The sequence below is a fragment of the Schistocerca serialis genome, chromosome 2, assembly GCF_023864345.2.
Source record: "Schistocerca serialis cubense isolate TAMUIC-IGC-003099 chromosome 2, iqSchSeri2.2, whole genome shotgun sequence".
Taxonomy (NCBI): Eukaryota; Metazoa; Arthropoda; class Insecta; order Orthoptera; family Acrididae; genus Schistocerca; species Schistocerca serialis.
Window position 1 is genome coordinate 475,066,485 of NC_064639.1, and position 72,089 is coordinate 475,138,573.

The following is a 72,089-nucleotide window of genomic DNA, read 5'->3' on the forward strand; positions in this document are numbered from 1 at the left end:
GCCTTCGACTACGAAAGCCCATATCGATGATGTTTCGTTGTACGGTTCGCACAGTGGGTCACTTTGATGGCACAGCACTGAAATCTGCAGCAATTTGCGGAAGGGTTGCACTTCCGTCACGTCGAACAATTCTCTTCAGTCATCGTTGGTCCCGTTGTTGGAGATCTTTTTCCGGCTGCAGCGATGTCGGATATTTGATGTTTTACCTGATATTCACGGTACACTCGTGAAATGGTCATACGAGAAAATCCCCACTTCATCGCTACCTCGGAGATGGTGTATCCCATCGCTCGGTCGCCGACTGTAACACCACATTCAAACTGACTTATATCTTGATAAACCGACAGTGTAGCAGCAGTAACCGATCTAACAACTGCGCCAGACACTTGTTATCTTATATAGGCGTTGCCAGCCTCAGAACCGTATTCTGCCTGTTAATACACACATCAAAAAACGTTCTGCATGATCCCGGTTCCCAGAACTCCTGAAGATAGACGTTGACTGTGGATATTGTATCACAGACACAGTCCGTTTGACTGTTCAGAGATGTCACTAAACGCGCCCAAAGATGTAAACGACCATTCTTGAGCAGCGCGTATTAGACGGAGGGGGTCTGACAGCCGATCAGTTCCAGTCGTTCCACCAGGAAGGAGGTACATGGCTCGTGTTGTCTGTAGTTCAACCATACCTAGACGGTCAATACCGCAGTTCATCTCATCCGCATTGTTACTTTGTGCCAGGAAGGGCTCTCAACAAGGGAAGTGTCCAGGCGACACGGAGTGAACCAAAGCGATGTTGTTCGGACATGGAGGAGACACAGAGAGACAGGAACTGCCGATGACATATGTCTCTCAGGCCACCCAAGGGCTACTATTGCAGTGGATGGCCGATACCTATGGATTATGGCTCGAAGGAACCCTGACAGCAACGCCACCGTGTTGAATAATGCTTTCCGTGCAGCCACAGGACGTCGTGTTACGACTCAAACTGTGCGAAATAGGCTGCATGATGCGTAACTTCACTCCCGATGTCCATAGCGAGGTCCATCTTTGCAACCATGACACCATGCAGCACGGTACAGATGGACCCAACAACATGCCGCATGGACCGCTTTGGACTGGCATCACGTTCGCTTCACTGATGAGTGTCGCATATGCCTTCAACCAGACAATCGTCGGAGACGTGTTTGGAGACAACCCGGTCAGGCTGAATGCCTTAGACACACTGTCCAGCGAGTGCAGCAAGGTGGAGGGTCCCTGCTGTTTTGGGGTGGCATTACGTGGGGGCGACGAACGCCGCTGGTGGTCATGGAAGGCGCCTTAACGGCTGTACGATATGTGAATGCCATCCTCCGACCGATAGTGCAACCATACCGACAGCATATTAGCGAGGCATTCGTCTTCATGGACGACAATTCGTGGCGCCATCGTGCACATTTTGTGAAAGACTTCTTTCAGGATAATGACATCGCTCGACTAGAGTGGGCAGCATGTTCTCCAGACATGAACCCTATCGAACATCCCTGGGATACATTAAAAAGGGCTGATTATGGACGACGTGGCCCACCAACCACCCTGAGGGATACACGCCGAATCGCCGTTGAGGAGTGGGACAATCTGGACCAACAGTGCTTTGATGATCTTGTGGATTGTAATCCTCGACGCATTAATGTAAGAGGATGTGCTACTGGTTATTAGAGGTACCGGTGTGTACAGCAATCTGGACCACCATCTCTGAAGGTCTCGCTGTGTGATGGTAGAACATGTAGTGTGTGGTTTTCATGAGCAATAAAAAGGGCGGAAATGATGTTTACGTTCATCTCTATTCCAGTTTTCTGTACAGGTTCCGGAACTCTCAGAACCGAGATGATGCATAACTTTTTTTGAAGTGTCTTTATCTCTGCATTTGAGTACGCATGCCTATACGAGTTTCCTTGGCTCTTCACTGTAAGTAGGTACTGTATGGGAAGTGTGTTGCGAATAGAGTTAGTAGTAGAGAAGCAACAAATTAAAACGTCATGCCTGATGCTGAAGTTTTAGTGTGTAGGATTGCAAGCATCTAAATGTTTACGACGTCGTATGTACTGAACTATTTGTCGTAAATGATTTAATTTTGCAGGTTCAGTCATTGAGATATGTACATACTGTTACGCGAAATACCGAAAATCGCATTTTTGTTGCCGATCCACTCCAACTGTTATGTGTTCCGGGTTGTGGGTGGTAGTATGTAATATAGATGTTTCGAGGTTGCATCCGACTTGGTTATAAGAACTGTTTCTATCACGTTAATATTACTTTGACACGTGACTGATGCGTGTGAAACCAGAAAATTTCAGCAGCTATGGTGTAGCATATTACACAGTACTTTGTACTACAGTGTACTTAGTGGTCTTTCTATCAACTATGAAGAACGATGTACGTATATCAGATGTTTTCCCAAGCTTTGTCGTGTAGAGTCTTTGGGTTGGGCCGTGCAGTTTCACTCCACACTGGCTGTGAATAAACATGGGTTGCTTTTGTTATCTCGTTTTGATGTTACCCAGTATTTGATGGAGCGTTACACACAGAAGAGAAAGGCAACAGTAGTTGTATAATGTTGTTTATTGAGTGTCAGCATATTGTATCTACAGATAACTGAATCTAAATATCGTCGTAGTACACAATACAGGTACTAACACGGGATTCATTTCCGAATAAAAGTTCAGTCGCCGAGAAACAGCAATTCCAAACGACGTGCTCCCCATGGGCTTAGGACGTCAGGCAAGTAGTGGTGCTCGGTGTTCACCAAGTGTGAGAGAGGCGAACGCCCCCGGAGTACGTGGGTTTGCCGGCGCCGGGTCCGCGGTAGACCCTCTGCCAGTTACCGTCGGCGTCCACGCGCGTCCTGCCGTCGTCGCTCTTCCAGACGTTTCCGTGGCCTTGGGCTCCCACCACCGTGCCCACGCCCTTCTCCCTGTGCACGTCCACGTCCACTCCGCCACGGTCCTCCTGAAGAGCATTGGAAACACTGTTAAAATCAAACTAAGGGCCCAAGAGCTCACGCTATTGCGGGCCACTGTTGTGCCATCCTCTGTCTATGGCAACATTTGGAAGCCACGTAGTAAACACATCACTATCACACTTTACTGTCGGATATCGAAAATGATCAGGAGGGACGAAAATAATCTTGGAATTGTCAGATAAGGAAGCAGTTCTTATTGGTGGTCTCAGATCAAAGAAGAAAGAGTGCGACTAAAAAGTAAGCTACTACTGACAGCTGTTTGACGTAGATTTCCTCTCAAACATCGAAAATCTCTGGGGAAGTAAGTCTGTTACCTTGCAGAGAAATAGATGTGGCTTACCTTGTCCTTCGGAGATGGGTGGGCGCAGCTGAGAACTACAGCACTCAGGAGGAGGAACAGCACGGCTGCCTTCATAGTGGTTGACTCTGGAACAGAACAGTTGACTGAAGGTACTTCCAAGTAAAAAGTAACACCAACAGTGCGTACGATGTACTAGGCTCTTCCAATCAACGAGAATGTACCATCTCAAACATTAAAGTTTCAAACATTGTTGTTTCTCATCAATCGCATACAATTTTCAAACATAGGAATCATGCAGCCAACTAGTTGCATATAACTGTTTGGTACAATTGACCCAGGTTTCGACACCTACTAACGGTGTCTTCATCAGAATGAAATTTTGAGAAATTGAATAATCACATTGCGAGAAAGCAATGGTCAGAACTTAGATCAGCTATGCTCAAATCAAAAATAAAGTAAAATACGTTCCAGCCTTGTCACGTATGCCTAGTTAGGAATAACATCTCACAGGAAAGAGCGTGCGTACTGCAATTTGCTGATTGAAGCAAAAGATTTTACTGTGCGAGTTTATTAAATTTTGATGTCAATACCAGTGTGCTTCAGACCAGAGCAGCTCAGCTGTAACAATACTAATTGAAATATCTGTAGAGACAAAAATGTGCTAGAGGGCTAGGGGCTGACAGGCATTTTATAACCTCTGACATGGTCGATACGACCGGCAAAGCTATTCCGTTCGGAACGTTACTCGGCTTGGAACCGCTTCTATTCTTCTGTAGCCTTCTGAAAGACCAGGCCCGTAGTTGGAAGGTATACCCTGTCTAGAAACCAACAGAGATCCTCAAACCGACATTCCATACTACAGTCGATTTCATCGCTCTACCTGGGAAGTGAACTTGGTTTTACTCTGTAATGCAGTAGTGGACACTTAGCTGCCAATAATACATCCGCCCTGTGTTGTGCTTATAACTGCTTTATCACCGGAAATTACACAAGACTGGTGCATTACTAGTAACACGTTAGTCTTTGTGCGGCTGCCCGTAGATGGAGGCAGCTCAACACCTTCCTCAGAATGTAAACTTCATGAGATTCTACAAGAGTAGAGGATTCACGAAGACATCTGGCACCGAGGTATACATTTAATTGCAAAATATAGAGATCTGCGCTGATTCGAAACCGAAACTCATTTCTTTGGAACGTGTCGACAGATCAGATGACCTGGAGGCCTGAACACATAAGATTCATGCAACGAATTGGTAGTAAAGTCGCGACATCTGTGCGCTCTCATTATAACACGCAGGCCAACGTGAAGCTTAAACTGTGATTAATTATAAGTGGTGAAGATCTGCAGCATGTTTCCCATCAAAAAGTATTACAATATAAATAGGCAGTAAGTACCTTCACATATCTAGCAGATTGCTTGTGCTTAGAAACCATTTTTATCCCCCTGAATCCACAATTAGTGTACATTTCTGATGCTAAGAGAACTGTTAACAATTCATTAATATAGAGCAGTCCACGGATGTACTGCCGGTTCATAATGTCCTACGCGAACAATATTTCGGCGATCGAAATTTCATCGCTATGTGCCCAGATCGTCAGCCACCAGAAATAGGTTCATGAGGTTAAATGTATAGAATATTACTTATTTACAGGCAGTCTCAATGATGGATCAATACACTTCTGATAACTGTTACACCAATTACGCCAATGCATACCTGAGACGATTCTGAAAGTACTTTGTTACAGTGATGTAAGGTGTGATATTTTTAATGTTGTTTCACGTAATTGTTTATTTGAAATTTCTGCTACCAGTCACGCTTTTATTTGTTTTATGTTTAACCTAACAGTATTATGTTAGATTAAACATAAAACAAATAAAAATGAGGCTGGTAGCAGAAATTACTAATAAATAACTATCCCACACAGTCACGCTTCAAAAACCTAACCATTATGCCCGAAATTAATTTTTTTCACATAGCAGCACGTTTTGTATTATCGCGAAATATGGGAGAGAGTGTCACAGAAATGATACAGGATTTGGGCTGGAAATCATTAAAAGAAAGGCGTTTTTCGTTGAGACGGAACCTTCCCACGAAATCCCAATCTCCATCTTTCTCATCGGAATGTGAAAATATTTTGTTGACACCGACTTACCTAGGGAGGAACGATAACCACGATAAAATAAGGGAAATCAGAGCTCGTACGGAATATATATATAAGCTGCATTACTTCAATACTACACAGATTGTTACATGTGTTACATGTAAATAAAGCTTCCAATATAAAGACGGCAGCTTAGTACTGTCGAAACTAGTTATACAGCGTACATAAACGTGATCGAAGGAATAAAAAAAACTTCGTATCGGAAGCTTTGTTTACCCTGAATTAATTAATCGCTCTCCAGCCGACAATGTCAGGGATTTGTAATATTTGCTGCATATGGTGTTCGTAAATTCCTATTACAGACTTCTAGGGTTAGTAAAGGGGAGTGAGTACATAATATTCTGAATAGGAACGAATGTCCGTAAAAGGACAGTTTCCATACTAAAGCAGTTTGGAAAGACATTTGCTAGGTAGGTATGCAACAAGATAGTCTTGGGGAAGGGGGGTGGGCGTGTTTACATCGTATCGTCTATCGTCATTTGACGCCTGACTTACCTCTCTGACCTGGTTCGAGCCTCATTCACGTGTCTGTGGGTGTCAGAGCAACATGGTTGAGTACACGTTTGCACAATACACCGGCACGATCCTTCTGAGTGACAGAGATCACGGTAACGGAGAAGCTGCTTGTCGCCTTTATCAAGATCGATCTCCACAACATCCGACTCCATCGCATACACTTTTCTCCACAGTTAAGCAACGTCTTCGAGAAACGATACCCTCATCGTCAGCTGGTTTGACTGTCGTGCTCCTAGGAGACGCCGCACAACCAAGTTGGAAGAAGCCGTACTGTATCACGCTGAAGAGGACCCCTCAATGAGTACACGAGGAATTTATTCGGCTGTTAATGAGTGTAATTGTAAAACAAGTGATGTACTGGGTCACGCCTAATCAGTTAGTCGTAAAAGTGATCACCTTACCAACATGTTTACAAAATGTTGTAGCACAGAAACGGTTCGTTTTCGGACACGAGTTCCTGTTCAAAATATTATCTATTTACTCCCCTCTACAAGTCCTGGGAAATTGTAGCAGGAATTTTCGAACACCCTGTACCTTTTTTTGTTCTCTGATACAGTGGACCCTTTGATGGGCTGATCTTAAGCCGATGTCGATCGTCTCTAATAAAATACACTCTTAGTGCTGTGTGTTGCATAAGATCAGCCTTATAAAATATTTGGAAATGTAAATATTTTATGTGCCGTTCTCGACCTAATCCATATCAAGCAGCTGACTGTATTAGAATCCCAAAAACCTCTACGGCACATTCACACATCCCACTCTGCTGAGAACGCCATGGAAGCTCGCAGCATTAACACCGTCTATCATACGACAGTAGGCAGTATATCTGCCAAATATACACCTAATTTGTGAAACTTACTTGTTTTCCCGCGTCGGTTGTGGTGCTGCAGCCAAGCAGTGGATGTCTGCGGCTCCCGACTGCCAGCAGCCTTTATACCCCGGCGTGTTGGGTCGGGCTTTCCGTCGGTGCATCCCCGGACTGTGCGCAGGTGCCATTGTTTGCTCGCCAGTTAGACCGCGAGGCGCATTTGCGGGCCCGGTGAGCCTGTCGTGACGTCAGCTCTTCCCTGGCAGAGAGCAGTAACCGCCACGGCCTCGAAGACGGCCCTGGCCTTCCATTTCTATGAATGCCGGTGATCTTCGTTGTTAATTATTATTTCCAAGAATCAGGAAACTCCAATGAACGTGTTCTACGAGAATGTTATTACATTAGATGACCCGGATGTTGTTATGGTCGTATGAGTTGTAATATTCAGAAAAAGAACCCTAGAAAATAACATATCAGATAGAGTAACGGAAAAAATAAAGCGATCGTATGGTACTATTGGCGTTGCACTGGGGTTGTTCGGCCGCCTGGTGCAAGTCCTTTTATATGAAGCCACTTCGGGGACTTTCATGTCGATGAAGATGAAACGACGTGATTAGAACAACACAAACAACGAGTGCTCGGACGAAAAAAGAAGATCTCCGACCAGACCGGAAATCGAATCTGGAACCCTTCGATGTAGAGGCAGCAATGCCAGTCGCTAGACAATTTTTCTACAACTTTTTACTTGGTAGTTTATTAATATAAAGGGGATGAATTTTGTTATCTGAATATGTTAAAACAGAAAACCTTGACACATTCGGAGAGGAGGAAACAACACAATCGAATCGTCACACCTACGCTAGAAAACTGGAAACAAGCTGAGACCCATCATCATTATCACAAATGTCCAAGTTTGCGACTACAGACCACTACAAAAAAAATTATAATTATTTATCACAACACTTTTTACCCACTTGAAAGTAAGATTTTTCTGTATGTCACGGACAAATGTCTGTTGCGATGTGTCCCAAAATGAGTTACATCATTTGTCTTCTCGTGACTGGGCTTGACATTCTTTTCTAAAACATGAGCACCAGCAGGTTCTGTACGTTTATAATAAAGCTCATTTGTTTCAACAATCTCAAAGTTAAATCTCTTACAGAACTAGAGGGCACCTTCATTGGTTACTTGAAAATGCAAGAAAATGCTGTCAAAACTTCCGCCCTTTTCAGCTTAGTTCAGTACACGTTCCACCATTTTTGTACCAGTTCCTAACTGGTGACAGTGGGAAAGGCAACCCAGTGTCATAACATACAGACGGCGAAATTTCTCTGCTGTATAGGTCCGCAGGTCGTGGTCTCGCGGTCGCGTTCTCGTTTCCCGATCACGGGGTTCGGATTCGATTCCCGGCGGGGTCAAGGATTTTCACCTCCCTCGAGATGGCTGGGTGTTTGCGTTATCCTCATCATTTCATCATCATTCATGAATGTGGCCAGTTTGGACTGAGCAAAGGTTGGGAATTTGTACGGGCGCTGATAACCACGCAGTTGAGCGCCCTACAAACCAAACATCATCATCATCATCATCTGCTGCATCCACAACTATGTCATTGTAACATGCTAAATTCGCTAGTTCTCTTGCTTTCAAGAAATCCTAACAGAACTTATCGATACATGACACTGGAAAGATAGCTTGCTTAGGCGCTTTACCTACTTTATATCGTGTGACGTGACATAACTGAGCTCTGTTTCGGACGGTGTCATTCTCAGTTTCCAGGTTAGGTTCCAGCAGCAGCGGAAATATTTCTTGTGGTGGAAATGAACTGTTTGATCACAGAGAAATCGAACACTTTAAATGGGAATTACACCACAGTCACAGATCTCCGAAGTATTCACGTCGCCGAATATGAAAATTATAAAAACCATGCTGAAAGGCTATAATGAATTCTGTCTTGGAGGATGTATGGAACAGAACAGCGAAAAGCGATTAACATATCAAAGAAATGAAATATGCGTAGTCTAACAGTGACCTCATTTATGTACAGAGGAACGTAACTCTTGGGGAAGAGTATTTGATGAAGAGGTGTGAAATGGACGTATGGAAATAAAGCTTCTTCAAAATCAGAGGACGAAATATCCGTATGTGAGTTGGAACGAGTCAGAATGCATTTTCTGTAGTCACTACTATTACTTTCATAAATATTAACTTCTACCTTTACTTTCAGTACGATCGTGCATGTCACTGCGATGTACAATTTCACCGCCAATGTTATTATAAATATCGCAATACGGCGATTCCACAATCTCTGCGTCCACTTGTGTACTCCACGTATCCGGTGCAACAGTGTAAAAGTAGACCTGCTCACAGTACATTAACTGTTTTCAGTGGGCGGTAGTTGCGGTGCCCCTCTGAAATCTCGTCATTTCAGACATCTAGTTCACAAGAGGTTTGTTTATATCAACGCTACCGCAAATGTTTGGTGCGTGTGATTCCACCATAGTACTTCGTATTAAGGAGTCCAGGTTTCCTCGAAAATAATCACGAACATGTACGTTTTATACATAATTCTTCAGACTACACTTTCCCTGCATAAATTCGAACAAATTCGAGTAGATTAATGATTCTTTAGTATTAACAGCTAACATTGCTGGCCGCTGTGGCCGATCGGTTCTAGGCGCTTCAATCTGGAAACGTGCGACCGCTAGGTCGCAAGTTCGAATCCTGCCTCGGGCATGACTGTGTGTGATGTCCTTAGGTTAGTTAGGTTTAAGTAGTTCTAAGTGCTAGGGGACTGATGACCTCAGTTTTGAAGTCCCATAGTGCTCAGAGCCATTTGAATCATTTTTGAACTAAAATTTCATTTATGTCAAACTTTTCAAAATGGCGGCTTACCAAAGTGACTTTAATTTACAAAGACTCCCACGCTAACTGATCGACTTAATTCTCCAACGTCTTTCGTAAAAGAGTGTACGTTGCAAAAAAATTGTGTGTGAAATCTTATGGGACTCAACTGCTAAGGTCATCAGTCCCTAAGCTTACACACTACTTAACTTATATTATCCTAAGGACAAACACTCACACCCATGCCCGAAGGAGGACTCGAAACTCCGCCGGGACCAGCCGCACAGTCCATGACTGCAGCGCCCCAGACCGCTCGGCTAGTCCCGCGCTGTACGTTGCATTATAGAAAGTTATTAACATGGTAATTCACAGAACAATGCTGCGATTGTAAGAGCTTTGAGCGCACTCTCATGCGTTCCTCTTTGACTGATAATGAGTAGGAAATTAATAGTTCTTTATACAAAAATGGTGCGCGCGGCAAAGTTCATTTAAAATTTAAAATCACAAATAAATGGGACTGACCTCGCTCGGTGTCTCAGAGTTGACTGACTAAGCGAGTGTAATGATATACTTGACCAAGTGTAACGATACACACACACACACACACACACACACACACACACACACACATACTGCCCACCGCGACGGAGGATGCCGCCTGACGGGGTTGCAGGCACGGTAACAAAACGTATGCGCTTGCGCCGGGCTTTCCTTTTATTTGGCTTACTTGCAGCTGCACTGCATATTTATGTTCATCACTTCGTGCAATAACAAGTTGCCGTTGCCATAGGTAAGCCACAAAGAATTTCGCGCGGCTCCCCGCCCCCCCCCCCCCCCCCCCTCCTGTCGGAGATTGGAGTTAGTTTAAGTTAGATTAAATAGTGTGTAAGCTTAGGGACCGATGACCTCAGCTGTTTGGTCCCACAAGATCTTACCACAAATTTCCAAAAAAATGGTTCAAATAGCTCTGAGCACTATGGGACTCAACTGCTGAGGTCATTAGTCCCCTAGAACTTAGAACTAGTTAAACCTAACTAACCTAAGGACATCACAAACATCCATGCCCGAGGCAGGATTCGAACCTGCGACCGTAGCGGTCTTGCGGTTCCAGACTGCAGCGCCTTTAACCGCACGGCCACTTCGGCCGGCCAAATTTCCAGATTTTCAGATTTTGTAAGCAGATAGTTTTATTTTGTCGCGGTGTACTGTCACATTCACGTACGTATTATTCAGTATCCAGAACTTTCATCAGATTACGTACGAAAACTCACAGGGCATATTTAGACAAACATTTTTGTTGATTTGCTCTTTCAAAATTCGATTAATAATTTTACGCAGCATTTTCATTCTGTTACCTTTGTGTGTTGGAAGTGCAGTCGAGTACTGAGACCCACTGTATTGCCTAATAAAATTTCAAAGAAAATTTTTAATCCATTTGGTAAAGTTAATTAAAAATACAGTTTCAGAAAGCTTTGGCTACTCATTTTATCAGATAGCGTTTCTGTAATTGCACCGCTTGCATTGTTCAGCACTACAACACAGATTAAGGTGAACTACAGGAAATTAAATCATCGTATCTTCTGAACGGTTTGCGTTAGAACGTTCGAATTGCACGTTGGGCGCAAGACATGGTAGGAATTAGTAGGCGCATTTACGCGACGAAGCCCACTTTCATTTGGATTGGTTCGTCACTATGCAAAATTGGCGCATTTGGGGGACTGAGAATCTGCATTTCGCGATCGAGAAGTCTCTCCACCCTCTGCCGGCGACTGTGTAGTGTGCAATGTCCAGTTACGGAATAATCGGTACGATGTTCCTTGATGGAACGGTACGTGAAGGTTTTGAAAGATGATTTCATCCTCATTATCCAAAGTGAACCTGATTTCGATAATATGCGTTCATGTAAGACGGAGCTCGACCCCATCGCAGCACGAGAGTGATGTCTCGGAGGAGCACTTTATGGGGACCGCATTCTGGCTCTGGGCTACCCAGAGGATACTGGCATGGGCTTCGATTGGCAGCCATATTATCCGGACTGAACACGTGCGACTCCTTTTTGTGGAGCTATATTAAAGACAAGGCGTACGACAGTAACTCCAAAATCATTGATGACCTGAAAACAGCGATTCAGGAGGTCATAGACAGTGCCGATGTTCCGATACTTCAGCGGGTTATGCAGAATTTCGCTATTCGTCTGCGCCACGTCATCGCCAATGATGTCAGGCATATCGAACATGTAACCTAAATCCGAATATCTGTAGTGACGTTTACATGCTGGATAAAGTATGTGCACGCGGTATTTTGTAATTAATTTACGTTTTTCTTTGTATAGTTCGACAATTGTCACCCAGTACTCGAGCTATAAAGAATAGAAGTTCACTTTACTCCAATTTCAGTTCACAAGATTAAACAGAGAAAAGTTACTGACTCTTGCCCCGCTCTCCAGTCACTGGTGAAAGCTTCCTCCAGTCATGCAAACGTCATTGCCAATCAGTCATTAATATTCGCGGCGATAAACACAGGAAATAATTCCCTTTAATTTGCGTATCTCTGACAGTGCGCCACAGTCTACAGCCAGATCCCAGAAGAAGGCATCAGTAAGAGGGCAGAAACGCTGCATCCAACGATACTGTAAAGTATGACGCGGAACGATAATAGAAGACTTTTTAATTTCAGGGGGCTAAGCTACTATTCGTGGCTAACACGGAACTCGGTAGAAAAAAATGGTTCAAATGGCTCTGAGCACTATGAGACTTAACTTCTGAGGTCATCAGTCCCCTAGAACTTAGAACTACTTAAATCTAACTAACCTAAGGACATGACACACATCCATGCCCGAGGCAGGATTCGAACCTGCGACCGTAGCGGTCGCGCGGTTCCAGACTGTAGCGCCTAGAACCGCTCGGCCACTCCGGCCGGCAACTCGGTAGAAGTTCAGGACCTGCCGCTCACGTTGAACCTGTTTACAGCCTGGTATCGGAGAAAGATAGAATGTAGACTACGAATCAGTTTTCCTGACCGTTGTTTACTAAAGACATTTTATTGCGCTACACCAGTGATCAGTTAGTAGCAGTTCCCTGCCACAGTACTTTAGCTGCTGTATATTTTAGCACTGGATTTTACATAGTGATTAAGTATTATGTAGCTTGTGCTTTTGTCTGAAAGTGTGGGCCAGACTGAGTGGAAATGGAGCGGAGTGGTTCAGATTTATATTTCATATTTTACCTTTTGAAACGCAATGTTAAAGATTTTAGTCATGTGATGATCTCGATACTAGGCCACTTGTACTTACAATCAACCACAAACGTCGTGCAGTAAATCTCAAGCAGTAGAAATGAGACTAAAAAAAATGGTTCAAATGGCTCTCAGCATTATGGGACTTAACATCTACGGTCATCAGTCACCTAGAACTTAGAACTACTTAAACCTAACTAACCTAAGGACATCACACAACACCCAGTCATCACGAGGCAGAGAAAGAAATGAGACTGTTTGCAGCAAATTTATGTGCTTACAATATGTATGTTCATTCAGTGGAAGTAACTTTGGAAGTAGGGTTCATTTCATTCAGCGCACAATTGCATTCATTCATTCTACAGTTCAAAGCATTTTAGCCTGTTGTTTTCTGCGACTCTGCAATCCGCTGTTTCTTTTCGCCCATCAGCTACCACTGAGTAGACAGATTCTGCTGCCACGAACGAGTTGAACAAGTTGCTTAGTGATGGGTATAGCACCTTTTTTCAGGCATAGTACAGCAAACAATTTTGCGTGGACTACACATATTGCTTTAGGGATACACAGTGACTTTGTTTTCTTATTATAAATTTCAGCTTCATATCGTGTAAAAAGGTAACATTACTGCTTCATCGGAGGATTTGAATTCTTTACATAGATAGTACTTGGGACTTCGATAAGTTTAAAAAAAAAGTCTTGGTTTTAAGTCGAAGGTAATGGTGCCATTTGTGTGACATTCTTTGATAGGTTTCATTGAAGAAATGTCAAAATAAATTCAGTTAATGTAATTAACACACCTCTCACATCTAAAATCGTTCATTCTCTAGATTGAACTGTACTGTGTGAAAAAGAAGTCCACCTCTCACAAAAACTCTGTTTGTTCCAACTGTGATCTACCTTCTGCACACGACAATCAGATAACAGATAATGTTATTGTCCTAGCGATGCATGTAATAGTACTCTAATTTCTGGAAGCCACGATGTCACAAATTCCTCAACGCTCGTTTCATCGATATGTGGGACACAAATTTCTTAACGAATCCCCGTCTCGAGAACCAGAGGCATCGCCTGCCGCCCGGCTGATGACGCAGCCTTCCGAGAGGTTTCGACTGTCGTGACGTCACACAGTAAACACCAAGGAGTGCGACGTGCCCGCGGAGGGGATGCACCTACGGCCAGGCCACAGCCGTTAAATAGCGGGCCAGCGGCTGCAGGCTGCACTGTACCACAGGCACACCGGACTCACACGGTGCGAGGTAAGTGCTCGTTCTGCGCTGAAGGATCGTGTAAGACTAGAAACGAACGCGCAGATGTTCGTCTAGATCGCCACTGCGAAATAAACCTCATGCAAAAGCTAGCCAATAGGTACGCATGAAGTTGTAAGACTACGCACTTGCCACCCAGCGGAGGTCTAGAAATTGTTTATTCTTTCTCTCATTGAGTAAACAGATTGTACCGAAAATATCTGAAAAACTCGTAAAGATCTGCTAACGATTTTCTCCAGTTGAGAATAATTTCTTTAATAGTAAAAGAAGTACTATAATTTTTCGGTGAGTAGGAAGAGGAGACGAAAAAGATTATACTGAACACTGGGGTACAAGAAACCTCTTCCTGACAGCTCGTGTTCATAAAACATTCACTACAATGTGCCTCTGGCTTATGAAAAGTGAAAGGATGTCAGTGAGCGAGCATAAGTTGTCCTCTAGATGAAAATGGGGAATGGCTGTTAAACGAAACTGATGGGCTATCTGGAAAACATATTAATACCTAATAAGAAATAGCAGCCAAGAAGGAAACGGTATGGATAATAGATGATATCCCTGTGAAAACTGGAACAGAATTACCTGGGACAAAGTGCAGTATGAGGTATCAAAATTGTAATGTTAATTAAATCGACAATTCATGTAGGATGACAATAACTGCTAGAGAAATCGTCTTAAGTTGCGTAGGAAGTTTTATTTATTTATTGATGACTAGTTTAGAATGACTTGTTTATTATCAAATCATCCAGGTACTTACATCTTGCCTAACAACCAGACACAGATGATTTGATAATGGACAAGCCGCCCGAAACTAGTCATCAATAAACAAAACTTATTAACCAACTTGAGACGCATCACCTAACAGTTATTGTTATCACAGAAAAGTTGCAGACTTGTTTCAACCCCAGCAGGCTACACACGTCAAGAGGAGCAGGAGAAATCCTTCGTAAGGTCTGATTTGACAAATGTTAAGGAGTCCATGACTAGAAGGCCTGGAAGAGGCAGTGAGTTCTACAAGCTCAGAATGGAAAGAAATCGATGATTAAAACAAACGGATTCAGAAGATGTGGACTTCGAACACATAACGTGCTATCAAATCTGAGAGTAACCAGATACAATAACCACAACGCTTCGTTTACCTGAGAACTGTCACCGAGAAAAACACACACACACACACACACACACACACACACACTCACACACACACACACAACGCATACGCTAACGCACAGGTCTTGAAATAACATTCAGGTGTAAGATATGAAAAATTGTTTTCGAGTAAGTTGAAGGACCCTAACAAAAGCTGAATGTACTGCGTCGACTGATCTGAGATATGGTGACTGAATTTCACGAATTTATGTTACAAATAAACTGATTGATGTCAATGTATCTTACTACAATATAAATTTTATTATAGGTGAATTACATGTACGTATAACTTGCGCTTTTTAATGTATCTCTGTGCCATTCGAAATTCCGGATTTTCTGTTGTTGTAATAATTATTCTGAAAATTATTGCCGTTGGGAAGAATTCCGTTCCTTAGCGCCGAAAGCCATGAAAGAAATGTAGCTGTTCAGGAAGGTACCTAACTCAGCTTTAGTGTGGGCAGTGTAACTGATTTTCAAGGTACTGATCGATGTCGTGGGAACAACGCGTACGACAAAAATGGTTCAAATGGCTCTGAGCACTATGGAACTTAACATCTATGCTCATCAGTCCCCTATAACTTAGAACTACTTAAACCTAAATAACCTAAGGACCTCACACAACACCCAGTCATCACGAGGCAGAGAAAATCCCTGACCCCGTCGGGAATCGAACCCGGGAACCCGGGCGTGGGAAGCGAGAACGCTACCGCACGACCACGAGCTGCGGACCGCGTACGGCAACTTATTTAACATTGACCTGATTAATGATCACGTCAGCTCAACTGTAGTGCTCTGTACGTACAAACATCATGAAACTGTATGGCTGTGAATGCTGTCTTTCCTCTGTTCCAGGCTGACAGCTGGACTAGTGGCAGCCCTGCTAAACACAATGAGGACGTTTCCTGCTCTCTTTTTCCTCAGCGTCATCGCACTCAGCTGCGCCGCTCCAGTTGAAGAGGTGCGTATCAGTCGGAATGTGGCAGTTCCCCAGTGTGGCCACTGCGGATGCAATAGTCAAATGGTTCAAATGGCTCTGAGCACTATGGGACTTAACTGCTGTGGTCATCAGTCCCCTAGAACTTAGAACTACTTAAACCTAACTAACCTAAGGACATCACAAACACCCATGCCCGAGGCAGGATTCGAACCTGCGACCGTAGCGGTCGCGCGGTTCCAGACTGTAGCGCCTAGAACCGCTCGGCCACCCCGGCCGGCGATGCAGTAGTCATTCATTGTTTCGCACACATGACTGCATGGTTCAAATGGCTCTGAGCACTATGGGACTTAACTGCTGTGGTCATCAGTCCCCTAGAACTTAGGACTACTTAAACCTAACTAACCTAAGGACATCACACACATTCATGCCCGAGGCAGGCTTCGAACCTGCGACCGTAGCGGGCGCGCGGTTCCAGACTGTAGCGCCTAGAACCGCTCGGCCACTCCGGCCGGCTGACTGCGTGGACGAGATTAATAAATCTCTTTGGTATAGGTAACAAATAGGTATAATCTTGTGCAGGGAACTGAGAAATGGCAATGCACAGTTTATTGCTGGTTTCGAGTGATGCCAACACCCAGGGTTAAATGCTGGTTTTTTTAGCAGCCTCTTCTGGAGTTTGGATCTAAAACATTTGGTTCTTGTATGTACCTTACATGTATCTATTGTATCTGGCAACCGTCATCGAGCTTTATAAAAAGAATAGGCAATGACTCAGATTTTGACCCATCATTTTCCTCTATAGTAATCCACAAAAACATAGTATTATACTTTGTACTCCACACAACCAGTGTAAATATATTGTTTATCCCAAGAGCATTTATCCCTCTTACTTACGAAGGTCGTCTTATTTTCGCCATTGCTGCCAAAAGGTAAAAGCTGTGACGGACATGTGCAATTTAGGCTAGAGAGATATGACTCTGAATCGCAGCCACTATTTCGTCAGGTGAGAGAAATTATTTCCTTACAATACCCAACAATCAAAAGGAACTTTTTATGTTAATAGGTGCCAAAAAGTAACTATTCCTGGTTAGTTCTACGACGCTTCTTCTGATAATGGTTGTCTAAGGACTTCTGTTTCAGGCTATTCATTGTAGTTCCTCTTCATTTGCTACTTTATCTCTCGTCTTACTTTCTAACAGTTTTCTATAGCATTGCATTTCAAATATTTCCTATTTTGTCACTTTCTGAAATCCGAATTCATTTTCCACACGTTGTTGTGCTGTATCTACGTAGTGTAAATAACTTTACCTTCGCCCTATGTTTTTTATATTATTTAAGCTATTTAGTTGCAAACATTTTTTTAAAGTAGGTTTCGATCCGTGGGCCTGTGTAGTGAGGCGATCCTCAAGGATGTAAAAGATGTCATAAAGCAAGAATACATATTTACAAAAAAAAGAGATACGTTTGTGTTCCTTGCATAGATTTTCATCAAGGAAATCTGGAACATATTTTTATAATGTTCAAATGTGTGCGAAATCTTATGGGACTTAACTGCTAAGGTCACCACTCCCTAAGCTTACACAATACTTAAACTAAATTATCCTAAGGACAAACACATACACCCATGCCCGAGGGAGGACTCGAACCTCCGCCGGGATCGGCCGCACAGACCATGACTGCAGCGCCTTGGACCGCTCGGCTAATCCTGCGAGGCATATTTTTATATACTAGATACGTATGTACATTGAAGTGCGTAAGATAATTCTTAGACTGATGATCCGTGATTCATCAAACAAGTAGCAGTTCACAACACTTATTTACATTGATTGCTTGCAATGAATATTTTCAGAAGTCAGATTTCACGTAATTTAATATAATTATACGTGATTTATCTACTGAGAGCTTTGTCAATGAAACCTTTCATAGCCAGTCCGGCTAGCCGCGTGGTCTACGCGCTGCTTCCCGAGCGGGAAGCGTGCCGGTCCCCGGCACGAATCCGCCCTGCGGCGGATTAGTGTCGAGGTCCGGTGTGCCGACCAGTCTGTGGATGGTTTTTAAGGCGGTTTTCCATCTGCGTCGGCGAATGCGGGCTGGTGCTCCTTATTCCGCCTCAGTTACTCTATGTCGGCGATAGCTGCGCAAACACTGTCTCCACGTACGCGTACACCATGATTACCACCCGGGAGGGAGGCGGGGGGGGGGGGCACAGGGGGCTGAACCGCACAATAGCCCTGGGTTCGGTGTGGGGCGACGGTGGGTGGGGCGGGTGGCCTGTTGTGGGGTTGTGAACCACTGCGCACTATGGGGGGACAAAGCCTCTCCGTCGTTTCTGGGTCCCCCGTTTCATACACAATACACAGTCCGTTCACACTTCTTTTAAACTGTACTTTATTATTAGATAAATCTTAAATGATTGTAGGTAAGTTATTAAAAATGTGCGTTGCTTGATATCGAACTCATTTCTGGACCAAAGTAAGCGTCAGTCTAGTTCTAATACCTTCCTGGGCTCCTTCATCTTCTGTAATCGTCTTTCCTTCCTAACAATCTTTTTATTTTATTTCTTTCGCTATTTCCTCTTTATCACTTTTGACGCTAAACATGATGTTAGTCTCCTCTTTACATATCTTCGGGAAGTTTCTGTTTTTTTATTTATTTTGAATGTAAATTCAGTACTCATCCCCATGCAATGCTTTCCTGAGTGTTCCCTGGTTTCAGCCATGAGGGTTATGACGTTTGCGATCTTAGCAGTGGTACATGTTTTTCGTACACTTTTATTCTTAACTCAATGTCTTTCTTCACTTCGTTCATTACATCTTACAGTTACTAACCATACGCCAGCCACTAACAGTTGCATCCTAACCTTGCAGTTTCTTCATCAGCGAATTGTCTTTCTTATATGTCACGTTTCTTACGTTACGTTTTTGCGCGTGTTGTGTCTACAGCTACATCTACATCTACATACATGCAGCACAAGGCACTGCATGGTGCATGACGTAGGGACCTTGTACCACTCCACTAATAGTCATATCGCTTCCTGTTCAGACAGGAAAAATGGCTGCCTATATGGCTCCATGAAAGCTCTTATCTTCGTAGCTCTTATGCCAAATATATATTGGCGGCAGTAGAATCAGTTTGCAGTGAGCTTCAAATACCCGTTCTCTAAATTTTCGCAGTAGTGTTTCGCGAAAAGAACGTTGTCTTCCCTGCACGCATTGCCATTTCAGTTCACGAAGCATCTTCGTAACACTTGTGTGTTCGTCGTACCTGCCAGTAACAGATCTACCACCACACTTCTGAACTGCTTCGACGTTTTCCTTTCATCCGACATGATGAGGAGCCCAAACATTCGAACAGCACTCAAGAATGGGTCGCAGTAGTCTTCTATTTGCGGTATTCTTTACAGATGAAGCAGAATTTCCTATATTCTCTCAATAAACCGAAGTCGACTATTCGCCTTCCCTACTGCCATGCTTACGTTGTTTTTCCATTCCTTGGTGCTTTACAACATTATGCCTAAATATTTAATAGATGTGAGTAACAGCAGACTACTAATGCCGTATCCGAACATTACAAGATTGTTTCTCCTACTCAGCTGCAGTAACTTACGTTTTTATACGTTTAGAGCACCCTGCCATTCATCACACCAACTAGAAAGTTTTCCTAAGCTATCGTGAGTCCTCTTACAGTCATTCACCGATGACATCTTTCCGTACATCGCACCGTCATCAGAAAGCAACTGCTCATCCAGCTGTCAGATAAGTAGTCACATGGCGCGAGTGGCCGAAGGGCAGATTCAACCACCTGACTGGAAAGGTTTTCCGTGTCCAACGCGCCCACGGGCACCTTTCCTTCGCGGAATATGATAACTGTGTGCGTAAGTGCATCTGTTAAGGGCAGACGGCTGGAATCGGAGTGCGTGGTGTTGTGTCATGTTCGTGTTGAAGGTGATGAGGGAGAGGAGTGGGTAAAACCCTGTACCGGCACACAACCTACCGCTCGCGAATAGCACCAAGGGGGCCGCCGAGCTTACCGTTCCCGTCTGACGGACATACCACCGTCAACAGTGTCGCTTGCCCGCACTTCATGAGACACTGCGGAGAGGTGCGGAATTCAACCCAGTACTTTTGCCCGAAGACTTGTCGTTAGAAACGTTATGCCACTATCTATCTTCCCCCTGCCGGTCAAATACCGACGATGAAAATTTCATTTATCACCAGGATTCGAACCGGCTTATGCAAGAGTGGAACGCCACCGCACAGGCGTGCGTTAGCGACTACTCTTGGAGGCGAGTAGCCCGTCAGATCATTTATGTACAGTGACAAAACAAACCGGAAAATAAAAAAATAATTAATGTAGAGTAATGAAATTTCGGAAACAGTTTTAGCGCTTAATATTGTAACATCACAGGCGAACGTAAGCACGAGCAAAGCCATTGGAAATATGAAATGCTGGAACATGAATGACAGCTGTATACGGCCAGAATGTTGGGTGGAAGCATACAAACGTGCATGCCTTGTATTGTACAGGCACTGCATGTCAGTTAACGGGATGGAGTTCTATACCTGTTGCACTTGCTCGGTCAACGCAAATGCTGTGTATGGCTGACGCTGCAGTTGTCGTCCTATGATGTCCGGTATGTGCTCTATTGAAGACATGTTTGGTAATGTAGCAGGCCAAGGCAACAAGTCGACTGTCTGTAGAGCAAAACGGGTTACTATAGCGGAAGTTGGGCGAGCGTTCTGCTGTTGGAAAGCACAACCTGGGATGCTGTTCACGAATGGCAGCAAGACAGGTCGAATCACAAAACTGATATACAGTTTTGGAGTCAGGCTCCGTAGGATAACCACGAGACTGCTTCTGCTGTCATACGAACTCGCACCCACACCGTAACTCCACGTATAGGTCCAGTGTGTGCAACAGGCAGACAGATTGGTTGCAGGCCGTCAACTGGTCTCTTCTTAACTAACCGAGGCAGAACCAGCTTTCATCAGAAAACACAACAGACTTCCACCCTGGCCTCCAGAGAACTCTCGCTTGACACTACTGAAGTCGTAAACAGCGGTAAACCACCGTCTGTAGAATGCGTTCTTCAGGGCGTCTGGCTCGGAGTTGTCCTTGAAGCTATTTCACGACCTCGTTCAAATTCCGTGAGGTGATGGCGTCTTTGTCGCTTAAAGGCATTTTTGACTGACGTCAAGTCACTACAGTCAATCTCAAAGGCAACTAATCCTCAGGACAGTTTCACTGTGTATTTAAGGCAAACCTGATTGGCTTCCTCATAGTGGTGCTACTAGCACCACTTCATGACTGGCGCGAAATTGAAACAGGTGTCACCTTTCCTATGTAGAAACACGCATGTCAACTTTCATGTAGGCTATGTCGCACAGCTTCTTCTTGGTGTTGCGATTTTATTTCCCGTCAGCGTCTGTAGAAAATAAGAGCAGTATCATTACACCTCCTTGGGACACACTTGACGATATCCGCGTCTCTGATTCGCACAGTCAGCAGAAGCAGTTAGATCGGCCCTTAAACTGCTTCGTTATTTTCAGGAGTCAGTGGTGCGGGCGCGGCGCTTCGTGTCGAGGGTGGAGAACCTGCCTAAGCGGCAGGAGAGCCACGTGTCGGGCAGCGTGGACGGCGGCGTCAGCCGCGACCGGCGCATCGGCACCATGGTGCACGGCCAGGCGGACGGCGTGTGGACCAGCAAGGACGGCAACACCAGGGTGGGCGCCGGCGTCAGCTACGGCCGCGTGCACGACGGGCCGGCCGCCGGGCCCGCCTCCAAGGGCGGCTACATCAACGTCCAGCACAGCTTCCCGGGAAAGTGAGCGGATAAGGCAGCAGCTGCACAGCGTGCCACACACACAGCCGGACTCTCGAGCTGTTAAAAGTTATGGTTGTACTAATTATTCATTCAAATCACGCCCGTTTTCGGGGTGTTAAAGCTCCGTATTCAGGTGTATGAAATTCTTGTATTTGAGAATACATAACATATAATCGGGCCAGGCCGTGCACCGACTTGCCATACCGCATGTTATGCATTTGCAAGTACAATAACTGTATGCACCTGAAGATGGGATCTTCACATCCCGAAACTGGTCATGGTTTGATTAAATAATCTGAAGCGAATTTCTTTAAATTAATTAATCATGCCTCTCATTTACGGACGCCCTACATACCAAATATTGTGTTAAAGTTCTGTTTATCATTTACAACTCAACAATTGCCTCCAGTTCATTGCTCTTTAATTGTTTTTGAGCAGTAGTGATATGTAAATACGCCTGTAAATAAAAATTTGTTTTTTATAAATAAATTAGTAAAAGGTATACCGGATCCATGTACTTTATGTCCCCCTTACCTTTCTTTGTGTCTGATCAACACAGTATGGAGACCCACAGAGCTGTGGTCCCTACGCAGGATGCTAGCCTCAGTGTATGGCAGTGTGGTCTGTTGAAATGCCCTAGGGCGAAAGTGATACGGTGTTGGGTGTAAATACATTAAATTTTAGTTTTCCTACTATACAAATAGCTTCTCCGTGGCGTTGACCGAAGATGGTAGAGCAGTGCAACTGGCCGGGAGTTGCTCACACGTTCAGCTCAGGAGCGTCTACGTTGCATGTCAGAACACGTATACTTCCTATTATTGATTACAGCTATGTTATCCGGTGAGGTCTTTTTCAGGAAAACTCACGACGCCTGAAAGTGGCTATGAATACCAGCAGCTATCCTAGTTGCGTGCAGACAAACGCAGAGATTTCCATACTCTCTGGCTTCTGTTCTGTCTTATCAGTGTCCATTGTTTCCCAAATATCTCCTCGACCTTTACGCTCTTGTCTGAACAACATTGCAAAAACACCTGTTTACATCAGAGCAAAATCCTTCTTTTTCCACTCATCCTACAGCCACTTTCTCGAAGTCTCTGATCCCGGCGGAGCTTCGAGTCCTCTCTCGGGCATGGGTGTGTGTGTGTTTGTCCTTAGGATAGTTTAGGTTAAATAGTGTATAAGCTTAGGGACTGATGACCTTAGCAGTTAAGTCCCATAAGATTTCACACACATGTGAACATGTTTTTCTCGAAGTCTGTAGCAGGAACCCGACTATGGAGTAACTTCCCGCATTATATTGGAGAAATGAATAACATATCCGGTTTCAGAAAGTTAATGACATATCCACTAAACCAACAATCACGATTACCATTGTCCCTGTACACACTCCTTCTTTCCAACCAGATTTTCCCCATTTCCCAGAATACTTTGCTGGAGCAGTTTCCTTAAATTTACTTCCCAAAACTTGCTGTATCAGTAACATGTATTTTGTAAACCTATAAATTCTTTTGATATCTGCTACTATTATTATTTTTTAAAATTTGTGTTAGATACTGAAAATCCATGAAATCAAGATCACACATGAAATCGTCTGTATTTGGATTGATTACTAGTTTCAGATAACAACCTAGCCATCTTCAAGTCATAAAATACTCTTGATTAGTTAGCTGCCGTTATAGCTTCATACATAATTCAAATATTTCTTAAAATGACAACATCCGCACATGACATAACAGCTTTTTTTCGTTTGTGGTCAGTGTAATTACACGATAGTCAGAAAACAAACGCGTTATGCCATTATAACTTAATAATTGCCACAATTAGTATTTACATCATTTCATAACAGAGATCATCAAATATATGTTACTGTGATCTGGTACATATGAAGAGTATGGCACTCATCCTCAATACAACGTTCAAGAAATTGTGTCAATTACTAAGTTGCTGGTTTCCAAAGCGTTGAAACTTGGAGTGTGGAACATTGATAAGTCCCTGTGGTATGTTGTCGGATGTTCAGACTCTTCTCCACAGAGCAGGGCGTTGTGAGATCAGGTGCCTTGCTTGTGGTTGGTATTAGTTTCTCTGAGTTGATTTTAAAGGTTTTAATAGTGTTGCTTCTTCGCCTTTGAGGCGGTTGGTACTGCGGGGCATGTTTGTGTGATTTAGGGTGCTCTGTAAGTGTAGAATAGTGAAGTGGTCCACCGCAGTAGTAGTGGCACAAAGATAAGTCAGTGCAGCCTGTATTGTTGCCAAATTTATTCAAGATGGTAGCCTCCCCTGGAGGATCCCACCATCTCCTCTCCCTTGGGGAGCAGATGTGGCAACATCACACATCATCATCACCACCCCCCCACTCTATCTCCCTCTTCCCTTCCTCTCACCTCACTTTCCCCTCCTCTACTTCACCTCCCCACCCCCACTCGTGAATTGGTGGGAGAAAGACTCAGTCTGTGCTGAGCTGCTGGAGACGGAGGACATAAGGTATTGCCTTTATTTATATGTAGACTGTCCTACAGCTGCCTCCCATCCTCCATTTGTGAACTGCTGGGAAAAGCTCAATCTGCGATGAGATGTTGGCGAGGCATGTACTGGGTGTGTGCAGAATTTGTACAATTGCTGGTAGCAGAGAGGAATTTAATAAGCATATTAGACTAAACATACAGTCGAGGACTGCATACATAGCGTCCTTCTTGATGGTTAGAGAGATGAAGCAATGAAGGAGCGAAAAAAGAATACTTTTTGCCAAATAAAGGCGATGCATTGGTATGGGATGAAGGAGCTTTTCGCAACGCATAGAAATAGTTGCTGCTGCTCGAACTGCCGAACTCCTTCTTTGAAATAGCTCGTCAGCTTGACTCTTCCACTGTGCATTGCCGCCAATGCAGCAGATAAGTGATATTATTCCTATGTGCTGCATTTTTGTGGTGGGCAGCACACTCATAGTAGTAACACACTGAACTAATAACAGTTACCCCTGCAGCCAGATAGGTCTGCAGCATAACGTCCTCTTCAGCAGCTGCAGACTGACTGGCCTAGTTGACAGTCCCACCAACAGAGGGTGCTCAAAATTGTGACATCATAGGTGAAAAATTCGTGGGAATCAATAGGAATGCAGCATCCCCCCCTCCCCTATGAGCCCATGTCATGAGACGTCGAGGGAACAGAGCACTAGTTAAATGGCTTGACTTTCCTGCAGCACAAAACAGATGTATTGTCGCTGACGATTTGCTATATAAAGAGTGCACTGATCATATCCATAACAATAGTATAGCGACCACAGTAGGAAATACTTTTTAGGACGTCTTGGTATTCTCCAAAAACTTCCAGGTGAACTGCACATTCCACAGTATAATTACTGTGGACCTGGTGCAAAGAGTCAAAAACGTTGGCTCGTGGTGATAAGGGGATTAACCTGCTTGACGAGGCGTGCTTGGAACACGACATTGCATACACAAAACATAAAGATCTCCCAGGACGTCGCGCTGCAGATCGAATTTTAGCTGATAGAGCCAAGGCAATATATGCAAGAAAGGATATTGGTATAGGGTAGTGCACTGCAGCATTTGTAGTTGATAAAACCATGCGTGGTGCAATTAAGTTGGACTTGGGTGTGAATTTCAGGTAAGCTATTAATGACACACGTCGTGCACTGAAGAAGAAGAAGACAACTATGAAGAAGAAGTCAGGTCAGGGGTGTTTAAAAAACAGTATCCTTACGTTGATGTATGCAGCTAAAAGCCTCCTGAAGCATAGAGGACCAGTTAAAGCAACTCGGGTTCTGCCGATACCCAAGATATCAGGCGGAATAATCCCGTTCGTCATTTCTGTCCTCTCAGATCCCTCAGCGATGGGTTCACTGGTTGGTGGTACTGCGGCTATTTCCAGAACAGTCAAGAACGCACAGAACTCCTCGGAGCAGCTAGACGAAGCAAGACGGCATAACCGCATGATGGAAGCATTAGCAATCAGAAAAGGATTATACCTGAAACCATGCGTATCATGTTGCTCCTACCGTTTTTGAAGGAGGGTGTATTAAGAGGTGTATTAAATGTCCACTCATCAATTGGAGTTCATCTGGAAATTAAAGGTAGAAAAGAAACTGTGGAAATAGAAAACAGTGGATACGACATTAACGATTTAAACGACGATTTTAAACGCTCTGGAAAAGGGATTGTGCTATGTGAAAAAGAAATGGTTCAAATGGCTCTGAGCGCTATGGGACTTAACACCTTAGGTCATCAGTCCCCTAGAACGTAGAACTACTTAAACCTAACTAACCTAAGGACATCACACACACATCCATGCCCGAGGCAGGATTCGAACCTGCGACCGTAGCAGCCCCGTGGTTCCGGACTGCAGCGCCTAGAACCGCACGGCCACCGCGGCCGGCTCTTATGTGAAACATCAATACACTTAAATCTGAAGTAAAGACACCGAATTCAGCGACTGATTTCAACCAGAAAGTTTCAGTAGGACTGAGATTGGATCCCACAAAAGGACAAGTTTTGAAGAAAGAGCCTAATAAATTTTACAGATCCGACCAGTCAGTGTATATACTTCGTGTCAGTATAGACAGTGTCGTGTGTAAAATTGTTACAATCTCTTACCTCAACAAGAGATTGATTCACACAACTTACATACTCTGGTGCAGAGTGCAACGGATAAGAAGTCATATATTCAAGGAGTTCAAGAGTAGAACGAGATCATCAATAAAATAACATAGAAAATGCCACACATCACTATATTGGATGAGCGGCATTTGAAGTTACTAAAAGTTCTGAAAGCTGGTGTATTTCCACGACTATCTTTTTGTTCGTGGAAGTTTTCGAGCACCCAGTGTTACCACCACCTGCAACTTTGCTGAACTGGAGACACCCAGATTCATCATACTTGCGAGGAGGGAATATAACAAATGATTCCACCAAATTTGACAATTGCAGGTTAACTACTGCCAGAGTCTACCTGAGCTCCGAATTCTTCACGTATGATAATTTACACCTGCAGCGAAATGAAAATATATAGAGTCAAGCATATGACATGTATGTGAGGTTCCGTGCTTCATAGTATGAAGAGGAAGGATTGCTCAGCCCACGGAAATTGGTACGAACTGCCGTGATGTCTACATCTATCTACATTGATACTCCGCAAGCCACCCAACGGTGTGTGGCGGAGGGCACCTTACGTGCTCAAAACAGAATAAGATAATTAAATCTGTACCTACAGTCAATGGACGTGCTTCACTGCTTTAATCTCTTTAATTATGTTGAGAGGGAGAGCCAAAATTGAGCAAACGTGTATTTCAAGTTACTTATTTTGGGTTTTGGCTTCTTTGTATAAAGTGTTAACCAGGCCCAGCTTCCTAGACGGATGTGTGGAAAAGACAAAACGGTCGTCGTCTCCCGTGTATAAAACGCTTTGTGCAGCCATGCTAAGTGAACTCAGTGGACTCCACGAGTTGTAACTCTATGACTGCACGTTACGCTGTGGTGCACCCCCTATACATCAGGGATAACGGCCTTTACGAAGCAGTGGCGGAGGCAAGTTGAGCTGCTCTGTTCCTGCAATCTGTAAAGGTGAGGAGTCAAAACTTGAGTGCAGGTCTACGACGAAACCGTCTCCCTGGCCTAGGAGAAAATACGTAATTTCCCGTTAAGAGTGTAACAACAAAACACACCTGAGTTACGAAGCGAATGCTGATGCCACAGTATTTCCTGTCGTAGCAGTGCTAAATCTGTGGTCTGATAGAAACGTAATGAATTAGAAGTCTATACATAAGAGTCCTGGAAGAGGAAAGAGCCCAGCTTCCCCCCCCCCCCCCCCCCCCCCAGGGCCCCCATGACGTGTCTTACGTCAAACACATCCAATAACATGTTTTAAACATATACATAGCACACGTTCTCTTCTTTTGTGTAGAGTTCTTGGGAAACGTTTGTCCTCAGCTTCCATGTTCGTTTACTGAGTATACTAACTTTTGTTTAAGGACTTGTTTTAGACAGAAAGATTACATTCAACAGCCACGTTAGTAATATCAAAGAGCAGAATCACAGCACAACATGCTAATTATTTGATTACAAGAGAAACGTGTAACACCATAATGTGTTGCGCATTTAGTGTATTGTCATGTATGTGTATACATGGCAACTATGTTTGCAAAATATCTCGAGGAACAAGTATCGTTTGACATTTAGTACATGAATTTCCTATAAAAACGGGGTCTTGTCTCAAATATCTTACAGTCATGAAATGGTTCACATTTCTTCTCCTTCTTAGACTGATGGTTTTGAAACTCATAACAACCTGCAAGCGCTCAGGAATTTTTGAGAAGTTATCATCCTCCACTAATGGTAATGTTGTGATGTTGTCCATACAATCACAGGCCAGAGAAAGCAATATGCACATCGGCAGGCAGAATGGCATTAGGTGACGCCGTGAGCTTGAAACATTTCTCTAAAATCGTTTTACTTGATAAGCTAAGTAATATATATCTCGATAATGATAGACGTAGGTATGAATTATCACTTAAACCAGAAACGATAACTGGGGGACGCTAATGGGGTGGGCAAAAATTTCATTTTTTCCCCAAGAATCATCTACTTCTTAAAAATAAAGCACTCCGTCTTCAGGCCACGAATGGCCTACCGGGACCATCCGACCGCCGTGTCATCCTCAGTGGAGGATGCAGATAGGAGGGGCGTGGGGTCAGCACACCGCTCTCCCGGTCGTTATGATGGTCGAGTAGCTCCTCAGTTAGCATCACGATGCTGACTGCACCCCGAAAAATGGCAACAGCACATGGCGGCCTGGGTGGTCACCCATCGAAGTGTCGACCACGCCCGACAGCCCTTAACTTCAGTGATCTCAGGGGAACCGGTGCAGCCACTGCGGCAAGGCCGTTGCTTGTCTTTTTCTTTAGCACGTATATCTTTGAGCAACTTTCCAAAATACAATAGTCATGTTTTGGGAGTGAAAGTGGTAATGAAAACAATTGGTGACTTAAGAGGCTGTTTTATTTGGTGCTTCTCACCCCACTCCTCCGCCTAAAAAACCGGTGTTTTATGCAAAAGAGAAAACTGAAGTTCATAAAATGTTATCAGAAAAGTGTAAACTGGTATCATGAGACTCTACCGAAGTGCTGTTCTTCCATTATCATTTTCTTTTGCGTATTTAAAATATTTTTCATATGAAGAAGTGTGATAAATCAGCAGTCAAGGAATATCCTGCGAAGTTGCTCTCACCCAAATATAGAATTAGTGCCGCAGAGACACACTAGGATCTCTCTGGGATGCATGAATAGGCTACTTTATTTACTTTGATTTGAAATAGTTTCTTGTTATTGTCGCTAGTCTCAATATATCTTAGTATACGTGTTACTACGAAGTTACACAATTTTCTTGCAGATCTTCAGAATCAAAAGAAATGAGAAATAAACGAATGTAAACAATGACGTTTAATTTTAAGGAAATTTTATCTTACTTCCTTGCGTACTGCTGTGATTTATAACCGTTCCAGGTTGTAAATCGTGTTAACTGGCTGCTGCGAATGTTATTAGGTGATAGATGGTTCCAATGCTGGTGATGGACGAAAATTTCATTAAAAGAATTCCAGCGTCAAACAGAGTGAGAATGGTGATGACGCATACTTCTTGATAAACAGTCTGTATGTTAAGGAGATGGTGTGTTAATTACGAATCTCGAATGTGCCACCACCGGACTTCCATGTTTTCACCGTGCTCGTTCTTTTATATGGGTATTACCTCCTAAAAACGGAACACAGTTCAACCCTACGCAAGTGCTCGCGTTGGGTTGTGGACAGGGAATGGCGCCGCATTTGCGTAACCTTCAACTGAGGGTTCTGCATGTCGCTATGTACAGGACGCGTTTGGCAATGTCATTGTTGCGCAGGAACCACCTTAATTAACTTCATTCTTCCTGATAGGCACTCTGTCGCCTCCAGATACTTTTTCTACTAACAAGTAGATCTGCTTGCTCACGACGGCTCGCTAACAAACAAGAGAGTTGAAGATGAATTTCGATCGGCGCTTCGTTATGTGATGTTTGTTACAGATCTTTTCCTGGTGGTAGCAAAGTTCACAGTCGCCATTAACAGCTGCTACAACGATGAGAGCTCTCACGGCGAGCGAGAATAAAGTTCATGGCATGTTCTTTAGCTTGCCTCGGACCTTTCCAAAATGCTTCTTGCTTTAGGTATACCGCTAATATGTAACTGTTAAATAATAACTCAAAGTGTCATAATATCTGAACGCGTATCTGCGGTAACTAATATTTGATTTATAAACAAATAATTCTCTTTTTGTGGCAGCCAGACGACATGCAGACCAAGAGAAAATGGAACGCGGAAGTAGACATACCAAGGTGTTGCTTGTGGATATTTCGAAACCAAACTAGGCTATACAGGTTGTCCCAGGTGGAATGGAACAAGCACTCGAAGCAAAAAAGTCAAGTAAATACGAGTTCTAATATAAACCTCAGAGATATGAGAAATATGTCCATTATAAATCTGAAGAGACGGATGACTCCGTTCACGGTATTCCCACAATTATTGGTTTAACGGTGCGAATGTAAGAGGATCCTGGATTTCGCATTATCAACACGATTCAGTCAGCGGACCCGGTGCAAGGAGCTTCTCAATCATTGCAGTGTCACTAATAAGGAGAGGTGCGTATGTTCCCTAAGTATTATTCCACCCTCATTCAGCATACATAGAGTTCAAGACTGGGGCTTAAGGTAAGGGAAAGCGTAAGGCGCAATTCTGAGACACTATCGAGAAAATCGCATTCGAAGTATGACGGTGTAGCTCTTATACACTCGATGGTATGTCCTTGTCACTGGAACAGTGGAGGCTCAGCCGTAAACGCTTTCACTCGTGCAGGCAAAGTCGGTGTCCTGGGTTCACATACAGGCAGTTTTTTCCAGTATGCACGCATTTGAGCTAGAAAATTGTAGGTATTGTATTCCATTTTCCAGTCGTCCAGGGTTCAATCGATTTGGCCACGAGCCCAGAGAGGCGCTGCGGGCGATGTCGAACTGCTAGCAAAGGCACTCGCGTCGGTTGTCTGCTGCCATGGTCCATTAATGCAAGATTTTGCCGCACTGTTCTAACAGATATGTTCGTCGCTTGTCCCACATTGATTTCTGCTGTTATTTCACTCGGTGTCACTTGTCTATTAGCACTGCCTACTCTACGCAAATGTCTCTCCTCTCGGTCGTTAAGTGAGGAACATCGGCCACTGCGTCGTTCGTGGTGAGAGGTAATGCCTGAAATTTGGTATTCTCGGCACCCTCTTGGCACTGTAGAGCTCGAAATATTGAATCCCCAAACGAGTTTCGAAATGGAATGTATCAACATTCCGCGTTCAGTGTCTGTGAATTCCCGTCTTGCGATCATAATCACATAGGACACAACTTCACGTGAATGACCTGGGTACAAATGACCTTTTACATGCGATACAACAGGCATCTTATATGTGAAAGTCGCTACCCAATACTTTTGCCATCTCAGTGTATTATGTATTATATTGCAATGTGAGAGTTTGTTGGTTGCTGGTTATCCCTTACATTATATATTTTTTTCGATGTGACACCATTTGTTTCGTCAATGAAATTATGTGGATTTTCTGATGCTCAACTACTGTAGATTTAGATTTGATTTATCAAACCTGCTGTACTTCTCTGTTGCTCAAATTTTGTGTATTACTTTTTAACGTAATATTCGTATAATTTTTTACTACTTCGTTGTAGGACGCCTTTATCGTTTATATTTGTTCTAAATTTACACTAATATTTTAGTTGCAACGTGAGTGGGAAGTGTTAAAACTAGTGGAGGGGACAATTATAATTAAGTATTAATTTGCAAAAAACCACCAGAAGTGCGCCGCGTCACAGAGTTGTCGCCCTTTTAGCATTTGACAGCCGGTCAGCGGAAACTGTTACACATCCGGTCTGGACATAGTGATCCGCGATTCGTTGCAAAGCGTGTAAAACAGGATCCCTTTTCTCTGTCACGTCAACGAATAAGCGTTGTTCCTATGGATCTAGCAAATGTGCCGGTGTAGCGCCCTTTAAACGTTTGTCGACTCAGTCTGCCTGATGAAGGTTACTTTAACTAATGACTGCTGCCGATAATTTACTTCCCGTTTTCTAATTCCCAGAATTCCATATGATATAAGTACTTTTTGCATTATAATGTGTCAAAACGGCAGCATCTCAATTCTTATAGCTGTCTTCAAAAATGGTTCAAATGGCTCTGAGCACTATGGGACTTAACTTCTGAGGTCATCAATCCCCGAGAACTTAGAACTACTTAAACCTAACTAACCTAAGGACATCACACACATCCGTGCCGGAGGCAGGATTCGAACGTGCGACCGTAGCGGTCGCGCGGTTCCAGACTGTAGCGCCTAGAACCGCTCGGCCACCCCGGCCGGCTGCTGTCTTCCTTCACTCAAATTGTGATAAAAGGAATGACGAAAAGATGAGTCAGTCGTGACGAGATCAAAGCACTGGCGACAAAATAATTTGCAAAGCAGTCTGAAAATATTTGGGAGGTCGTAGATAACAGCGTTCCTCCTAACTTTTGTTTTGTATAATATCCAGTAAGTAACCATGAGATTGGTATCACTGTGTCTCCTGTCCGGTTATTCTCTGTACCAGACGAGAAAGGTTTGAAGTTTATCGTAACGAATAGGTGATGGGAGTTGCGAATTCTGTCAATGGCAAGACATGAGACGAGGCCATTTTTTATGTTTCTATTTTTTCATTTATTTATTTATTTGCGAGGCTTTACTGGTCGTGAAATGGAAACCACAGAGAAAAACAGAAATGTATGATTTTTAAAATTTAGCAACTTCTTCCAGTTCCTTATCTAGTCGCGGCTCTGACTGAGATACGAGGTGCGACAGTAAAGTAATGAGACTGATGTGAAAAAATGTTGCTTACCGTTTTAGTCAAATTTAGTGTTACAGAATGAGATTTTCACTCTGCAGCGGAGTGTGCGCTGACATGAAACTTCCTGGCAGATTAAAACTGTGTGCCGGACCGAGACTCGGACTCGAGACCTTTGCCTTTCACAGGAGAGCTTCTGTAAAGTTTGGACGGTAGGAGACGAGGTACTGGCAGAAATGAAGCTGTGAGGACGGGGTGTGAGTCCTGCTTGGGTAGCTCTGATGGTGGAGCACTTGCCCGCGAAAGGCAAAGCTCCCGACTTCGAGTCTCGGTCCGGCACACAGTTTTAATCTGCCGGGGAGTTTCAAGTTTAGTGTTGTCTCCTTCAGATTAGTTCCATTCTGATTGCACACACTTTTTCCAGCGCTTCTGCCATTGATGGTAACATTCCTGGAACTCATCTTCTGTAATATCCCCCAAGACCCTCGTCATAGCTTTTTGGACACCGCCGTTTTGACTCTTGGAAATAGAAAAAAGTCGCACAGATCGATATCTGGTGAATAAGGTGGCTGTGGTGGTACTGAAATTTATTTTGAGGTTAAAAATTGCTGTACTGACACAGCAATATGGTTGGTTGGTTGGTTGGTTGTTTGGGGAAGGAGACCAGACAGCGTGGTCATCGGTCTCATCGGTTTAGGGAAGGAAGTCGGCCGTGCCCTTTCAGAGGAACCATCCCGGCATTTGCCTGGAGTGATTTAGGAAAATCACGGAAAACCTAAATCAAGATGGCCGGACGCGGGATTGAACCGTCGTCCTCACAGCAATATGGGATGGAGCATTATCGTGATGCAGAATCCTATTATCTGCAATGTTGGCATAGACACGAAGAACTCTTTTGCGAAGTCGTTCTAAAATTTCTTTGTAGTAATAGTGGTTAACTGTTAGTTCATGAGGACCCACTCTTCATGAACAATTCCCTTGGAATCAAAGTAGCACACAAGCATGCATTTCACTTTTGACTTTGACATGCGAGTTTTTTTTGGTCTGGGTGATCCCTTTGAGCACAATTGCGAACTTTAACGTTTTGTCTCTGGATCATACTGCAAAAATCAACTTTCATCACAAATGATAACACGGCTCAACAATTCTGGATTGATTTCGGTTTGCTCTAACAGATCGGGTGCCACATTTTCCCGTGTTTCTCGCTGTTGTGGTGTGAGATTTTTGGGGACAATTTATGCAAAAGTATTTCACATACCAAGATCTTCAGTTATAATTAGAGGAACCGTTTCTCGATTGATGTTCAGTTCTTCTGCAATCATTTTCATGGATAATGTTCGATTAGATCGTACGAGTTCACGCACCCTGGCCAAGTTGACATCCGTCTGTGTGGATGATGGTCGTCCACTGCGGTCTTTATCTTCAAAATTCGTTGTGCCTTCACTAAACATTTTATGCCAACGAAAAACTTGAGCTCTAGACATAACCTCCTCTACAAAAGCCTTCTGAAGCTTACCGTAAGTTGCCGCGTTTTCACCCAATTTAACGCAAAAAGAAATGGCGTACCGTTGCGCAATATTATGCGGTTCCATTTCCGTGACGAGAGACACAAACACGTGTTAACTTGTTACAGCACAACTCACGACTGAGCAGTTGCATCGATGTGCCGCTTGGACTAGAAGCAGCTTATAGACCAAGGTCAAAGATATTGTGCCTATGCAAGCCTTCAGGGTTGCCACATTTTGCAAAGAAAATCAATCTCATTACTTTATTGTCGCACCTCGTATTTGTTGAAGGTTTACAACTTTTCAAGAACCTTCATCGTAGAAGGCAGCAGCTTTCCGCGAATTCTCTATGCTGGTCTGCAGATCGTTTTCTGGATCAAAATGTTGTCCTCACAGGTAACGCTTCATGTGAGCAAAGAGATGAGAATCAGATGGAGCTACATGCAGGCTGTAACATGGGTGGTCAAACACTTTCCATCGAAAACATTGCAGTGAGTTCCTGCTCCATTGCCCCACTTTGCTGTTATGCGTGGCAGGTGCATGGCAGGTACGATATGTGGACTGCATGAAATCAGGCGGATACCCTCGGCAAATGGCAGCACACTCTTCACTCTTGGTGGGACAATCTTTTGTTCTAGGCATCTTAACGTGCTCACTGCACACTCAAAACTGAAAAGACCCACGCGACGCGATCGATGGGCATAGTAGAGACACTGCGCAACACATCTGTGCAAAGATTTATCGAATTTTCACTGTGGTTTTAATGTCGTGATCGATCGGACCTTGTAAAACATGAGAACATATAACAATTTATTTTGGTGTCACCCAGCATGGGGCTGAGCGTTACATAAAGAAAGGAAACAAAAAGTTTTTATAAGATGTTATTTATTACCAATTAAATTGATGGTAAATAGTACAGGTACGAAAGTGGGACTCGTTTCTGAAGAAACTTTGCATGGCGAACTACAGCAATTCCGGCGACGAGATACACTCCCTGGGGCTGTAGCGACAGGCAGGTAGCACAGGTCGGTTATCGCCACCTGTGGGAGAAGCGGATGCCGCCGGAGTAGTTGGGTTTGCCGGCCGCAGGCCCGTGGTAGACCCTCTGCCAGGAGCCTTCGGCGTCCACCCGGGTGTTGCCGTCGTCGCTCTTCCATACGTTTCCGTGGGCCTGGGCGTCCACCACGGTGCCCACGCCCTTCTCTTTGTGCACGTCCACGCCCACTCCGCCACGGTCCTCCTGAGAAAAGTGGTTCAAATGGCTCTGAGCACCATGGGACTTAAATGCTGAGGTTATCAGTACCCTAGAACTTAGAACTATTTAAACCTAACTAACCTAAGGACATCACACATGCCCGTGGCAGGGTTAGAACCTGCGACCGTAGCGGTCGCTCGGTTCCAGACTGTCACGCCTCCTGAGAAGCATTTGGAATATTGTCAAAATTACATCAAATGCAAAGTCACCTGATTTCTGCTGACCATAGTTTCCTCTACTGACTATGGCTACATTTGGTGGGACGGGGGCGGGGGGGAAGAAATTTGGTCAACACATGACTATTTGTCTCCAAAAGTGAGACACTACATTTCGTTTAGTTAGTTCTTCAGTTCAGGAGAGTCAGTAAACGACGATGGAATTGGAAGATATGATGACGATCTTGTTGTGGTTGTCTCAAATACAAGAAAAAAGGGAACAAAGCAGTGGTGTATCAGACGAAATCTGGCAATAGGCATAATTAAACAAGCATTTGTAGCAAATAAACTAGGAAAGTTACTTACACGGAAATATACTTTAAAACAAAAGAATGACGCACCACAAAGGAATTACCCAAATGGAATGGAAATCTGTAGATGTGATGAACGTGTACAGACAAACAAACTGTTACTATTTCAGAAAAAAATGGATGACTTCTTCAAGAGAAACCGCTACACAAATTTAGTACGTCAATAACGCGTTGGTCAATCTTTGGCCCTTATACTAGCAATTATTCGCCTTGGCACTGATTTATTTGTTGGATGTCCTCCTGAGTTATATCGTGCCATTTTCTCTCCCACTGGTCCGCTAGATCGTCAAAATCCCGAGATGGTTGAAGGGCCCTGATCATAATGTCCCACACGTACTCAACTGGGGAGAGGTCGGTCTTGTTGGCCAAGGCAGGGTTTGGCAAGAAACTTTCGACGTGCGTCAGCGAGCGCTATCTTGCTGGAATGTAAGCTCAGGATGGCTTGCCATGAGGGCAACAAAACGGGGCGTGCTGTAACGATGACGTTGGTGGCAACCAAAGGACTAGAGGTGAACGAACGTATTAATGACCTGCTCTGTCTCTCGAATGAATCATATAGTTTTTCTGAAACTGTAATGATTTGTCTATACATGTACATCACATCTACCAATTTCCGTCCCATTCGGATAGTTCTTTTGTTGCGCGTCTTTCTTTTTCTTTCGTATCGTTCAAAAAGCAGTAACATCAAAAGTACTGTTGTCACAAATATAAGCTCCATTCACTAACGTAGCAAGCGTAACATACAATACCCAACAAAGTTGTAGTTCAAAACAAGCCTCGTAACTTGCGGAAATTGACACGCTTATGGATACTGTATAGCTCGCTATCCCACGTAGCTATGCGGGGTGTAAACGGTATAAAGTGCCAAAAAACTCCAGTTAACAGAACACATGTAATGGATTTAAAACGTCTAGTAACATGTTGGTCCATTTCCTACGGTTTTCCCAGACAAAAAGAGTTCATCTCGTGACAATGTTTTTGGAAAGGACTCTGGACAGCACATACGGGTTAGGCGTGACTTGTGGAAACGTTTTGCACAATGAAATGGAAGAATTCATGAAACAGGGTGAGTACACTACGGGTTACGTCGTCCACCCCTCCCCCAACACAGGTACATTTATTAAGCGATCGGTTCGTGTTATTTACCTCTGCGCGTATTGACATTGCAGGCTAAGTCGCAAACAAGTAGGCAACAATGTCCTGCTGCCGCGCGAGGTAGCCGCGCGGTCTAGGGGGCCTTACCACTGTTCGCGCGGCTGCCCCCGTCGGAGGTTCGAGTCCTCCCTAGGGCTGTGTGTGTGTGTGTGTGTGTGTGTGTGTGTGTGTGTGTGTGTGCGTTATCATCAGCGTAAGTTAGTTTAAGTTAGATTAAGTAGTGTGTAAGCCTAGCGGACGATGACTTTAGCAGTTTGATCCCATAAGAACTTACTATAAATTTCTAACAATGGCCTGCTTGGTTGAGTCACTGTAATATGTCGATCGTCGGCAGTCGTCTAGTTATCTGTGCAGACGTTTCAACTCCGTTAAATGTTAGGAAGGAAGGGAGATTTACTATCAGTGAACTAGGCGATATTCATTTAATTTATGGCGAGGCAAATGGTATTGCGATGGCAGCTCTACGAATTTATCCAAAACACTTCCCACAACGAAGACTTCCTGCACGATCGATACTTTTCGTTACTACCGCGACCTTCGTTCTGATAATGTAAAGGAGAAAACGTCTGGTTGTACTTAATTCATTGTTTACGTAAAACGAATTACACGTTCTTGACACCCCAATGACTATTTAAATTACTTGTTTCGGTAGTACCTAGCCACCGGCCTGCGCTGTTGTACACGCCCAATGTTTACATTGCTTGACTCGTCCGTTACCTTTCCCTGACCGTCACATCGCTGTCGATAATACACAAGTAAGATCGTGTGCCGACAGTTGACAAAGTAAACAAAGATGGGTCTACTATCAAACATACAAATATCTGTCTTTTAGGAATACGAAAATAAAGAACGTGACACAACAGTATGCCAACGGCCTTGCCTGAGTGGTGACATTGGTTCTCGTCAGATCACCGAAGTTAAGGGCTGACGGGCTTGACTAGCGTTTGCGCTCTGCCGACCGCTGTTGGGAAACGGGATGCACTCACCTTTTCTGATGCAAATCGAGGAGCGACTTGAAATGGCTCTGAGCACTATGGAACTTAAATTCTGAGGTCATCAGTCCCCTAGAACTTAGAACTACTTAAACCTAACCAACCTAAGGACATCACACACATCCATGCCCGAGGCAGGATTCGAACCTGAGACCGTAGCGGTCGCACAGTTCCAGACTGTAGCGCCTAGAACCGCTCGGCCACCCCGGCCGGCGAGGAGCGACTTGATTGATAAGTAGCGGCATTATGACGTCACACCCCTCCATATCCGCATCCGGTGACGCCTATAGTCTGAGGATGACACGGCGGTCGGTTAGTACTGTTAGGGGTCTTCCGAGACGTTTTTCGTCAAGCACACCGGGATGTACCTTTCCGTATAATACTGGCAGTTTATTCTGTTTACACCCCGTGTGGTATTACTGATGATGATATTTGCCAGACGTCTGCGGTAACGATGTCACTTTATTTACGATTGTTTCCTCTCTTTATCTTTCTAACACTCTGCGTGGTGTCTGTTGTTCTATGTCGTGTCTCCTTAACATTTTCGCGCAACGACGCTCTGAGCGTGTTTTTTAGGGAATTGACTAGTTGGAACCTGGGACCTGTTGCTGGTAAGGAGACGCCAGACCACACATGACATGTAGAGTTCAGAAGAGTTCAGTGAGACTAGCGATGATATAACCAAATACTTAATGATTTCAGCGTCAGCTCCACTGCACTCCCTGTAAAAGAATCTTAATACTAACTAAATTTAGTGGAAGGGTTCAAGGCTTTCCTATTTTTAGTTAGCTGGTAAAATAACGTCGAAAAAGCAATTAAGTTTACCATTGGAAATTTTATTCTACTCACAAAACATTGTTTATAAATTGCACTATTGATAAAAGGAAATATTTTAATACAGGATGATAAAAACCAACTGCGTTCAACAAAAATGTGAACGAATATTTCCTGAGTGGGTTTCCAAGTTCTACAATGTATCGAAGGATGACCTATGCCATATCACATCTATAACCTAGATTTAAGTTAAGTTTCATAAAAGAGAAAACTATCAAAATGGTCTAAAGTGACCCTCAATTATCTATAATTACTTATCTATCTTGTCGTAAATTACAGTGGCTGATGTGGCTTCTTAATAATTAAATAACAGAAAAATCATCGCGTTTCAGATTTTTACTTCAAGTGGCAAATGTGAACACCATGAGATTTAATTGACGATCGACACTAGTATTACGTAAAAAGGGGATATAACAGATGAGACTTCTGCAGTTCTGAGTGAAGCTTTATGCGCGCTTATGCGGCATCGCGTGTGTTCATTATCTTGTCGGTGGTTAGTCAGCGTCAGGGAGCGGCGGTCGGCACAGCTCCACGCATCTCGCCGTCTCGGAAGCAACTCTTTTCTAACTTCTCCTTACCACAATTTACCGAAGTTGGTTGTTGTTTTCATCTGACCAATCAGGGTCTCAATGTTAACTTTAAGCTCCGCCTACAAAAATTCTGTCTATCCAATGAGAAACGTTATACTTTTCGTGGTGGGGCAATGTTTTTAAAGTTTGCAACGTAACAGAGACGCGAAAAAGTCTCGCGCTAAAACTTGCAGCTGGTGTGGCCCTTTTAGTGTCATCGTAAGATCTATACTGTTCTTCTGGAGGGCTCTAGCTTTTAACATGGGCTGGGGGGGTGGTCCTGTCGGTTACTTCCTAACAAGCTAACGTATTGTAACTTTACTTTCTACGTAATTTGGTTTTAATTACATTGTTTCAAACTGCAGAGGTATAAGCGTAAGAGACAATACGAACAGAAAATATGGAGAGCCTCTCCCAGTATACCTGTATAATTTGAAGTCTCTGTACGTCCATCTTTTCAAAGATGGTTCCGGGACTCGGCCGTTCACTATAGGGTGTCAAATCAAACACCTTTCAGCCGTCTAATTTCCAAACTTATTTTAATTGGCTATCTGTTTCGGCGATTTAATACGCCATCTTCAGGCCCCTGACCGACGTGTAGGAAGATTCCACCTCGGTTCTGGTCAAAACAATACTTGTGTCTGTCGATTTCTGCTTGTTGTATGGATCACTTCAACCATCATCTGCCGACTGATGATAGATCGATTTCATTAACTCTTGTATGATTTAATTACGAACCAGTTAGCTTTCAAGCCACATAATAAATCTCTGTTGTTTGGGCAAATGCAAACAAATAAAGATGCTTTACCTTGTCCTCCGGAGACGGGAAAGCACAGCTGAGAACTACGGCGCTCAGGACGAGGAACAGCACGACTGTCTTCATAGTGGTTGACTCTGCGTGGCTCTGGAACAGAAATGTTGATGGCTGCTACGTCCAAACAACAATAATAAGGGAGTCTCATAAGTTATGATCTTTGTATCAACAGGAATGCGAGTATCCAGCGACTCCAAAGTACGAGAGTGCGTATTGTAATTTAATGATTGGAAAACCGATATTAGTGTGTGTCACAGAAAAGTAGCTTAACTCTAATTATACAAGAAGGAATAACTACATGTTGAACGTGTCGGGTGAGAAGAATTTTATAGGTTCTTGTATGACCAACACATCTGGGAAACCAATTCTACTCGGAAGCGATTCAGTTCGGATTCGACTCTGAACTACGTACGGTCCTTCTATGGCTGCTGAAAGATCAGACCCGCAGATACAAGGCAGATCTTGCCTGAAAATTCAGTGCGGTTTTAAAGCAGACGTTACACACCTCTACCATATCCTATTTTGTCATCGTCCTGTTACCCACGATTTTATTTTACACTTCAACGCAGGAGATGTCCTCTCTACAGGATCTCCCCTCTGTCCCAAGAGCTGCCAGTCGAATTTTCCCTTGTGTTTCGGCGGATATTTGCAATTTAGTTTTTCAACATTTAGCTGGAGTTGGCCCAAACAAATACTGCTTTCGTGTCTTTCATGCAACGAGCGGGGTCGAAGGGAAGCGTCAGTTTGTTTCTCGTTACTGATAAAGTGATTTTTAAATCAGAATTTCAAGTGTCCACTCGACAGAGCGGTCCCAAATTAGTTTAATGAGACAGTCGTTTTATCGACATGTATTAACTGTGACAGTGAAACACGAAGACTAACCAGTACTCCAGCATTCGCTGCTGGAGTATTGTGTTTCTTCCTGTTTTAATGTCCCTATGAAAACACATCGATAAAAACGACCATCGCACTAGAGTAACTAGTGACTGCACCGACGAATGAGTGTGTACAACTCCAGTCGTCATGACATGATAAGCAGTATGTCTTTGGGCTGACTCCAGCTATCCAATGGGAAAAAACGAGCTTTCAAGTATCTGGTGAAACATCAGAGAAACGAAGATTCATAGGAAAGACAACCGACATAAGATTAAATAATTCTCCCCGTCTTCTGATCTATCGCCATGAATTAAACAAGAGCGGCGTCTTACTAGAAAGGAAGTTATTTTTTGTACGAACTGAGCGTAGCTCACTGTTGTTCCTTGAAGTAGCTCATAGAGCAAACTAACTGGTCATTACCAGCACTTCACTAGATCGCACGAGATTCGAATATTGATGAAGAGATCTGTGACCGACGTACACACTTCCTTCCAGTGTTAAGTATAGCAATCTTTACCATTCTTAACGAAAGTAGAAATTCAATTCTTCGGAACGTATTGTTGACTCATCAGACGTGCTTAAGAATTGGAAACATAAGATTCCTGAAAATAACTTATAGTAAAGTCACATTGTCTACGCGATACTGTAGCAGCATGAGGGTCAACGTGGAGATCAAACCGATTATTCTACACAGATAAACGTCTGTGGCCTCTTCTCTGTTAAAACTGTTCTGTTGCAATATAATTAGGCAGTAGGTAATTCCGTATACGTTGCAGCTCGCACGATATAATTGAAATTAATTTTTTCTCCTTGAGAACACGTTCCTGTCACAGAGGGAACTTTTAACAATTAGATAACTGAAGAAAGCGGGAAAACTGTTTTAAAACATAGTCATGGTTTTGTTCCTTGATGGTGAATGGTTAGGCTGTTGTATAAAAAGGATTGTATTAATCATTAATTTGAACCGATGCTAACTATAATGTAATGTATATTACTGTCGAACGAAATGTACTAGTCATCCTGTATACGACTGGGGTCCAGGAAGGATTAAATCGGTTCTTAGTTGCTGTTAGTTTTGTATTACCAGTAGCCTGCTCAAGGTGAAACTTTATTTCAAATTGGTGATTATCATACAAATTATAGGCCCTACTGTTAACACATTAACGTGATATGATGAAAAATGAGATATGTGATGACAATGTCAAAATCGACAGTAATTTCTAACTTCGTTCGCCACAGTATGTTACTTATTGTGCTGCAGCTGAGCTTCAAGTGCATGAAACATGTAAAATGCGCCCTCTGACATAAATTCCGTACCTACGCAGAAAAGGAGAAAGAAGATCGCTATTAACTGCGAACGTCAAGGCTCTCAGTATCTTCGTACGGTGTTAAACTAAATGTGCACCTCCTGTTGACTGCATATCAAACTGGTCAAGGGCAATAAAGCAATAGGAAAATACTGTCTGGCTGCCATCAGTTCCTTTAGTAGTAACTGACCAATATTGTACGACATCTTTCTTTATTACCAATTGGCAAGACTAACAGTGAAGGTGCGAATAAACTTGCCAATAACAGAAACAAAATTTAAACATTTTGTGTGTCACTCTCACCTATTAGTAATCTTAATCAGTGTCTAGCTTTACTAGAATTAACACGTAAAAATGTCTGTATCACTTCCATATTTCCTATGAAAGTTCGCAGCATTAATACTGTGCATCTCACATCAAGGACCAGCATCTTTGCCGGAAGTATAGCTGCCTCCTCAGACTTACTTGTTCCTCCGCGGCGGTCGGGCTGATGCTGCTGTTTCTCTGCCAGCTAGTGGATGCCTCAAGCTCCCAGCTGACAGCAGCCTTTATACCCCCGGGGTCTGGGGTCGGTCTTCCCGTCGGTGCATCCCCACACTGCGCGCAGGCGACATTGTTTGCTCCTGGTTAGACCGCGAGGCGCGCCTGCGGAGGCAGTGACGTCAGCGCCTTCCTGGCAGAGTGCAGTAACCGCCGTGGACTCAAAGAACGGCCTCGGCCTTTCCTTAACGATGAATGGCGGTGGAAAGTGCTACAAGTTCTCATTACAGTCTATTCGTCACGGTTAATGGATATTTCCAAGAACAATTTCATCTCAAGTAACTCTATTGCATGTTTTCTTTGAGAGAGCTTTTACATTAGTCTGCGCAGTTATAGCTATAGTCATCTTATTTCCCTTACTCACAAAAAGAACCCTAGAAATAACGCTATCAGGTACAGTGACGGGAGCCGCTCCACTGTAAGTGGTCCCTTAATTATGGAGGACACGCAAACATTTTCGAAATCATATATTTTTTCCGGAAGATTGTATTGGAGCATTCTTCACACTAAAAAGTAGTTTGATAAGTTACTTAATGAAATTATAAAATCCAATGGCCTGAGAATATACTTTCGTCGATTATTGTATATTTTTTCCATCCTTTGCATATTCGTCGTTTTAATTTTTGAAGAGGAGTATTAATCAGACATGAAATCCTGACGTGAAAAAAAGGAATTTTTGTTACAAAAAAGTCTCAATTCCACCGTAAATGGACCTTCAACTAAAGTATTAAGCTTTGAAGTGAAAGAACATTGACTTGAATAATCTAAGCTTCATAATACACTTGTTTAACAGAATAGAACAACATCGATATAAATAGTGTAACGTTCAGTGACACATTTATGACTCAAGTGTAGTGCTCAGCTCTTTACGGGCACAATTCTCATGGGCCCAACACCAGGAAATGTAGCACTCAACCCAGTCTTCTGAGAGACATTTCGAATTAGTTGATGTGTGAGAAGTGTGGCAACCTGTGTAGCTGCTATGACTTTATAATTCTCAGCTAAAACTTTAAGTGCCTATTCGGTTATTTCTTTCTCGGTGAGATTAGTACCTGATTTTTCATTTGTGTTCTTGGTTTTATTTGACTACACACTTGCACTGCACATCGCGAGTTCTGTGCTGAATAACATTTTAGAGTACTGATGAAATCCCACCTCCGTTTGCACATCGCTTAATTTTGACGCTCAGATCGTTATTTTTTTTTTTTTATAAAGAAGCAAGGTTGGAGTGAAATATTTTATGGGAGTGCTACATTGTGAATTCAAACAGATTTGACAGATAAAGTCTAATGCGTTTTATCCAGTGATCATTTATTTTGTATTGACGACAACAGATCTGGTAAACAAAGGTTCACAGCATTCAGGGCTAACATTTAACATAAAGTCATCAAAATTTAATTGAGAACAGATTTCTTTCTCGCAGTCCAATTGTGTGCTCAACCGATTACCTGGAATTCACATCGTGTAGCGTGAGCTTCACAGACTCCATTTCAAGCAAGCTTCAGATATTTTCAGTCAAAATTTCTAAGTTACTCAGCTTTTCATAGTTTACTATTTGACTTCACAATTATAGGAGCCTTAAAACATTTTAAAGGATGCTTTTACATATAACTTGTTGCCATTCCGAAACTTATTATTGTTTTGAATCAAAACATGAGAGGTATCCTTGCTCCATAGTCCAGTCTTCAGTGGCGTTTCAAGCGCTTCAATTAGCCCCAGAGTTGAGAAACAGCTGTCCGATACTGCTCGACTGCCTCTCATAAGCGTTAACGGTTATGAAAATTACAACAGCCAGAACGAACGGCTCAATGAACCCAAAGTTTGGAGTGTGTATGGAACAGTGTATGAAAGAAAAAGCTACTAAAATATCAAAGAGACGGAGTATGCGTAGGTTGAACGTGCTTATGTGATGAGGTGCATCTCTTTGGGCCAAGTGTAATCAGCGAAGAGGTGCCAAATCAACGGCAAATGTGGAGGTAATACCTTGCCAATACGGAAGAGCAGAATATCGATTTGTGAGTTGTAACAGAGCAGTTTATCCTTCACATGGTCACCTATAATTATTTCGCAAACATTACTTGCTAGTATTACTCTCAGTACGACCGTGCGTCTCATTCCGAAGAAAAATTTCTTCGTCCAAACCATTATAATTCACGTAACACGACGGGTCTGGATTCTCCGCCTTCCCTGGTCTGCTCCACATATCCCGCGGAACAGTGCAAAAGGAGACTTGCTCATAGTGCCTTAACTGTTTTCAGTGGGCGGCAGTTTGACTGTGCGATTCATTGAAATCGCTTTTTTTCCTGTCATCTCGTTTATACATGATGGAGTAGGGTTTAATGTTCCGTCGTCATCGAGGTAATTGGATAGGGAGCTCGAGCAAGGAATGCTTGAAGGACGGGGAAGGAAATCGGCCGTAATCTTTCAAAGGTACCATACCAGAATCTGCCTGGAGCGATTTAGCGAAATCACGGGAAACCAAATCTAGAGGGCCGGACGCAGTTTCGAACCGTCGTCCTCCTGAATGCGCGTCTAGTGTGCTAACCACTGCGCCATCTCGTTCGGTACAAAAGGTCTCATTATATCAAACTAACACAAATCTCTGGTGTATGTAGTTCCAATCGCATTACATTTGTCGAGACTGTTCTCTAGGAACATTTTACTTTCATCAGTTAGTTTCGTAGACCTGACAATCCTGTTTAACGCTTTTTCGTCTCTGTCCTAAGTTTAGCTTCTCTGCCGTCATGTTACATGACAGACAATGTTTACCTGTGATTGTACTAGTGGATATGTTACTGTGGTCACGGATGCAACAAGTGAGCAAGTGGGACATTTGTAAGATACTAAATGACAGCAAATCGTCACACTACTACAACTATAACAGACAGAGTGATAGATCGGAACGATTTCTCGGATGATCCATTGCAAATGGGAAACAAATAAGAACATTTTGAACACTGCATGAAGTTCAGAAACTGGTCTTCAACATGAGATGTTCACAAAGTGTGATGATACTACATACGCAGTGCCCCATTATGTGCGCCAGATTCGGTACGAATAATTTATTGTGTTTATAATAAAACGAGATCTTTGACTATGAATATGTGAGTTGTCGCATTTGACTTGTACTGATAATTATTTTTTTATTTGCTTGTCTGGATGAACAGACATTAATAATGTGTGTGTGGGTGTGTGTGTTTGTGTGTATGTATGTATGTGTGTATGTATTTTTTTCCGATGCACAATCTCAGTTGCACTCTACACAACAAGGCAGGCTACGAAATACTTAATGGTCATTTTGTAAAGGAGAGCCAGGCCTAATTCAAATCGTTTTGTGATCAAGTGTATTTTGTTGAGTATATTGTCATTTACACTACAGAGCGTTATTTTTTGATTTCGAAATCGATTGCATTTTTCTAATCATACGTTCAGCTGTAATTATGATTGTAGCAGCAGCAACGGTAGCTGCAGTGTTTCCTTAAATTTAAAGAGTCAGAGTATTACGCATTTATTGATGGGTCGCTTTGCTACACCACTTGAGGAAAACTTATTTCCGTAACTATAGCCAGGGTCTCCTTCAATATTATTTATTATTGATGACCGGTTTCAACAGTTAAGATTGTCATCTTCTGATCTGTAAACTGATGGATTTACATACAGAGCATTTGACTTATTATTTCTACTTGCCATAACATATGACGAAATGGAAATTCTACCTTCAAATTTTCTTCTTATACTTCCCGTTTCATTATGACTATCACAAATGCCATGTTCACATTATAGTAGATAGTTCTTGCAATATGTATGCAATCGGCATATATATCAGTATATCGTTTCCGTAAAGTCATTTTCTTAAAGTATGGAAAGTGCATTACCTTTATTCCAGTGAGAAGAATTAACTTTAAAATTCTAGAAAGAGTTAGAAAAGAGGCTCAAATCAAGTCAATAAATATCTTTTCAGTTTCATTCTGGTACCCAAAAGCAATTTTTTATTTCATTAAAAACTAAGTTGAACAAGTTCCAACTTGAATGAACAGATTTAACTTTCAAACTTCGTTCCTTCAAAATGTGACGCCACTGTATAGCAAATAGTATCTTTAATTTTTAGCAGGAAGTTCTGAAGGTGAATATAGCACAGTTCTAGTCACTGTTCCTGTTCGAGTGGTTGATATAGTCACTACGTTCACGGAAAACAGAAATTATGGTGCGTAGTGAATGCTTCGAATCCTTTGTTGGTAAATGCAGCTACGCAATTGTTCGTCTACTGAACACTTCAAAAGAAGACTGATAGCCAAATTAAATCTTAATGAGGTAAAGACGAGGTCAAGATTAACCAAAGCGAGCATTATAGCTTAATATAGTGTCCAAATTGCAAATATAGTTGTTCACGTTCGCGCTTACGCTTTTACACTCTACGTAAGCGATGTTAGTCTGTTTCACGCACGCAACAAAACTCTCGAAAAAATTTACGTACAGGGGTATTTGTGTGTAGGAAAAGGGGAACAGGATCGTTGTAACTTCTCTCATTACTGAACACAGGCTCCAGGATGTTCATCAAAACCCTTGGTCAGTATGATTCCCAGACCTGTACCCTCTTTAGCATCTGTGGGATTTGACGGGGCATCGTCATCCCACGATGACGACCGACACAGCTGACTGGACAATACGAATTACACTACTCCACTGCAACTGAAGATTAGTGAAACTTCGCCCATATGGACCCAACTCTGGTAACATCCCTTGAATTTGTATCGACAAGGGATGAGTGTAAGTAGGATGCTTATGTCTTGCAAAGAGAGTGCACTGGCAACTTGACCTAGGACGAATGAATCAGTATGCTACTTTTAGTACTTTGGGGCATTCAGACTTATAACTACGAGTAATATGACAGAATTTCTGGGTCGCCACCAGCCTAAGTTGACTCTTAAGACAAGAGAACCGACCGGGCTGGAAATTGTTTATGAAAAAAGGATCTACAATTGTTTTCCCCCTTTTTCTCTTATCATTTAATTAAGTTGTTCTGGTGACTTTCATCTTCTCTTTTATTACTACTCTTATGCAATGACTCGTTAAAAGATATGAAAACGAACAGAGCATTCGTATTGACTTTGCAATTGAAACCGGGTATTAACTTAACGATCGTGAAATAATACACAGGGTTGATGTGTACAACTTATCACTGATGTATTCAGTTAACTGCTCAATAATGGAGGGTATCAATTACTTTATAAGAGAAAAACGGTTGCCTGGTCCTGGAACAAAATAACTTGCTTCTCTTTAATGAGAAGATCGTAACCATTTGTGAAACTGAACGGAAGGGAAAGGACATGTAGTAATAAGGAAATTGCCGTACACTCAGTTAGTTTAGACTCAGATGGGCTGAAGCAAGAAACCACCACCAGCACTCGATGCAGAGGAGGAAAGTGGGCACAGAGAGTGCATTTCTGTCACAGAATACAGCCGTATAAATCATATCGATGGGGAATAATCTGGTCCGGCTGAAGGCCTCCACCTATTCCACGTGGTTCCCAGACAATACATTTGTTCCACCAGATTTCCGCACTTGTATGAAAACTTCTAGAATTCACAAATAATATCATAAACGTAATTACTTCAAGTCACGCCAAAAGAAACTTATTATACACGAAAGGATGAGCAGGTGGCTCTTCAAATGACAACCGTTACAATGCGAACAAAGGGCACGACGATCAGCTTAGGGATCAAAGGCGTAAAGAAATTGAAAACACGCGCACGCATGAAGAAATAACCACCCTTACTTTTCACACGAAGTATGGGCAAGTTATTCTAACTTAAACATGCCGGAAAGTTTCTGTGGTGCGTGAATTGCACCACGTTGTTCTACAGGAACAAAGCCAAGTCTGATCAGCGCAAAAATTGCACATAATCGTAAGCTATTACTGCTACCTCATAGCACAAAGGCACTAGAAGACGCATAGCGTTTCAGATGAAGCGAACGTAAATATTTCAGGCTGTTTACGACAGATAAAACGCAAACTTCGGACGTTCCTAGCAGAGCAACACAGGACCACGACTGTACTCACTAGTAACCAGCAACAGAATGCCTTCCTCTCCACAAAGGTTCCACCGGCTACCACGTGAAAATGAAAACCAGAGAGAGCTTCCGTCACCAACCTGACAAACCAACAATACCATCTCCAGAAAGAATAGACCTCTCTGCCCAGGTACTGGGATCCAGAGTTGGTCATCCTGCTCTCCCCTCCAAGCAGCGACCACTCAGCCCTCGCTCTAGCAGACGTCAACCAACTCAACTTCCACCACATATTGCTAGAAAAGACCTTCAAATGCTCATTTGTTCACATTCACAAACACAAGACGGTTTAGGGAAAGGAATAGGTATATGTGTGGCAACGTGGAACATAATAAATGACATGATATAATCACACACTGATGACCTTTTGCAAAATACTTGGTTTTTGTGGCAAGAAAAAACATTTTTCTGCCACCAGTCAACCTACTCAAGCCTTCTAGGGCGATTCATACACTCAACCACAGTTACAAGGTGGGCCATATAATTCATAATGGGAAGTTCTTATGGAATGGCTCTGTTGAGACGTTTCAAGAGAAACACGGAACACTATCTCACAAGCTGACATCTGACGCCTCTAGGATGACAATATCTGTACACGATCCGCAAGACTCCGTTGCAACTGCAGGATAACGAAATTGTTCTATAGTGACCTAACCCTGCCCTGATTGGCTACAGCGCTCGAGAGATTGCGACAAAAGATGAAAATAACACAGAACACGATGTCCCAAGATGAATACCGATACCTTTAAGCCGACAGTCTTTATGCATGAATGCACAGGGCTCCACTACAATTGAATGATAATGAAATTGCTCTCCAATACAGTACTTCCACAGGGACCAAGATAACCTTAGTAAATACTCTGTTGGGGCCACCTGTGTAGTATAAGAATGAAAATTTACTTGGGCTCATTGCTTCAGCCTATTATTTTGTATTAATTTTCCGCTACTGGAGCTTATAGACACAACATGTATCCTTCCATTTTACTGAACTGCTTTACCGTGTACTATGTTTTCATAAGTAAAAATGGTAATCGTCTTTTGATAGAGCAAATGCATGTAAATAAGTGACTGTGTTGTGCTTAATTTAGTCAACACATGAATTATATTAGGTGCAAGTGGTCAGTCAACGCATTTTCCACCTATTCTAGCAATTTTCTAACTAAAAATGCAGAATTTTGCAGTATGACACTCATTTCTGTCTTGTTTTCTTTGCTGTTCGAAGCCTAATTGTTAATTAAGTTATTTGATTAGTTTGAAATCTCGACTGTCCTCGATTCACGTTATTTTCCAGTGGGTGACAGCTACTTGTTTACAGGACAGCTGCCATAGCAACAATCCGACAGAGCACGAATTTTGTCGTACCTTCCGTCCTGCGCACAGTTATCGTATCACTCTGCTACCTTAGGTGCCGGTTGCGTCAACTGGAGACGGCAGTTGCGGTCAGTAACAAAACTGTTGTTATTTGTTCCCATATCCTTTGTTTCTCCGTGCAGGATGTTTCTTTTGCGCAATGTGTTAACCTGTCTGTGAAACAACTTTGGAAGTATTGTAAATACCTGGCTTAGTCGGCTGGAGAGCGCTTAACGAATTCAGTATCAATAAAGTTTCAGATTTGAAGTTTTGTATTGCCTTGATCGCGTTTAGGTACACTGGATTACTAGTTTCGACAGGGATAAGCTGCCATCTTCAGATTCACAGTGTATTATGAAATCACGCTGTGCGATAAAACATACGTTTGCTTCCGTACCGTCGTAACGGACTCATAATAAAACGAGAGTAGACATTGAAAACGTAACTGAGTTCTTACGGCAAGACAGAACCATACAGGTGTGGCACATCAAGAAGCGTCCCATGTCTTCCGGCTTGGCTGCGGCTACATACTGAAAATCTGTGCTAAGTTCCTATGGGACCAAACTGCTGAGGTCATCCGACCATAGGCTTACACACTACTTAATCTAGCTACAACATATGCTAAGGACAAAGCACACACATATATACATACACACACACACACACACACACACACACACACACACACGAGGGAGGACTCGAACATCTGACGGTGAGAGCCGCGCGAACCGTGGCAGGGCGGTTACCCCGCGCAGCACTACATACTGATTGTATGTAGCTACATGAAATACAGCCGGCAGCCAAGCCAGGCACATGGGGCGCTTGTTATGATGTCACAGTTACATTTTTAATGTCCTACTCTCTCTTTATTACGGAAATAAAGTCCCTTTTATCGCACAGCATGAGTTCAAAACCAGTACAGTGTGAATCCAAAGATGGCAGCTTAGTCCTATCGAAACTAGTAATCAGGAGTTCCTATGCGCGATCAAGGCAATAAAAAATTCCATATCAGAAACTTTCTTTACATTGAACCTAGGAAGTGATAGGACCATTAGGACCTTGCTAAGCGAACTCAATACTGCATAGTAAAGATAAACGTACGAATGTACTCAGTTCGGAACGACACAGGTGATATATATATATATATATATATATATATATATATATATATATATATATATATATATACACACACTTGCACGTAACGCTGAATTGACAATGTCTCCCCCCCCCCCCCCCAATCGCTTTCTTATTACGGGTATAATTATGAGCAGTTTGCCATTAATTTCACATTTTCTGATATGTTTCATCCATATTCTCTTTGAATTCAGCAAAGAACTTTCTTGGTGCGCCTAGTATCCGACTACATGTCTCGCCTATCTCCATTTTTATAGGGGCAGACATAGTATCTACAGAGACACAAAGCAACTGTTCGAAAATTAACACATTATTCATTAAAATAACAGTTGCGATATGTTTTAGATGATTACCGGCTTCGTTCGTTATCTGACCCTAATGGTAATAATTTAATCACATCACAATTACGAAATAATAAGCCTTACAAAATCTCCATTTAATTTGCACTACGTAGAAAAAATCTCAGTTTAATTTGCACTACGTATACAATCTTGTACTCCACTCAGTTCCCTGATCCATCCGCTTATTTCCCTGTCTCTCCCAGTAATTGTCAATGCACATCTCTCCACTGCTCGCTGAGCAGTACTAACATTTGAATCCCTTTTTGCATTAAAAGTCCCTGTCTCACTAGATGAAGGCAAAATAGAAGCTTTAAACCTCCCTTTCCAGACTTAGTGATCGTAAAGCAAGACTTCATTCAGTTAACTAAAAACGTTCCAGGCTATTTTTACTGTCCTCTCCTCGCGTCTCATCATCACATTCCGACCTTTGTCTTCGATTTTGCTAAACACAGTAAGCGACCAAATTATTCAGTGTTCATTTGTACTATATTCTTTTCGAGCTTATAATTTATTTTAAAGCTGTCTTTCATTACTTTCAAACTTGCACAATTTTAAGTTTATCTGCACTGGAGGCAAGCAACACAGCATCACCGCCAACACCAAGGTAGAATATCAGTTAAAACGTCTTTCTTCTTACTTTCCACTGAAAACTTTATTTAGAGCTACTGGGAAAAGCAGCTTGTTTCTTCATTCAATTACGAGTTGTCCGCTAACTGGTGAAACGTAATGGAAGGTATAGCACTGATGTGTTTAGAGTGAATCAGTGCCTTCTTCCTGAAGGGTTCTTGTGTACGTTTCAGTCAAAAACAATGTTCTGTAATTAGTTCACGACTCTCATGTGATACATTGACCTATACTCACGTATAAAAGCTGATCGTCCGTTTAACTGATTGAAATTAGATCTCTTTTTCGACTTGGCTGCTGATAATTGTAGAGAATTTCTTGTACGCTACGGAGAATAGGCTGATATGTTTACAGTTTTGTTTGTCTTGTCTGTCTCTTTTCTTAAGAAGGAGAATAATAAAAGCAATGTTCCGGTGTTAAGGTCTTCTTCTTCTGAGCAGCAATTCCGTAAAGGAGGAGACACATTTCACAGAACTGAATGAGAGCGAATCAAGTTGTCTATACAGAAAAGGTTGGAAGACAGTTGTCCACAAGACAACATCCTGGAATGACATTATTTCCATCGTTAACGCTCTGTATTTCTGATGGAAATCTCAATTAGCATTTATTTAAAGAAATCTTTAAATACTTCTACTTTTTTCTCTCTATTGCTACAGACATTGACACCATAATTGATGGTATATCCACAAGAAAAATTGTTGTATTCGTTTTTTACACATATTTTTCATTCAGTTCGAGAATAAATTCGTATATACTACATATATTTAAGAATCTTTGGGCACAGCACGCAAGATTAGAATATTCAGCGGACAGTGGCATTGAACCTAGTAATGCGTTCCTGTGAAATACGTATAACAAAACAGGAAGAAGAAACGAAGCTTGACGTAGCTAACGTGTCTTCACAGAGGAATCGTTAAGTGGATGACATTCAACATGCCGAAGGTGACGAACTAACTACAAGTTTTCACACATAGAACTGAGAATAACAGTCTTATAAGTTGGCAAGCAGTCTGCCTCGCCGTCTCGTACCTTAGCACTCTGCACTACCTACTGCTTCAGTTTCACTTCAGCCGAGTCTGCAAGCCTTCACCACAAATTAAACACAAAATTTCAACAAAAATTTGACTTTTGAGAAAAGTAGTACATTCTTGGCAGAACCACGATTTTAAACAATGACTATATGCTGTTAACTATTTGTTACGATATGAATACATGTAAAATAACAGTGACAGACGAACAACGTTTATCGTAGACATTTAAGCATGTAAGACTGCTGCGCTGTCATGAGTGATTCTAAATTGAATATCGATAGCTCCTTGCTGAAATCCAAACAATAACCTACAAGCTACAAGCACAGGCAGCACAGTTTGAGTGAATAATGCAACTTATTCATATAGCTGCAAACAACGCTCACAAAATAAATGTTATTTATTACAACCGGTTTACCTGCTACCCCTCTCTGACACGAGGCAGGCGTAATTTTCACAGGGAAATTTGCAGATGGAGGGACTATCGTAAACGTCATTCATCAGTGAAGGTCGCAGTTAATATCGTCCTCAGCGAGTGAAGTGGCACAGTGGTATTTGAGGGGCATGGAATCTTTCCGGATCACGTCTTACCTCGTTATCCAGAACTGTCCAAACTGAACGAGTACCTTCTCCAATGACGTCTGTGACGACAGGAGGTTTAATATAGTACTCCTTTCCCATTTTTTGTAAAAAACTACGACTAAAGTTAGGAAGACTTTGCTATGGCTCACTGGTTGTTTTCAAAGGAGAAAAAATCTAGAGTGTGTACTATACACGTTAACATGAAAGAATGAAATTTTCACGCTGCAACGTCGTGTGTGCTGAGATGAACCTTCCTCACAGATTAAAACTATGTGCCCGATCGAGACTCTAGCTCGAGGCCTTTGCCTACGTGGATAAGTGCTCTACAGGTTTTTTTTTTTGCGACTGAGCTACTCAAACGTAACTCTCGACCTCTCCTCGCAGCTTTACTTCCACCGGTGTCTCATCTCCAAAGGCAAGAATCCCAAATTCGAGTCTCGGTTGGCACTTAGTTTTTATCTAGCACGAAGTTGAACATGAAGACATTCGTACTTAATAAGTTACGGTGTACTGTCATCACAGAAACACTGTGCCCCTCACTATACGATCTGTTCGAGACCCGGTATGTCTTGTTGTGGTCTTGAGTCCGAAAATGCAGCTCTCATGCTGCTCTGTTAATTCTCGGAAGTCGAAGAACTGAACAGAAAAGATAGAAGACTAACACAACTGCTTACGTTAGTTCTGCCCACAGTCTCGTATTCGGGAACAGCTGGAAGTAAGCCGGCCGAAGTGGCCGTGCGGTTAAAGGCGCTGCAGTCCGGAACCGCAAGACCGCTACGGTCGCAGGTTCGAATCCTGCCTCGGGCATGGATGTTTGTGATGTCCTTAGGTTAGTTAGGTTTAACTAGTTCTAAGTTCTAGGGGACTAATGACCTCAGCAGTTGAGTCCCATAGTGCTCAGAGCCATTTGAACCATTTGAACCAGCTGGAAGTAGACTAAACATCTATTATAGCGACGCCTGGTTACCACAGAAGTGTTGTTGCGTTACACTAGAAAATATCGTGTATTAGCTCTGAATCAGTATACATGAGACTGTTTGCAGCAAATTTGTGTGCTTACAAAAAATTCGTTTAGTGGAGGTTCCTTACAAATTTGCACTTTTATTCTGCACACGTTTGCATTCGTTACTAACACTAAACAACATTTCTACATAATGCTGTACGAGACGCTGGTCAGGAGCTCCGCAGCTATTTTGGCTTTAGGAGGACAAAGGGAACGTCTGTAGAAAACTGCTCATGTGTGATACTGAACTGATCTACTCTGAAGAAATTTGCTAGCCGTAAGCAGACAGTGCAAACACTACTCCGCCACGAATAACAGTTGCCTAATAATACGAACAGTTCTGTTTCTTTTATGACAAACTCCGCACCAATATTCTTTTTGCTGTACGTGACTTTCATATCTCATAATATATCAAGTTAATGTAATTAAAACAACATTTCTCACATCGATAACTGATTCTTCCTATAGATAAATGTGTGCTGTATGACAAGGCAGGCCAACCACATATAAAAAATGCATTTGTTTTAATGGCGACCTTAGTTCTTCAGTGACAATAAGATGCCGCACACTATCATCGGCCAACGACATATCTCCAATTTGTGGAAACCACACTATGACAACTTGCTTAATACTCGTTTCATTGGTGTGTGAGATGCACAATTTCGTAACGAATGCCCGCCTCGAGAACCAGAGGGCCCGACCGCTGCTCGGTTGATGACGCAATGTTCCGGGAGGTCTCAGCGCTGGCGGCGTCACACAGAAAGCACCAGAGAGTAGGACGTGCCCTCGGAGGGGATGCACCTACGGCCAGGCCACAGCCGTTAAATAGCGGGCCAGCGGCCGTCGTCTGCACTGTACCACAGGCACAGCGCACGCACACACGCACTGTACGAGGTAAGTGCTCGCTCTGCGCAGACAGATCGTTTGTCCGTTTCTGTAGTCATCAGTCTTTTGATCTGATTTGATGCGGCCCGCCACGAATTACTCTCTTGTGCCAACCTCTTCATCTCAGAGCAGAATTTGTAACCTATGTCCTCAATTATTTGCCCGATGTATTCTAATCTCTGTCTACATCTACAGATCGTACCCTCTACAGCTCTCTCTAGTACCATTAATTTATTCCGTGCTGTCTTAACAGATGTACTACCATCAAGTTATTTCTTCTTGTCAGCGTTTTCCATATATTCTTTTCCTCACCGATTCTGCGTATAACCTCCTCATTGCACACCTTATCAACCCACCTAATGTTCAACATTCGTCTGTATAGCACTACAAATCCCCAAGCAAGCGATTGTCTAGGTCACTACTACGTAGTAAACCTGAGGCGAAAGCTAGCCAATACATAGGCTCTTGTAACATTCTGCTTGCCCATCGATCCTTCTCGCGCTGCCTCTGCAGTGGAGCGCAGGATTAGACGAATCTTTGCTGTTTCTTTCTTTGTGTAAGCAGACTTTACCGGAAGAGGTAATAGTGTAGTGCCTGGAGAAATTATAAATGTCTTTTTAAAGTTTTTATGCTGTTGAGAATAATGCTATTACGTTACAAAGAACGTAGTTTCATTTTCCGGCGAGTGGGACGAGAAGATGAAAGAAATTGTACTTGGCATAGTAATAAAAATTAGGTACTCCAAAAAAGGTTCGCTTGTATTTAAAAAACACAGTCTAATGGATCATCTTCATAAAACATCGACTGCCATGGACTTCAAACTGCTGAAAGGTGAACTGACTGAGAATAAGTTGTTGCACTTGATATTGCAGAACGTTGATACTTTGGAAACTAGAAGGGAGTTGTTTGAGGAAGAACTGGAATATGCTATAAGGGAGTTGTCTAGAGAATGATTCAGAATAAAGTGAAGAAAAGTAAATGGAAAGATGAAAATACTACTGATACTGAAGAAAGTCTCAATGTAGAAGACAAATGTTGATGCTGTCGAAACTAGAAGGGAGTCGTCTCGGGAAGGATTGGAACATCCTATACGGGAGTTGTCTAGGGTCGAATTGGAATACGATACATCAAAAGTACATTGTTAATTAATTCTACAAATAATGCAAGAGGAAGAAGACTGCAAATGCAAGATGTAAAGTGAAAAACCCTTACTGCGGATTGGTGGGCATGTGCGAAATAGATCAAGACTAGGAGGGTGAAGGATGGAAGCGATGGAAGGAGTTCAGAATTAACAGGTCCAAAGAATGTGTACTACAAACACAAAAAGCGCTTTTAGACCTCAAGGTGATCAGCCAAAGTAATGGCGACAGAAGGATTGCCTGAAAAATGGAGACATTAGTTGAAAGATCTTCTCTGGCTGTTTAGATAGATAATTTCGAATAAGTAGAATGACTTTAAAAAGCAAAATGTATTCAGTCGGATCATCTATAGCTTAGCTCTGACGGCTGATAATAATACGCTTGGAAAGTACTCTTGTTCTGCTGCCCAGAAAAGACTCAGGGAGCCTAATTCCAGCACACATCCATATATCAATTTTGTAACTTCCTTTTATCTCAAAGATGTCAAGAAATGTTTCTGACATCTGAATTGCATAGTAGTTGAAATACATTTATGTTTTATTTTCATAAATAAAAATGGAGTAGATTTATAAAGATTTCCAATGGTATACAAATATACAGTTTTACTGAACTTTTAGGAAGGCCTCGTAGTATTAGTGTATAAAAAGCACTAAACTATTCTGAATATTTACTGCAGTTTTGACTTGGGGGGGGGGGGGGGGGTTGATGTACAAAAGGGTCGTTAGTAGGAATTTCATTGCTTCTGTACTATTTAATGTTTAGGTGGGAGTAAACTTCTTTCGTGTAGAACTGTTCTTGTAAAAGTTACATCTGCAAATTATTGCCATCAGACAGGAAGAACTTTATTTAATGGCAAAAGTCGTGAAAGAAATGTAGCTGATTGTGGTGGTATCTCAGTGTAACTTTATTATGACCAGCGTAAGTGATTTCTAAGCAATTGTTTAAAACAGCTTCAAATGTGACGAAAATGTGTCCGAATATACATTAAATATCGATGTCGTCAATAATCACGTATTATGAAACTATGTAGCTTCTAATGCTCTCTGTCTCCTCTGTTCCAGACTGACAGCAGGACCAGTCGCAGCCCCGCTAAACACACCACACAATGAGGACGACTTTGGCTCTTCTCCTCATCAGCGTCTTCGCTGTCATTTGTTCCGCTCAAGTGGAAGAGGTATGTAGACGTCGGAACTTTACCGTTCTCCAGTGTGGCGAGTGCGGACGCATTTATCATTGAATGTTTCGTGAGGGTGCCTGCGTAGGCGAGATTAGTAAAACTCTTTGGTATTGGAAGCAGACGGGTTGAATCTTGAGTAGGAAGAGACAGTTTGCGATGTATAGCCTGATCCTGATTTTTGAACTGACTACCAAAACATATGGATAATGCCAGACGTCTTTGTAAGGATTTTTGGGGTCAGTGTTGAAACATTTTCCGTTGTGATCTGTCTGATCAGAGAGATAGTTTTACCTAGAAGGCGTCTCAGAGTTTTTTAAAAGGAAGCGGCAAAGTGATAGAACCTATTTTCATTTTGCCTGGTCTTTCACCGTTCTGATAAACCTAGTAACCAAGCTGGCACATGGCAGTCCTTCATATGATACTTGATTCTCATACCAGCACCAATAACTTGACATCATCATCATCATCATCATCATCATTTAAGACTGATTATGCCTTTCAGCGTTCAGTCTGGAGCATAGCCCCCCCTATACAATTCCTCCATGATCCCCTATTCAGTGCTAACATTGGTGCATCTTCTGATGTTAAACCTATTACTTCAAAATCATTCTTAATCGAATCCAGGTACCTTCTCCTCGGTCTGCCCCGACTCCTCTTACCCTCTACTGCTGAATCCATGAGTCTCTTGGGTAACCTTGCTTCTCCCATGCGTGTAACATGACCCCACCATCTAAGCCTGTTCGCCCTGACTGCTAGATCTATAGATTTCATTCCCAGTTTTTCTTTGATTTCCTCATTGTGGACACCCTCCTGCCATTGTTCCCATCTACTAGTACCTGCAATCATCCTAGCTACTTTCATATCCGTAACCTCAACCTTGTTGATAAGGTAACCTGAATCCACCCAGCTTTCGCTCCCATACAACAAAGTTGGTCGAAAGATTGAACGGTGCACAGATAACTTAGTCTTGGTACTGACTTCCTTCTTGCAGAAGAGAGTAGATCGTAGCTGAGCGCTCACTGCATTAGCTTTGCTACACCTCGCTTCCAGTTCTTTCACTATGTTGCCATCCAGTGAGAATATGCATCCTAAGTACTTGAAACCGTCCACCTGTTCTAACTTTGTTCCTCCTATTTGGCACTCAATCCGTTTATATTTCTTTCCCACTGACATTACTTTCGTTTTGGAAATGCTAATCTTCATACCATAGTCCTTACATTTCTGATCTAGCTCTGAAATATTACTTTGCAAACTTTCAATCGAATCTGCCATCACAACTAAGTCATCCGCATATGCAAGACTGCTTATTTTGTGTTCACATATCTTAATCTCACACAGCCAGTCTATTGTTTTCAACATATGATCCATAAATAAAATGAACAAGAGTAGAGACAGGTTGCAGCCTTGTCTTACCCCTGAAACCACTCTGAACCATGAACTCAATTTACCGTCAACTCTAACTGCTGCCTGACTATCCATGTAAAGACTTTTAATTGCTTGCAAAAGTTTGCCTCCTATTCCATAATCTCGTAGAACAGACAATAACTTCCTCCTAGGAACCCGGTCATATGCCTTTTCTAGATCTATAAAGCATACATACAATTTCCTGTTCCACTCATAACACTACTCCATTATTTGCCGTAAGCTAAAGATCTGGTCCTGACAACCTCTAAGAGGCCTAAACCCACACTGATTTTCATCCAATTGGTCTTCAACTAATACTCGCACTTTCCTTTCAACAATACCTGAGAAGATTTTACCCACAACACTGATTAAAGAGATACCTCTGTAGTTGTTACAATCTTTTCTGTTTCCATGTTTAAAGATTGGTGTGATTACTGCTTTTGTCCAGTCGGATGGAACCTGTCCCGACTCCCAGGCCATTTCAATTATCCTGTGTAGCCATTTAAGACCTGACATTCCACTGTATTTGATGAGTTCCCACTTAATTTCATCCACCCCAGTCGCTTTATTGCACTGCAATCTATTGACCATTTTTTCCATTTCCTCAAATGTGATCCTATTTCCATCATCATTCCTATCCCATTCTACCTCGAATTCTGAAACATTACTGATCGCATTTTCACCTACATTGAGCAACTCTTCAAAATATTCCCTCCATCTGCCCAAGGCATCCACCGGATTCACCAGCAGTTTTCCTGACCTGTCCAAAATGCTTGTCATTTCCTTCTTACCTCCCTTTCGAAGACTGCTAATTACACTCCAGAATGGTTTTCCAGCAGCTTGACCCATAGTCTCCAACCTTTTTCCAAAGTCTTCCCACGATTTCTTCTCGGATGCTGCAATTATCTGTTTGGCTTTGTTTCTTTCTTCAACATAACTTTCTCTGTCTACCTGGGTTCTGGTATGTAGCCATTTTTGATACGCCTTCTTTTTCCTTTTCCAGGCTGCCTTGACTGTATCATTCCACCAAGCTGTTTGCTTCATCCTACTTTTACAAACTACTGTTCCAAGACATTCTTTAGCCACTTCTAGTACTGTGTCCCTGTACCTTGTCCATTCCTTTTCCAATGACTGTAATTGACTACATTAAACTAACTGGTACCTTTCTGAGATCGCTGTTATGTACTTGTGCCTGATTTCCTTATCCTGGAGTTTCTCCACTCTTATTCTCCTACATATGGACCTGACTTCCTGCACTTTCGGCCTCACAATCCCAATTTCACTGCAGATTAAATAATGATCAGTGTCATCAAAGAATCCCCTGAATACACGTGTGTCCCTCACAGCCTTCCTGAATTCCTGATCTGTTATTATATAGTCAATGACAGATCTGGTTCCCCTGCCTTCCAAAGTATACCGGTGAACGTTCTTATGTTTAAAAAAGGAGTTTGTGATTACTAAGCCCATACTGGCACAGAAATCCAACAGTTGTTTCCCGTTCCTGTTGGCTGCCATATCCTCTCCAAATTTACCCATAACCTTTTCATACCCTTCTGTTTGACTTCCAATCCTGGCGTCAAAATCACCCATGAGCCGAACACTGTCCTTGTCCTTTACTCTAACAACTACATCATTGAGTGCCTCATAAAAACTATCCATCTTATCTTGATCTGTCCCTTCACAATGCGAATATACTGACACAATCCTAATTTTCTTGCTAGACACTGTCAAATCTATCCATATCAGTCGTTCGTTTACATACCTTATTGCAACTACGCTGGGTTCCATTTCTTTCCTGATGTAAAGCCCTACACCCCATTGTGCTATTCCTGCTTTGACTCCTGACAGGTAGACCTTGTATTCTCCCACTACCTCTTCTTTCTCACCCCTTACCCGAATGTCACTAACAGCTAAAACGTCCAGCCCCATCTTACTTGCAGCCTCTGCCAGTTCTACCTTCTTCCCAGAGTAGCCCCCATTGATATTAATAGCTCCCCATTTCATTACCATTTGTTTGCCAATCGTATCTTAGGAGTCCCTGGTTTGTCAGTTAGAGGTGGGACTCGGTCACCTCCAAAGGCCCGAGGCATTTTGCTCTGATTGTTGCCAGCATCATATTTAAAGTACCAGGGAAGCAGGTTGCTACCCTTACTTGCCCCGAGTCCCATTGGGTTTTACCCCTAACGGCTGAGGGACTAACCGGTGGATTTGGTAGTCTTTGCCGTATGAGCACAAAGGTGACCAGGACTCAGAATATGTCCGAGATGCCCAGCCTTATTCCAAAGTAACTGGTATCCCGACTGTCGGGACCACTTACTTGGCCACTCATACGTTGCCCGTGGTTCATGAACTAGGACATGACTACAGGAACCCACACCATGAACCACAGTAACTTGACATAGATATTTAATTATCAGCTGTCTGTTACTCAAATGATAGTAGCTAATGATTGTTCCTAGGCCTCTCCTACGTGTGTTTTGGTATTCGGCTTTCGGCCAAGAGGGCTACGTCGTCTATGAATCTTGAAACTGTTGTTCTTTAGCTACTTCGACCGTTCTTGATAACGTTCTTGACTCTAAATTGAGTCGCATTGTACACTTAATTATACTGCTCTAATGGTAAAAGGAACGAAGGTATTTTTATTACTTTATCTTCTAGTCGGACTTATTACTGAAAATGTACATGTAATTTCAAATGTTTCATGACAGCAACTCGTCTAAGTTCAGCCAGAAAAGTACGAATTCAAGCCGAGTGCTTCATTGGCCTGAAGAAATGGGTAGTCACACTCAGTAAAAACACTATCGGAAAGATATCATACCTCATATTGAACAATCGCGTGGCGCCACATTCACTGAGACACAATCACCAGAGTACGAAAGGCCTTAAGCGCAGCACTGAAAGAATCTTATGGGTTTCTCCTCACACTCAGTGGCCCGGGCCATACCTCCGTTTGATATTCTGGTTATGCTTCATTTCCAATGAAACAAATTTTCACTGCTGACGAAGACTAAATTGCAAAATAATTGGGAGGAAACAGCAAAATAAGCAAATGAACGCTGTTTGGCGATACCTGCAACTCGTCTGTGCTTTTTGAATCCTGTTCGATGCTTCAGCAGCCAGCTGCAAGCGATCCTCATGCGATCCAGGATGAGGAGCGTTCCAGCTTTCACATGCAGGCGCGACCAAAAATACGCCACAAAATCCTACTGAACATTGGGGTGACTATCACTTCAAAGAAATTAGTGAAGCTAAACAACCATCGACACATTTGGCACATAGATTCGAGAAGAAAACCCATGTAGCAGTGGTACATTCTTGTGTGAGAAGATAAATGGACTGAAAAACGGACTAGACTCCTTTCTACTAAAGCAACGGTATGCGTTATCCTTACATTTGTATTCCTAGTCATATATCTTTTCTTCACTTGCTTCATTACTCCTGCGACCGAGCGAGGTGGTGCAGTGGTTAGCACACTGGACTCGCATTCGGGAGGACGTTGGTTCAATCCCGTCTCCGGCCATCCTGATTTAGGTTTTCCGTGATTTCCCTAAATCGCTTCAGGCAAATGCCGGGATGGTTCCTTTGAAAGGGCACGGCCGATTTCCTTCCCCATCCTTCCCTCACCCGAGCTTGCGCTCCGTCTCTAATGACCTCGTTGTCGACGGGACACTAATCTCCTCCTCCTCCTCCTCATTACTCCTGCGACTTATGAGTTGAATATCTGTTTCTATTAGCTCCTCAGCGACCTTCCATGCTTCGTTATCTACATACTAGCTGCTGCTCCATAGCTTCTAGAGTGTACATTTACGGCACCTGTGCCTTCGGCACGTATGTTGCACACACATCCTCGTGCCCCCTCCCTCTTTCCATCTCACTCTCTTCCCCCTCTCTTCCTTTCTGCCTCATCTCTGTTCATTTCCTCCTCCTCTATTTCTCTGTCCACCCCCACCTCCTCTCTCCACCTGTCCAACTCCTCCTCCCACCCACTATGTCCTCCTTCCTCCACTCTCCTTGTCTGTGCATCTCCTCCTGTCCTCACTCCATCTGCCCATCACCTCCTGCTGCACCCCCTCTCCATATCCTCACCACGTGTGCCCGTTTCTTCCACCCCAGTCTCGTTGTCCATCAGTTTCCCCATTATCTATGCTCTGCTCTCCACTTTCCTACGTACATTACCCTTGTCTATGACAATTCCCTCTTCTCCTCCCTCTGCTCATCTCATTCCCTCTCCCCTGTCTCTGCCCTTAACCTCCTCCACTCTCTCTTTGTCCCTCTCATCTTCCCCCTCTCTGTCTACCTCATCCTCCTTCCAATTCCCTGTCCATCACCTCCTTCCTCCTTCTCTCCTGGTCCTCCTCTGTCCATGTCATCCTGCTTCCCTCTCCCTATATCCGTATCTCCTGCACCACCTTCACGTCGTCTTCGTGTCCTATCTCCCTATTTCCATGTGCCCCATCTCATTGTCCATCTCCTCCTGTTTCCTCTCCGTATCCATCACCCCCTGTCCCCCCACCCTCCCCTACTGCCCCGTCTCGATATACATCTCCTCCTCCCCCTCTTTCTTTCTATCTCTCCTCCCCACCCTCCTCTAGCTAGACGTCGGAATATTCAAAAAAACAAGTAGATAGCTTCTTGGTCTCGTTCATTGCTGTAGGAGTCAGAGGAGACAATTGGGTGGCTTCTTAATTGTCTTCATTATTCTAGGACTCCGTGGTGCGGGAGCGGCGCTTCGTGTCGAGGGTGGAGAACCCGCCGAAGCGGCAGGAGAGCCACTTGTCGGGCAGCGTGGACGGCGGCATCAGCCGCGACCGGCGCATCGGCACCATGGTGCACGGCCGGGCGGACGGCGTGTGGACCAGCAAGGACGGCAACACCAGGGTGGGCGCCGGCGTCAGCTACGGCCGCGTGCACAACGGGCCGGCCGCCGGGCCCGCCTCCAAGGGCGGCTACATCAACGTCCAGCACAGCTTCCCGGGCAAGTGAGCGGATGAGAAAGCAGCTGCACAGCGTGCCACACACACACAGCCGGACTCTTGCTCTTTTAAAGCTCTATTTCATTTCTCTTACACCGATGTTGAGCATTTAACTGTTATTTTGTTATTTATGTAAATAAGGATGTAAATAAATATGTATTTTTGATAAATAAATTAGTAAGACCAAGACTGTGTCAGCCTTAGCTTTCCATTTACAGCATGGTGTATGGCGGAGCGTATCTTGTACCATTACAAATCTTTTCTTTCATGTTCCGTTAGCAAAGCTAAAAACTCCTCCCGAACAGGCCCTGAAGACCCAACGGTACTGACCGCCTGTCAATCTCATCCTCAGCTCATAGGCATCACTGGATGCGGACACGGATGGGCATGTGGTCAGCGTACCTCTCTCCCGGCCGTACGTCAGTTTCCGGGACCGGAGCCGCTACTTTTCAATCAAGTAGCTCCTCAGTTTGCCTGACAGGGGCTGAGTACACCCCGCTTGCCAACAGCGCTCGGCAGACTGGATGATCACCCATCCAAGTGCTAGCCCAGCCCGACAGCGCTTAACTTCGGTGATCTGACGGGAACCAGTGTTACCACTGCGGCAAAGCCGTTGGATCCGTTAGCAAATGGGCGAGGGTAAAAACAACCATCTATATGCCTCTGACGAGCCCTAATTTTTCTTGTCTTGTCTTCAGGGTCCTTATGCGAAACGTACGCTGGCGGCGTTCGAATCGTTCTGCAGTCAGTTGCAAACGCCTATTTTCTAAATTTTTTCAGTAATGTTTCCGGATAGAACTTCGTCTCCCATCCAGGGATTCCGAATCAAGTTGACGATGGATCTCTTTAAGACTCGTGTGTTGATTGAACCGTCATGCCGGTAATGTATCTAGCAGCACACCTCTGAACTGCATCAATGTCCTCCTTTAATCCGGCCCGGTGGCAATTCCCAACAGACGAGCATTTCTTAAAAATATGTCACCTTCACCAGCTACACTTATCTAAAATTCTATATATAAACCGTAGTCGACCATTCACCTTCCGTATTATCGCCCTTACATGCTCGTTTCATTTAGTGTCGCTTTACATCGTTCGGCCTTCATGTCTATTCGACGTGTCTGTCTCAAGCAACAAGTGATACCTGTTTACAAATTATCATACTACTTCAGTCTCTTTTTCTTAGCACGCAGACTATACATCAATGCAAAAACCATAAAGTAAACTCCAGAGAGCGAAGATTAATTCCACGGAATGAATTTTCCTCTCTGCAGTGTGTGCAGATATGAGACTTCCCGGCAGATTAAAACAGGGCTCCAAACACAGATTCGCAGAAATACCTTCCTCAAATTAAAGCATTTGTTTGAAAATAGCAGATTTCTTTTACCGAGGAATACCCTCTTTCGTTGCTTTACCCGTAATGCGTTTGTTACACTTCCTTCCTATCATATTCCATGTGATAACTAATGTTGTCATTAAATTTGTTGCTTATTCACTTCTAACACTTCCCATTGCGTTATTTTTTTGGTGATTTGCGCTCATTAAACTGCTCTTTTCAATCAGTAAGTTCTATAATTTTTGCTCATATTCACTGAGGAATGTATTATCATCAAATCTTATAGCTGAATTACTTCCGCCGGAACCTCATCTCCTAACTTCCAAACTTCACAGAAAATCTTCTGCGAAACTTGCAGGACTAGCATTCCTGGAAAAAGGATACCGTGGAGGCATGGCTTACCCGCAACCTGGGACTGTGGGCAGACGTGAAACTTACTGACAAATTAAAACTGTCTGCCGGATCGAAATTCTAACTCGGAAAATTCTGTGAGGACGAGTCGTTGAGTCGTGTTTGGGTGGCTCAGTCGGCAGAGCACTTGCCTACAAAAGGCAAAAGTTCTGATTTCTCGTCTCGATCTTGCGTTGCCCCACATAACGTGGTGGCACCTTTTCCGATGTCTTTCCCGCCTCGTCCCTACCAGCAAAGTCCCTTACAAGGAGCATGTCTCGATACCAATATTCCCCAGACAACAACTGTTGTTTTACTGCACTGCTTCCCTTTTGTGTGCCCTAGATAGCGACCTTAACCCTGCGCCTGTTGTTCTTGATGATTTCCGGGCTAATCTCGTTGGGCAGGAGGTCCTGGATCGATCAGATGTTGGACAAGGGCGAATTGAGGGAATATCCGAACATGAGAGTTGCCGGTTGTAGCAACAACGACGCTGTACTATAGTACATATAAATAATATTAATGTTTATGTCAAATGTCAAGTAATATTGTGATAGAATTGAAATGTAACAAATTTTGGAACGGTTTTAAGATGTTTAAAATTGTAACTGTGCGTCTGGCCCATACGTAGGCAATGTGTTAGGGTATGTAGAATGCAAAACCTGGAGTAAATACCCGGTCTGTCAGGGAGCGGTAAAAGGTGGATGGCAGGCGAGCGCGGGAAAATGCGCACGGGCGCTGCACGGCAGAACGGGCTCAGCAGTAGTTGGAGTCTGGCACTGGTTTGAGCAACACCTTCTGGAGCGAGGAGGCTCTCCTGGAAGACGTAGCTTCACTGAGCCTCGGGTATGCCGTCCCAACGCCACACAGCATGGCAAAATTACACAGGCACTAAAGGGAAAAGTATTGCGACGCTAAGAAGAATTAAAGTGCCGATACGTCAAGAGCCATAGCTGTGGTTGTATGTGTGCTCTGTGCCTCGCCGTCTTGCCGCTCGCCAACCACCGCATCGATACTAGCAGGTTGAAACTTTTAGTACTGTATTCGTATGGATCAGAGAGTGAACTGTGCAATAATAAAGTAAATTTTACGAGAACTTTCCCATCATTTAATTATCCTCACAACTAACCTAGATAGGGTCCTTTCCAAATGTTGTGCATTCCGAGTGTTCCGAAATGAAAATTTAAAATTTGTGTTAATAATAATTATTTGCAGACCTAGCTATGTTAGAATGGTGTTTAAAGAAATGTTTTGTTAATGAACCAGTAAATGAATAACGAAGGTCTAACGAAGTTGAAAGATAACTTTAGCATTGATATAGTAATGAAGTTTATTATTTAGAGACAGATATAAAGGTATTTAAATGAGCAGTAAATAAGATGAAAAGAGTAGTAACTTATATACTGGAAATCTTGAACGCATAATAAATTCAGTAATCATTTTTAATACAGTGATCATAACAGTTTAAGGGTCCCCCTCCCCCTTTTTATTCATTTGAATTCTGAAGTGTTCTAAATTGGTTTGACTAGCAAAAGTTAAAGTCTATATAAAAGTCAAAATTTATCAGTGTTTTATCTTTATCAAGATTGACATTTTGTGTGTGGCACGAAAGTGATATTTGTAGGGTAACCTATGCCCGATTTTAATCAGATTGATAGACAGTATAACGTTTTGTAGTATACATTATAGTGTAGTGGTATGTACTCATGGTTTTTCCATATCAGTGCAGAACGTGAAACTATCAGTTCAATAGATTTTCTCATTCTAAAATTTTACTATATTATGCAATGTTACTACTTGTTGCTTTGCATGAATATCTACCAACTTGTACAGGGAAGAAACTCAGTTAAAGCCTAATTAGGCTGGCGACCGTATTATTATCAAATTGGTAGCATCTTCAGTGTTGCTTTTGGTCCATCCTGACGTGTAATTGCATTTCGAACTTGCTTGACGGATCATTGTCATTACAGAGTGGGTGTAAGTCTGATTTGACACCATTCAGGTACACGCGGTCGATATCTATACAAAAATCCTTTCTCATAAGGTGAACCCCGCTCACTTACCATAGTACAGGCTTTAACGAGTACTGTGGCATGCGGAGGTTACTCGGTGACGCCATATTGGCCTCGTGTTTCGCGTTGTTAAAGGTTAAGTGTAGCCAGGGCGACGAATGGTGCCATTAAATTTCAGCCTCAGCGTGAAATATAATCCAATTAACCTGTTTGGCAAAGGACTGTTGGGGGTAGTAACGTGTCGTGGTGATGCATTTCACTCCTAACAGGACTTTCAGAACAATACAAACGCTGAGGCATTACCATAAACGATAACTCTCGGGGGCAAGAACAAGGTAAAAAGATTCTGGTCAGATATCTGAAGCTTTGCCATAACCCCCCCCCCCCCCCCCCCCCAAATGGGTACCAACCAGCTAAACATAAAAAACCTGTTCACTACCACAAAATAACGGCTGCCAACCTTGGGTACAAGGCAGAGGACCTGAGTAAACGATTATCCATCAGCCTCTTCACCAAGGTTGCTTGAAGCAATCCCCTGCAGACATCAGATGTCAAATTGGCCACCTTACACTCGTAACACTGATTTACCATTTTCCGTACACCAAGATGCAGCGTTGGCCAGGTCAGGGATTCCCAGCTCTTATGGACAGTCTTATATATACCTAGGTGCCCACCCATATGCGAACTGTGGTAGTATTTAAAGACTGCTGGTGCCAGCATCACAGGCAGAGGTTTTCCAACAGATTTCCAGTGAGCATGACATTCACCATCTCTCCCGCCTCCCTGAGGCCACCCGTAAGACAGCACTCTTCCTCATCCTTGAACATCCTGCTCAGGTTATATATATATATATCTACGGCGTTATATTGCCCCATTACGTGTATCTTGGAGAACTGGGAGACGGTTGTGTCCACGGCCCAAAGCATAATGCACCTAGTGTAGCTGAGAGTCTGATTATCCATCTCTAGCGTAAATTCACGAGGTTTGAGATAGTATTTGAATTTCTCAGTGTCGAATACTAGAGCAGAGCTTCAAAGTCGTAGGTCGCAAGTAGGATAACGTTCTACGAGTCCGGGCGTGGAATTTCAGAAACTTGAATGTGGTATGTGAGCTAAAAATTCTGAAAATGAAAATGCAAAGGCTCAATCTAGATATAGTAGGGGTCAGTGAAGTTAAATGGAAAGAAGACAAGGATTTATGGTCAGACGAGTATAGGATAATACCAACAGCAGCAGAATATGGTATAACGTGTGTAGGATTCGTTATGTATAGGAAAGTAGGGCAAAGAGTGTGTTACAGTGAACAGTTTAGTGATGGGGTTGTTCTTGTTAGAATCGACAGCAAACCAACTCCGACGACGATAGCTCAGACATACACGCTCACGTTACTAGCTGAAGATGAAGAGTTAGGAAAAGATTATGAAGATATTGGAAGGGTAATACAGTACATAAAGGGAGATGAAAAATCTAATAGTCATGGGGGACTGGAATGAAGTTGTACGGCAAGAAGTCGAAGAGAAGGTTGCAGGAGAACGTGGGCTTGGAGAGGAGAAAGACAAATTGTGATGTGTAAAAACTTCAGCAAGTAATAACGAGATCCTGTTCAGGAATCACAAGAGGTGGAGGTATACTTGGAAAAGGCGTGGTGATACGGGAAGATTACATCATAGTCAGAGAGAGATTCCGAAATCAGATATAGGATTGTAAGGCGTACCCAGGAGCAGATATAGACTCAGATCACAATGTAGTAGTGATAAAAAGTAGGCTGAATTTTAAGAGATCAGTCAGGAAGAATCAATACGCAAAGAAGTTGGAAACGGAAGCACTAAGGAATGCCGAGATGGGCTTGAAGTTCTCTAAGGGTGTAGATACTGCAGTAGGGAATAGCTCAGTAGGCAGTACAGTTGAAGAGCTTGGTTCAAATGGCTCTAAGCACTATGGGACTTAACATCTGAGGTCATCAGTCCCCTAGACTTAGAACTACGTAAACCTAACTAATCTAAGGACATCACACACATTCATGTCCGAGGCAGGATTCGAACCTGCGACAGTGGTAGCAGCGCGGTTCCGGACTGAAGCGCCTAGAAACGATCGGCCACAACGGCCGGCAGTTGAAGAGGAATGGACATCTTTTAAAAGGGAAATCGCAGAAGTTGGAAAGAAAAACATAGGTACAAAGAAGTTAACTGCGAAGAAATAATGGGTAACAGAAGAAATACTTCAGTTGCTCGATGAAAGAAGGAAGTAAAAAAATGTTTAGGGAAATTCAGGAATACAGAAATACAAGTCTCTGAGGAAGTAAATAAATAGGAACTGCAGGGAAGCTAAGACGAAATGTTTGTATGAAACATATGAAGAAATCGAAAAAGAAATGATTTTCGGAAGGACTGACTCAGCATACAGACAAGTCAAAACAACCTTGGGTGACACAAATAGCAAGGCTTGTAACATTAAGAGTGGAACTTGAATTCAACTATTAAATGCAGAGGAGACAGGGGATAGGTGGAAACAGTGCACTGAAGGCCTTTATGAGCGGGAAGATTTGTCAGATGTGATAGAAGAAGAAAGGGGATTCGTTTTAGAAGAGATAGGGGAGCCAGTATGAGAATCAGAATTTAAGAGGGTTTTGGAAGACTTAAAATCAAATAAGGCCGTAGGGATTGACAACATTCCATCAGAATTTCTAAAACCATTGGAAGAAGTGGGTCCAAAACGACTATTCGACTATTCACGTTGTGTGTAGAATGTATTAGTCTAGCGACGTACCATCTTACTTTTGGAAAAATATCACCCACACAATTCCGAAGACAGCAAAAGCTGACAAATGCGAGAATTATCGCACAATCAGCTTAACAGTTCATGCATCCAAGTTGCTGAGAAGAAAAATATACAGAAGAATAGAAAAGAAAATTGAGAATGTGCTAGATGACGATCAGTTTGGCTTTAGAAAAGATAAAGGCACCAGAGAGGCAGTTTCGACGTTGCGGTTTATAATGGAAGCAAGACTAAAGAGAAATCAAAACACGTTCATAGGATTTGTCGACCTGGAAAAAGCGTTCGATAATGGAAAATGGTGCAAGATGTTCAAAATCATGAGCAAAATAGGAATAGACTGTAGTGGAGACAATATGTGCAAGGGCCAATAATGGTAGTGGATGGCCAAGAACGAAGTGCTCGGAATGAAAACGTTGTAAAACAGGGATGCAGTTTCTTTCTCCTCTCCTCTCCCCCCTGTTTGATCAGTACATCGAAGAAACAATGATGGAAATAAACTATATATGAACTCATATAAGGTCCAGTCGGTAGCAAAGATTGTGGTCGCCTTCGATTCTT

The 72,089-nt window shown here is 42.9% G+C and overlaps 4 protein-coding genes and 1 pseudogene across 4 annotated transcripts; 2 read left to right on the forward strand and 3 right to left on the reverse strand.

Moving 5' to 3' along the window:
- Positions 1–2,582: 2,582 nt before the first annotated feature.
- LOC126457392 (uncharacterized) lies at positions 2,583–6,884 on the reverse strand. Its single transcript, XM_050093652.1, has 3 exons — positions 6,840–6,884; positions 3,341–3,426; positions 2,583–2,987 (listed from the first exon to the last, which is right to left on the reverse strand). The coding sequence occupies exons 2-3, from the start codon at positions 3,413–3,415 to the stop codon at positions 2,781–2,783; spliced, it is 282 nt and encodes a 93-aa protein (XP_049949609.1). The 5' UTR covers positions 3,416–3,426; positions 6,840–6,884; the 3' UTR covers positions 2,583–2,780.
- Positions 6,885–14,076: 7,192 nt separating this feature from the next.
- On the forward strand, positions 14,077–22,537 carry LOC126455603 (uncharacterized). The gene is made up of 3 exons (XM_050091364.1): positions 14,077–14,119; positions 16,127–16,232; positions 21,761–22,537. Exons 2-3 carry the CDS (start codon positions 16,164–16,166, stop codon positions 22,037–22,039), a joined length of 348 nt encoding a protein of 115 aa, XP_049947321.1. The 5' UTR covers positions 14,077–14,119; positions 16,127–16,163; the 3' UTR covers positions 22,040–22,537.
- A 12,772-nt stretch (positions 22,538–35,309) lies between these two features.
- LOC126455604 (uncharacterized) lies at positions 35,310–43,316 on the reverse strand. The gene is made up of 3 exons (XM_050091365.1): positions 43,235–43,316; positions 40,581–40,676; positions 35,310–35,681 (listed from the first exon to the last, which is right to left on the reverse strand). Exons 2-3 carry the CDS (start codon positions 40,653–40,655, stop codon positions 35,472–35,474), a joined length of 285 nt encoding a protein of 94 aa, XP_049947322.1. The 5' UTR covers positions 40,656–40,676; positions 43,235–43,316; the 3' UTR covers positions 35,310–35,471.
- Positions 43,317–56,281: 12,965 nt separating this feature from the next.
- LOC126455605 (uncharacterized) lies at positions 56,282–65,200 on the forward strand. Its single transcript, XM_050091366.1, has 3 exons — positions 56,282–56,338; positions 58,530–58,642; positions 64,754–65,200. The coding sequence occupies exons 2-3, from the start codon at positions 58,574–58,576 to the stop codon at positions 65,030–65,032; spliced, it is 348 nt and encodes a 115-aa protein (XP_049947323.1). The 5' UTR covers positions 56,282–56,338; positions 58,530–58,573; the 3' UTR covers positions 65,033–65,200.
- A 322-nt stretch (positions 65,201–65,522) lies between these two features.
- Positions 65,523–65,640, reverse strand: LOC126459089 (5S ribosomal RNA; annotated as a pseudogene).
- Positions 65,641–72,089: the final 6,449 nt, after the last annotated feature.

Excerpts from the sequence above, each read along its gene's own strand:
- LOC126457392 (XM_050093652.1), bottom strand. The coding sequence starts at position 3,415 with ATGAAGGCAGCCGTGCTGTTCCTCCTCCTGAGTGCTGTAGTTCTCAGC. Across the intron at positions 2,988-3,340 it reads ACCCATCTCCGAAGGACAAG|GAGGACCGTGGCGGAGTGGA; the intron begins GTAAGCCACATC and ends AATGCTCTTCAG.
- LOC126455603 (XM_050091364.1), top strand. The coding sequence starts at position 16,164 with ATGAGGACGTTTCCTGCTCTCTTTTTCCTCAGCGTCATCGCACTCAGC. Across the intron at positions 16,233-21,760 it reads GCGCCGCTCCAGTTGAAGAG|GAGTCAGTGGTGCGGGCGCG; the intron begins GTGCGTATCAGT and ends CGTTATTTTCAG.
- LOC126455604 (XM_050091365.1), bottom strand. The coding sequence starts at position 40,655 with ATGAAGACAGTCGTGCTGTTCCTCGTCCTGAGCGCCGTAGTTCTCAGC. Across the intron at positions 35,682-40,580 it reads TCCCGTCTCCGGAGGACAAG|GAGGACCGTGGCGGAGTGGG; the intron begins GTAAAGCATCTT and ends CACTTTTCTCAG.
- LOC126455605 (XM_050091366.1), top strand. The coding sequence starts at position 58,574 with ATGAGGACGACTTTGGCTCTTCTCCTCATCAGCGTCTTCGCTGTCATT. Across the intron at positions 58,643-64,753 it reads GTTCCGCTCAAGTGGAAGAG|GACTCCGTGGTGCGGGAGCG; the intron begins GTATGTAGACGT and ends TCATTATTCTAG.